Raw genomic sequence first — 72,089 nt, forward strand, 5'->3', positions numbered from 1 at the left:
TAAACGTGGTTCCCAGAAATCCACATCAGGGAAGATGCATATGACAGGTCTCTCTGTGTCCACACAACGAGGTCACAGTGCAGTTTCATTCAGTCGTTGTGAGTGCAGTACCTGAAACACACAAAAACCACTTTTAATAAAAGGTCTGTAATGAACCAAGGCTAATATAGATGGGTTGGCTGTACGTGCAAATCAAAAACTGTAACAAGGAAGTTGTTTAGAAAGTTATCAAGTGTTCAAACCTGTGTTTGTCTGTGGAGTCAGCGCATACACAGCAAACCAGTTTAACAATTATGCTTATTATTATTAATAAGAACCTGCAGACTCTGCAGCTGCATAATAAAAGCCTGTAAGATAAAATTAGTGCACATGACAGGTGTGTGATTCATCTGGAAGTTATGTGCGGATTAGTGTACAATGAGAGCAATTTAGTATGTTTTTAGAGGCCCATGAGCAGTGTTGGTGCCCAGTCTGGATTTGTTACATCCATTTCATATGCTGGTTTGCCTGCAATAATGCTAAATCATAAGCTACTCAGTCGACATGATGACATGACGTGGTTCTGCAGCATCACACATTAGCATGTTTTATCTCATTATCTATGACCTCAGCACATTGAAAATAACACTAAAAGCATTTTAATAGTGATATGAATTAATTTAGAACTCACCGGAAAGAAGATGCGGAGACCAAACCAACAAAAAGCTGGGGATTGCACAGAACTCGATCAGCTCGTCTCACCGCTGCAATGCAAGCCTGACGTCTTTGTTTAGTAATATCGGATACATGGGATCCCTCACGTTGCCTCCAGGTTGAAAAACGATGAAAAGAGAGCCCATTATCCAGCTTCTTGCCTTCACGATCGTGTGATCAAACGTTGCAACTGATAACACAACACGTACGAACCATAGCTGAAGCTGTATCCTGTGTCTAGCCAAGAGTCATGGCGGAAAGGGGGCGTGGCCCACATCCAGTGACGTCAACTCGAAAGCCCTATTGGATGCTGTTGTTGGGGGTGGGGAGGAGTGAGCAGGGTGAATAGAGGAGGTGTGAAGTGTCTGAGGTGTCAGAGGTGGAACAGCAGCAGTGGGGGTGGGTGAGTCTGCAGCCGATGTTGGAGACTGCCTCATGGCTGAATCAAATCTGTTGAAGAAATGATTCAGTTCATTTGCCCACCTCACATCCCTCCCAGGCAGAGAGTTCTGATGTTTGTGGCCTGAGATGGTTCTGAGGCCTCTCCAGACTTCACCAACGTTATTTTGCTGAAGCTGGTTCTCCATCTTCTGCCTGTAGCTGTCCTTCCCATTCCTTATCAGTCCCCTCAACTCTCTCTGCACCTTTTTCAACTCCTCTTTGTCTTTGGATTTGAAGGCCCTCCTCTTCTGCTTGAGGACAGCTTTGATTTCTGGGGTAATCCATAGTTCTTGTCTTTAAATTAACTTTGTCTGTGTGTGTTTCAGGTGCTGCACTCTTAAAGATGAATGAACCAGCATTGCAGCCATGGGTCACTGTGAGCATCACAGGGAAGGTTGAAGCCGCCCACTGCACCTGTATGGCCGGAGTCGCAGAGACCTGCAGCCATGTCGCTGCTCTTCTGTTTAATGTAGAAGCAACAGTGCGGATCTGTGGCACAAGGCCTGTTACAGATGAACCTGCATACTGGGTTTTGCTGGGTAATGTGACCAAGATACAGCCAGAGGTTGGCCATAAGATAGACTTCTCCTCTTCAGCTGCCCAAAAAAAGGCTCTGGATCAAAACATAAACAGACCATCCGTATTGAAAGGTAAAAGGAGCCGTCCTCAAAAAAGAAAAATCCCACCTGCTACTGTGGAGGAGTTGTCACTGCTATAATGCCATAATGTTTTATATAGGGGTCTAGATTTATGCCTGTAGTGCACTGCCATGTAAATAATTTGCATTTACTGAATATGTACTGACTGAGTACCACTGTTCAAAAATTGAATAAAGAAACAAACTAATTTTTGCCTCTTTTTTTTTATTATTAAAACCACTTTATAGAACATCACATCAGTTACAATGTAGAATCCATGACATTTATAGTTTACAAATGACAAAATGTTTACACAAAATCATGACAGTGTTTACATGATATCACCCACTACTAACATTATTTACTGTATCTTTTGAAAAAAAATACCACTATTTATACAGCAAAAGACTTAAGAATATTTAACAGGAGCAAGTTTCATTTTCCCTGGTTTTACTATAACACTGTTCAACAAACGCAGCGAACCTTCAACATCTTATCCAGAAGGGTCACCTCTTCACCCTCACATGGAAGAAGTAATCTGATTGGCATGGTGGTATGTTTGAAGCAGGTCCCTTATGTAGCGCTGGAACCCAGTCACGATGTGTTTCATCCATTTCATAGGCTGGTTTGCTGCAATAATGCCAAATAATTAGAAACTCTATAAATAGAAGGTAGTTCTGCAAAATCACTCATTAGGATGTTTGTTCTAATTTGCTATGACCTCAGAGCGCATCGAAAATAAAACTAATAGGCTATAAAGAGTGATACGAATATATTTAGAACTTACCGGAATGAAACCGTCTGGAGCACCAACAGATATTTGGAGATGGAAGAGAACTGGATATCAGCTCGTCTCACAGCTGCTATCCAGGCTAGACGCCTTCGTTTGGTAACATCCGATACATGAGCTGCCTCATGTTGCTTCCAGGTTGGGAAAGAATGAAAAGATAAACCCTTTTCAAGCTTATTCTCTTGCCGGTCGTGCGATCACACATTGCAGCCGACCACACAGCAAATACGAACCATGGCTGTTGTGTGTGCCTTCGCTCCCTTTTCACTTGCGCTAGACCCCCAAAATGGCGGATCGGGCCAAAATCCTTTCCATGCCCACCCCTGTGACATCACGCTCCAAAGCCCTATATGTTCACCCACACAGACCTGGACCAGTACGCCTCATCTGTACTGGATTACATCTCCAAAACCACAGACAGTGTCACCACCCAGAAACGGATCACCATGTACCCCAACCAGAAGCCTTGGATGAACCGGGATGTTCGTCTCCTCCTGAAGGCCCGCAACACCGCCTTTAGGTCAGAAGATGCACACGCCTACAGTACAGCCAGGGCTAATCTAAAGAAGGGCATCAAAAAAGCCAAACACCATTACAAAAAGAAGGTAGAAGAACACTTCTCCAACTCCAACCCCCGACGCATGTGGCAAGGACTCCAGACCATTACAGACTACAGGACCACCAAACCCTCCCCCACATCCTCTGATGTCTCCTTCCTCAACGAGCTCATCAACTTTTATGCTCGTTTTGAGCGAGGGAACACCACAACCACAACCAAAACAGACATGACGCCAGACCACCAACCTCTGACTCTCTCCCCCACCGATGTAGGAGCGGTGCTGAGCAGGATCAATGTCCACAAGGCTGCAGGTCCTGATGGCATCCCCGGGCGTGTTCTCAGAGCGTGTTCTGGGGAGCTTGCAGGAGTGCTCACAGACATATTCAATCTGTCCTTGGCCCACGCTGTGGTACCGGCCTGCTTCAAATCCACCTCCATCGTCCCGATACCCAAAAACTACAACCCATCTAGCCTCAATGACTACCGCCCAGTAGCACTCACCCCCATCATCACTAAGTGCTTAGAGCAGCTGGTCCTAGCACACTTCAAATCCTGTCTCCCCCCCACGCTGGACCCCCACCAATTCGCATACCGCCAGAACAGGAGCACAGAGGATGCAGTCTCCATCACACTGCACTCTGTCCTCTCACACCTGGACAACAACAACACCTACGCCAGAATGCTGTTTATAGACTTCAGTTCAGCATTCAATACAATCCACCCCTCACAACTCATCAGGAAACTGACAGACCTGGGCATCAGTTCCCTCATCTGCAAATGGTTACTGGACTTCCTGACCAACCGCCCCCAACATGTCCGGCTGGATAACCGCTGCTCATCAACAATCACAATGAACACCGGTGTACCACAAGGCTGTGTGATGAGCCCTTTCCTCTACTCCCTCTTCACCCACGACTGCAGACCTGCTGATGGTTCCAACACCATCATTAAGTTTGCAGTTGACACCACGGTGATTGGCCTCATCAGTGACAACGATGAGGCCGCCTACAGGGAGGAGGTGGATCGTCTGGCTGAGTGGTGCGACACAAACAACCTGCTGCTTAACACTGAGAAGACCAAGGAGCTCATCGTGGACTACAGGAGGAATGCTGACCCACATCCACCCATCCACATTAAGGGGACGGCTGTGGAGCGTGTGAACAGCTTCAAGTTCCTGGGAGTCAACATCTCCGAGGATCTCATCTGGACGACCAACTGCTCCAAGCTGGTCAAGAAGGCTCACCAGCGCCTCTTCTTCTTGAGGACTCTGAGGAAGAACCACCTGTCCTCAGACATCCTGGTGAACTTCTATCGCTGCACCATCGAGAGCATCCTGACCAACTGTATAACAGTCTGGTACGGGAACTGCTCTGCCTCGGACCGGAAGGCATTGCAGAGGGTCGTGAAAACTGCCCAGCGCATCGCCCGAGCACCACTTCCTGCCATAAAGGACATCTACAGGAAGCGGTGTCTGAAAAGGGCTGGGAAAATCATCAAAGACCCCAGTCACAAATCACATGGACTCTTCACCCTCCTGCCCTCTGGGAGGCGCTACAGGAGCCTCCGGACTAAGACCACCAGGTACCGGAACAGCTTCTTCCCCACAGCTGTCAGACTCCTGAACTCTGCCTCCTGACATCTGACCCACATTAAACTCATGGACTGAACATACACACACCCACAACCACGTACACACACACACAATGGACAACTGTACCCTCAAACACACAATAATAACATGGACTGAACCACCACTCACAACCACTAGCACTTTATATAGCCTCTGTAGAAATTATCCACATATCTCACTTATCTTAACTGCACTACTGTATAGTTCTGTGTAAATAATCGTTCTGTACATACAATAATTTTTAATCCTACAACTGTTCATAACCTGCATAGTTCACATTTCTGTATAACTGTATATCTCATATTTCTGTATAGTTTTTTATTTCATATTCTGTATAGTTTTTTTCATATTTATATCCTGTTCATAGCCTGTACATAGCTTGTACTCACTACAGCCTGTACATACTTATAGTTATAGCATATTCATAACATACTTCATACCGTGTACATTATAACATACCATAATAGACCCATTTCTGTAATATACTTACATATCTATATTATTGCTAATATATATTGTAATATATCTATATCACGGCTAAAGCACTTCTGGATGGATGCAAACTGCATTTCGTTGCCCTGTACCTGTGACATGTGCAATGACAATAAAGTTGAATTCTATTCTATTCTATTCTATTCTATTCTATTCTATTCTTATAGTGCGGAAAAAACGGTAGTCAGAAAAAAAATCTGGATTATGAAGATTATTCTAATTTTTATGTGATTTAAATGTTAGGATTGATATTTTTTATGTTTTCATTTATGCTCAGAAATATATAATCATTTGTATGCTGATAAGAATCATATCCTTATTAGGTCTGATAAGATTCTGTGTGCACTTCTGTACCATGAGATGAGAGGAAGCAGCCTCGACATTATAATTTCCATTATAGCTTTAGAAACCAGACTGTTGTTTCTTAAAGTGCAAGACTTCACACCTTTAAATGTTCGTCTGAGACATGACCTATTGCAAGTTCCTGTTCTTATCATTTAGCGAGACGCTTACTTCTGCTTTTCTGCATACCTCATACACACACACACACACACACAGAATACAGACACTGATGTTGTTCAGATATGCCTGCTTAAGAATGTCACGTGTATTTGTAATTGCATATTCATGAATGATTGCTTGCTGACAATAAAAAGGGCTGTAGCGAAGGAATCAGTCGAAGTTGGCTAAGCACAGGTGAAGACCTGGGCTGACTTCCCTCGCGAGCCACAAACACGAAGAGCGCCTTCTTGCCTTGTTTTGTCGTGCAGTTATTGGCCTTGTGTTCCAGTGGGACACTTTAATAAACCCAACATTAAATTTTTGCTTTGAATTTGTCAAATGTGTAAAAACTTTACATTTGAATGTGAATGTCTCTAACATAAAAGAAATCCATCAGAGTGGAGACAGGAAGCAGGTCACAGACTGACAGCAGGTCAAAAACACAAGTAACAGATGACTGTCAGTTCCATCAAAGATCACACAGACATGAACAAACACACCCACCTGTTCCTCTTTGCTGTTTATCATCACCAGATCAGCTCCTTTATCCTGACAGTCTCTCCTGCTGTCAGACCAAGTTTTCCTCTCAGTGGATTTAAAGTAACAGCTGCTTCCAAATCTCCTCCATCGATCAGGACACTTCTCTTAAAGTCAAACACATGTTTTAAAGACAGACTTTGTGTCATGTTGTATCACATTAATAAGATCTCTGATTTCAGTCTTTAGTCAAAAATCTTTGGTTCCTGTCATTTTCCCTGTAAATCCTTCATTTAAACTCAGGTTTTCTCTCTTATTCATAATTAACTGAAACTTACATTTATACAGAAAAACTGTTACACAGCATCAAACATTTAGGATTCAAAATAAAGACACAATCAGGTTATCACTGTGTAACACTGATGTTTTCTATTAGTTATTCAAACTTTATTACCTTCTATCTTCTCCTTCAGCTTCTTCACTTCTTCCTGTAACTGACTGTTGAGTCGTTTTGTCTCTATAGAAAAAAACATGTTAAAAAATGTAAATATAAATGTTATCTGACATTAGTATTTTCTTGTTCATTTTAAAAACTTTCTTACTTTGATGTTCATTCTGTAGCTCATTGTAACTTTGGTTCAGTTTATTGTGTTTGAAGTGAAGTTTGTTGAATTCACTCTTGTTCAAAGCATCTAAAATATTTCAGTGAAATCAAAATAAAAATAAAATAAAATGAGTGAAACATTGAAGAGAAATAATCTTCTTCCTCTGCTTTGTCAAGAGTCAGAAACTTGTGCAGCCGTTGTTCTTTAACATGTCCTGTGGGTGGAGCTGTTAGAACTACAGGAAATCTGATGAGCTAAATACGTATCAACTGTGAACAAAAACCACTGACAAGATTCAAACTAATTGTGCTTCAGTGTGGAGGAAGAAGGTGAAGAATCAAACAGCATTTTTACACCTGTAGTCAGAGATGTGATCTATATGCTGTAAAAGAATAGATTCTGACTCATGTGACATGTGCCTGTTCTCACTGAAAATATGTCTTTTTACATTCAGTCAAAAGCTGCTCTGAGGCTTCAACACTTCCTCATATCAAAGGTGTTTCCATGTGATCAGGTACTTCCTGTATTTGCTGTGGCAGAAGGACACGTTCTGGTTGTGAAGCTGCATGTTTGTTGGCTATGTTTTTGGTGTTATTGCAATTTCTCAGCACAAGAGGGAGGAGTAACCCTACTTGCCACTGTCGCCACAACCTTTTAATCCAGGTTCAGTGGAGCTCTGGGGTCCGTTCTTCGTACCTCGCTAAGTAAGTTAGCCGGATTTGATTGTTGACGATTTCGCGTGATCTTGGATCATTCGGTTCTCCGAAGCTCATCCTGGACTTGCTGTCATAGCAACAGATCCGTAAGCGTAAACCTGCTTGGGAGCAGGCTTACTTTATGTAAACAGGATTAGATCGCGGCCACTCAGGTATGTCCGCTTCATTTATACGAAAGCAACAGCGATATTTCTCCACTGTTTTACCATAAATAAATATTATCAATGTAACTAAAGATAATGCAGTATTTGATTCTTTTACTGATTTCGTACAGATACATACAGGTCATTTCCTAAAAAAAGGGAAATGTACTATTAATCATTCTATTTCATGTATTTGATTATTTCAGATGTGATTCATATTTTAGAGTAGTAATAGTAAAACACTTCGTGTAATCAAGATGAGAGACCACGGCTATAAAAGCGAAGGTGGATTTGGGAAGTCTGTCGCAGCCATGTCCTGTCGTTTGTACGCGAGCAAGGAAGGTGCAAGATTGATAAGGAGAGTTTCCAGAATTTAGCGTATATTGCGGGATAGACAGGATCCTTTAGCTCAGCGCGGCAGTGTGCTCATAGAGAGATATCGATTCTCCCGTGAGGGTATTATTTACTTAACTCTCTCTCTCTCTATATATATATAGATATATCTATATATCTATATATAGATATATATATAGATATATAGATATCTCCCGACTTACTGTGCATGCTTCAGTCACCCCTTGCATGGGAACAGGTAAAAGTGATGGAGTGTTATGTAAAACTACACACAAAAAAACCCACAATGTCAATAAATGTCACAGTACAAAAAGCCGGGGTTAGACGAGGGGGTGCAGGACCACCACCTGTCTTTATTTGCTCTGCCCTTTTCTTGGTTGCTGTTATAAACAAACAAACAGATTATTTCAGGGTCTCTTTTCAGGAGACTAAAAGCAATATAAGTGATAAATATTACCATTCTGTAGAATATTCTTATATTTCACTTTTACTTGTTCCCATGTTCTAGAGGGTCCTGTTGTGGCTCTAATGTGAAAGAGGATATAATGTAATATAATATAATAAATTACTTACGAGTTTAATTTGTCAGCAACTTTCTGCCAGCCCTCTCTCCTTGCTTTTGCAGCCTTTGCAGTGTTCCCCTGCATTTTAATTAAACTCTGAAACTCCTGATATCCCTCAATCAAGAGTTCTTGCTCTGCTGCCGAAAAATACTGAGCGCGCTCCTTCGACATCTTCGCCGACCAATCAAAGGGTTGCCGATCAATGTTTCTACTATCGATGCGTAGCCCCTTTTAAGCCACCCAGTGATCTCAGATTACTTCATCCAGCTATACTAATCGTCAACAACAGGTGTGTTCGGAGAACCGGATTAGCGAGCTCAAAGTTGGCGCGATGATTTGATCTTGGATGTGTCATTTGATCTTGGATGTAGTAAGCGAGGTACGAAGAACGGACCCCAGGTGTGATGAGATGGGACAGAGGCAAACAGTGTTTTGACCGTGTATCAGTGTGAATGAGGTCGCGTGAGATCCTTTTGATGTCATCTTCAGAAATTAGAAGAATAAAGATTACATTTTTAATTTAATGGAAATGATTAATGGACACTTACTGTGCACAGGTCAGAGCAGCTGTCACTCATCATCATGATCTTTGGTTAGCGATGTTTGGCCCTACAGTAAGTGATGTTCCCTTTGTTTGATTACTTCCTGTTTAATCTTTGTTTAACCTGTGTCTGCTGTGTTTGGTATTTAGTTTACTTTCCTTCTGTTTTCCTGTGATTAGGTTCAGCTGTGTTCCCCTCCTGTTTCATCGTCCCACATTACCTCATGTATTCATTCCCATTGTTTCCCTTTTTACCCTTTTTTTTTTGTCCAGTCGTCTCACGAGCTGCGCTGTTCCTAATGTTTTTGTCTGTTTTTCTTTCTTATGGACTTTAATGTTTCCTGTTTCTGCACCATCTGTACTTTCCTGGAATAAACACACTTTATGTTTAACATTTGTCCACCATGTTCTGCATTTGGGTCCTGAATCTTCCACCACACCGTGGACAACATAACCTGATAGTTTGTAGGGCTGAGCTGCCTTTGACTTTGAACAGTTTTCTCCTGATTGTGTTAGTTTGGGAGGTCAGCAGCTGTAACATGTTTTGTTTCTTTTTATCAGATTATCTTTACACAAGAACCTGATTTAAAACATAAAATTAATCCACTCTCAAATACAACCATCTCCAACTTTAATACTTCTTAATAGTTTCTTACCTTCCATCTTGTCCTTCAGCTTCACTTCTTTCTGCAGCTGCTCTTTTTCCAAACTTACTAAAATATCTGGTTAGAAATGCAACAAAACAGGAAATTAATTTCAAATTTCAAATCATTCCACTTTCCCAGATGGACTTTTATATTCTCACTTTAGATGAATGGAGCTAACATTAGCTTGTTAGCTAGCTGTTTAATACACCAAGTGAACTAACAAGTCGCACAATGACAGACAGCCACGTGTGTTCACACCGAACGCGATAGAGGCAGCCAGAGTGTCAGGTTTACATGTAAAGTTAATGGAAAAGCGCGATGACACGCGATTGCGCGTCCGGCGAAAATTCGGAAGCAGATTTGCGTTGCGAAAACGCCAAAACTCGTGAAACGCGCGTCAGTGTACTGCGTCTGGTGCGTTGGACTCGCGAAAAAAATCACACGCGTCAGTTTTTGTGTTGCATTTTGTGCATACGCGTGTTTCGCCTCTACCGCTCGAGTTGGAAAAATTATGGCAAGCCATTAGTGCCAAACTTCGCCACTTTTCCAACCCGTTTGGTTAAGAAATGGCGTAAAAAACGCCGTTTAATTATTCAAAACGCCGAAAAAAACGGCGTTCTGTTTCGACAAACGCCATTTTTTCCGCCACTCGGCAGAAAACGCCGTTCAAAGATGCATAAAAACGGCGTTTTTTACGGCGTTCTGTGCCAGCTGTAACGGCGTTTAAAACGGCGTTTTATTGAAATTATGCAGGGCACTCCCCATGGTTCCCTCATCCAATTACTTTCAACTCATTTCACCCAATCAAAGAAGAGGAAGTGCAGACCACACTAATGCATCGCCGATTCACCTTGCTGCTAAGTGATTGCCTATTCAGTACCAGTGCTTGTCACAGTATTGACTTGTATTATAATCCCACTATGCATTTTGATGTGTTTAAGGCATGATCAAGCAAACAAACGACAGAATACTTTTGCTGAAACCTTAACTGTGGTACCTCTTATGGCAGCTAACAGGTAATGAGCAGAGCTAGCTCTGCTCATTTCTGAGCTTCTTTCTTATTTTCCTCTTTACTTCTTTTAACCTTTAACTTATGTCTTAGCAATCAGATTCTGCCGTCATGCATTACCGCTCCGTGCTAGTTATGTTGACTTTTCTCTTCTGTTGTCTTCTCTTTTTTCACCCGTATTTAGACACTCGGCGCATGGCTCCTTTGTTTACGTTAGGGATCAGCTGTTAGCGCTGCGCCCTGCAGCTGCGCTACCGGCAGACAGACCCTACGTCCCCAGTGAGGGAAGAGGCGGGGGTGATGTCTCCCAAGAAGGACACCTTACACACCATCTCTCCTTCCTGTAGTCACTGTAAATGTGAGATCGCTCCCTGATATGATTGAGGAGCTAATGACGCTAACCCGGTCACAGTGGCAGTACCCCAACACTGCCCGGTACTCCCTCTGTGAGTAGGCTGCCCGGCTTCCAGCTGCTGCGGCCGGACAAGACGAGAGACAGCGGTGAGAGGAAAGGAGGGGGGCTGGCAGTGTTTGTTAAAGACAGTTGTGGTATCCCTGGGCACATCGCTGTGAAAGAACAACTCTGCAACAGAGACATTGAGCTATTAGCCGTTAGCATCCGTGGAGGCAGCCTGTGACTCTCTGTGGTCTGCAGACTGCAGACGCAATCTCCGAGAGCTCTTCTTCTAATATCAGGGGACTTTAATCATGTCTCGCTGGACTCCACACTGCCCACCTTCACCCAGTATGTGACCTGCCCCACCGTAGGCAATAAAACATTGTACTTAATGTATGCCAATGAAAAAGTGGCATACAGTTCATCACCTCTCCCTACCCAGGGAAGATCTGATCGTAACCTAGTGCGCTTTTTCCCTGTGTGCGGCCCTTAGTGTGCACGTAGCCACTAATCACCCACGCAGTGCAGAGATGGTCCGCGGAGGGCATATAAATAAATAATAAAAGCAAATAAATGACAGTACGCTTTATCTGAAACAAACGGAGACCTTAACTTTTATCAAAATACCGTTTTACTCAGTTTAAAGTAATACCACTGTATAATAGCCTTCAAATTTAATAATGTTAACAGCATCTCAGGAATATTTTTCCCTTTTCAACATGCATTAAAAATAGATATGCAGTTTTGAATCAGACCTGTATGTACGTTTTCTGAAAAGTGATGTAAATAAGTAATCTGAAGAACATGAAATAATTGTTTCCATGTAAACTGGAGATGTCCTTGTCAGTGCCATCAGAGTACTCTGGATGTCTTACATGAATTTGAAACATAAAACCAGAGAGTGGCACATGACAGCGTTGCACATAACATAACTAGTTTACCTGTATGACATGAAGTTATTAAAAAAAAGAATCCATGTAACTTGGTTATGGCTTCTTCCTGATAACTGTAGATACCAGTCGGCTGCAGTGTGCATTATCTTGACAGAAGTATAAGATACTGAACCCGCTGATATGATGTGGTGGAGGAATACAAATACCTGGACACCCATATATATACATTTGCTGAACTGGAAGATCAAAACAGAGGCTGTACACAAGAAGTGGATGTGCAGGCTGTTTTTTGTGAGCAAGCTTGTGTGTGCACCAAAATGTTAATGACAGGTGTTCTGTCAGTTCAGGTGAGTGCAGTGCACTTTGATGTGTTCTTCTTGGATCAGGAGAGCAAGCTCTGTGATTGGCCGCGCTTCGGAAGCTGTGGTGGAGAGGAAGTAAGTGAACAAACTGCCATGCATCATGGATATTCCTCTCAATCCACCTCATCAGGCACCTCTCTAAAAGTGTGACTCAGGTCTATTGCCCCAAAGGATACAGGAAATGCACTGATTTCCATGACAGAATCATGTCTGTTTAATGCTCCATGATGATAGCTTTCCTATGAGCGTTTGAAGATCACTGACATCATGGCTTTTAGCCTCATTGTTTCTGCAAAGAGATTTCTCCAGTCACTGAATCTTTTGATAAAATATATTTTTATGCCTCTAGAGGATGAAATATTTTAAGTCTTTACAACTTTACACTTGGGAACATTATTCTGAAATTGTTGCACAATTTGTTAATGGAGTTTTTTTGCAGATTGATCAACCTCTGCCCATATTTCCTCCAGAGCAACTCTGTTTCTCTAAGATGCTCTTTTAATATCTATTCATGTAACTGACTGGATTAAATAGTTCTACCACTTGCTCCATCATCGGTCCGTCCAGACTAAATTCAATGTCTGGCACAGTAATCCTCTCAGGCCAGTCGACCAGCAGTCCCAGCTCACCTGTACCATGAGCACCACCACCACCAGAATCAGTACTTAAGCCCTGAGCAGCAGTGATCTCACTCCCAGTGGCTGTCACACTACCATCAGCTGTCCCACCAATAGTCCCAGCAGCAGCAGCAGCAGCTGCTCTAGTCTGAAAGATGTCCTGCATGGCAGTTGAGGCTCAGCCCTGTTGCTGGAGGCTGCCTCGGACAAAAATCTGTAATGGGCTCAAGTGTCTCTCTGTCCGCAAGCCATGATTGTTCCACTGTTGAGTGAAGTCTTTCACATCTGTTGATCCTTGGGAGATAGATGTAATGGAGAGCCCAAAGGTGCATTTATTGTCAATGTCAATGATGCCTTCCTCCTCCAGGTGGTCATTGGTCATCAGACATTGGTCATTCCTCGCCACAGATCACCCCAGAGCCTCTCAGTTCTCTGATTATGGGTACTCCTTCTCTTAGGACACTTCCACGATCAAAGCCTCTGAAAATGTTCGTCATCAGGCAGACAGCATTGTTTTCCCCTCCTCTGTCTGTCCGGACCCTCGAGGGTACACCTTAGGATACCACGGCTCTGATGAAACTTGATAAAACGGTACTGCTACTGTTGTTGTTTGAGGCATGAAGGAAGACCACAAGACGACTGTATCCATCAATAGCCCCATGAATGACTATCCTCCACCTAAAACCGTGGTCCATAAGAAGAAAAATATTATTTCTGCTTTGTTATTGAAACAATGGAAAACACACTCTCAATTGATTTACATGGCACTATTACATGTCAAGTTTGAATTTTTCTCTGTATGTTGCTTGCGCTGTCTGTGTTCTCTCATCTTCCCCTTTAAACATAACCAGTTGTGTTAGAGGACTGCCCATCCCAGGGCCTGGCTCTATTGGATGTGTCTTACTGTTCAACAATTATATTTGATGTAATGCTGAATTTCACTTTGGTCAAAATAGGTGTTCAACAAATCAGTGTGGTTGGTTACCGTATCAGCTTGTGATTTCCATCAATGTGCCACAATGAGTTTGGACCTGCAACCTGAAATGTTCTTCGTTCTGGTCTCCGCAAAACTGCTCTAAGGGCAGCTGCTCCAGGATTTATCCGTAACATGCTTGCTCGAACCCTCCTTCGCTGTACACGTAGTCCACGTACTCGCAGGGAGGCTCTGACAGCCTCAGGACCAATTTGTTCATTGCCAGCAACAATGTCCTGCACATGTTCATCCAAGGCACTGTCAGTCAGTTCCGCATACATTGATGCACAGGTGAAATGATACTGTCTGAAATCAGACAAAAAAACATGAGTAATTTATCACTACCATAACAGCACACTTCATTACTTGACTAGTGGCGCACATTCAAATATACTAATGTTTACAATTTCACAATACCATTTAATTTGAATAAACAGTGAGTGTATGTCACAAAGAAATGAAAGTCACACTGGTTTCAAAAGTCACTGACCGCAGACGTCTTCGAATTGTACGAAGTGAAACATTCAAAATATCAGCCATCTGAGGTGCAGTGAATCCACATGACTTCAGGAATGAAAGCTGTTCCCGAGTGATAAGGTAAAGGGATCTACCTCTACCTCTGTTGAAAACCACTGGTGCCTGGTATCCAAAACAGCCTGAAAATATATAAGCGTTTGGTGTATTTGGAAAATAGGTTAAGACAGAGTCATAATTTATTTCACACTTTTGGTGAGTCAAGGAATCGACACAATATGTGCTTACCTTGTTGGCCATGCTGAGTAGACAGTTCGACCTCCTGAATCAATTCAGCCAAGTCACGCAGAAGTTGATCTGCTGCAGTTACATTGATCAGTCTTCCTCTTGCCCACCGAAGGCTTCTCTGCATAGTCTCCAACCTCAAAGATATCAAAAAATTACTTCTTAATTCATGTTATATTTTCAGGCCATATTCCCCTTAAACATTTTTTTTTTTTTTTTTTTTTTAACCTGTCCCGTTTGGTTCTTTTGCCATCAGAATTATTGTCTAAAGGCGAAGAAAGATGCCCAACGGATTTACCTTACCAAATGGACCATCCCAGCCTTGCCGTAATGGTCCATTTGATTCACCTTTTATTGTTTATTTTATTTTCACTTGCTGAATACGAGACAGACTTGACTGGGGGAAGGAAAGGGGAGAAAGAAAGAGGGAAAGAAAAACAGCGGGGAAGAGGGACGGGGAAAAAGGGCAAAAAACCAAAAACCAACAGAATAAGCAGACAAAAAATACATATATCGATCACCTGGATCACCTGTTGAGAAAGAAAGAAGAAAGCAAGCAGAAGAAAACGAGAGTAATAAACATCATCACAATGATCTATGGGAATATGACAGTAAATACTAAATATTAAACATTATTGTGCACCACGTAAGATCGACAGCGCACAGTGTGCTTTGAGGTAGGAGCCAAAAAGGGTGTAGTTTGTGTGTGTGAGCACCCGTGTGTACACCTGTGAGCATGGACGCGCTTGTTTGTTTTTTTTAAATGGTAAATGGTAAATGGCCTGCATTTGTATAGCGCTTTTCTGGTCCATAGGACCCCAAAGCGCTTTACACTACATTCAGTCATTCACCCAGTCACACACACATTCACACACTGGCGATAGCAAGCTACATTGTAGCCACAGCTGCCCTGGGGCACACTGACAGAGGCGAGGCTGCCGGACACAGGCGCCACCGGGCCCTCTGACCACCACCAAGGTTCCTTCATGTAATGATCGGCTAGAGGGTGTGGGGGGCCACTGCCCCGTCCTCCAGGGCATGACGCAGGTATGGAGGAGATCAAAACTCCAGACATCCAGAGGCCCCCAGAACACAAGAGACCAAGGAAGACCAACAGAGGGGCAGCCGCGTCACTATCCCAGAAAGAGCTGTCCCAGATGAGGGGTCACTCAGCAGCCGCGGAGCAGAAGCCAGGGGGGGTTGCAGTGACGTGCCCGTGAGCTCCGCCGGCAGCCAGCTGTGCCTGAGTGACCGACCTCCGGGCCGAGAGGCCGAGGGCACCCCGCCTCCGAAGTGGCCCGAGCGAGCCCCAGGCTCCAGGCCCCGATAAGCAGCCGCCAAGGAGTGAGCCGGTGTGTACCTGGGCGCCCACCCCCGGACACACAGAACCACCAATGCACCGATGTCTGAGGGCGTCCGCCACCGGCAGGGGAAGTGGTGGGGGGAGATAGGCCTCCAAACCTTGGAGGGCCTGAGATGTCCCCAGAGAGGTGGCGTCTGATACCCAACCTGACATATAGACACAGACATACAGGCACACACAGATACAAACATCCATTCCCACCCTCATGCTCTCATAAGCAATTATTCCACACTCAACCAACGTGGAGACAGATATAAAGAGACGCTGTACACACAATCACTCTCCCCAAGCGTACTCTAAGAACCGGGTCTGGGTACCCTTGCCCCTGGAGGGGGAAACTGCACCCAGACCCAGGTGGTGTTACCCTTTTCCCTGAGGTGGGGGGAAGCAGACCGCCCCGACTCCGCAGCAGCAGGGAGGCCCCACATTCCAGACCCCAGTCGAACGGCCAACTCCTCCTCCTAGCCCCCCCGCTCCAGCAGGCCGCAGAGAACGGGGGTGTGTGAAGACTCCAAACCTCCCTCCGCCCGCTCATATGTAGTGTTGATGCATGTGTGTTCTAAGGTGCATTTAAAACCCAGGAGGGCATGGAGCTACCTGCCAGAGCAGCAGGTAAGCGCATAGCCCCTCCTGCTAGCCCTCAATGTCTACGTGTATTTAAAATTGAGAGGTGGGCAACGACGCCAGGGGTGAGGTGTACACCCTGATGGTAATTTCGATTCTGTGTGGCGTGCCCACCCCCAAGATCCTATATGTATGTGTAATGAGAGTGTGAGTAATGTGAATGTCTAAGGTGTGGGATAAAATTGAGGCAGAGGCAGCCAGAAGGGGACAGAGGGGGGGGATGCCTCCCCTGCACCCTGGTGACACACCCCTACGCCAAGGCCCTGCATGTGTGGGTGATTGTGGTGGAGCGGGAAGAGGGAGGCAGCTGGAGATGGGGAGGGAAGGAAGGGAGGGGCAAGTAACCCCACCCTGGGGCCAGCTCCCCGCTGACCCCAGTAGGCACCCCCATACTCTGCAACTCGCCAGGGAAAGGGGGGGCCCAGGCCCATCCGGACCGGGGCCCAGCGCGGCTGCGATGCCCGGCCCCACAGAGCCCGGGACAGTCCACCCGACCCCACCACAGAGAAAACTGCACCCATCCCATCATCCACTCATCTTTCTTTCAGACTACACTAGACAATAGACGCCCAGGCTGAGATCTTCCTCCACCTCTCCTGTATCTCCCCCTCCTGCAGAGAGAGTTCCTGAAGAGAGGAAAGCTCCTGCAAGATGTGACAACCTCCCCCACCAGTTGAAGAGCCCCCCAGGTGGCTCGATGCACCGGCGGCACCCTGCGCCAGGGCCGGGCCCCCATACACCCACCCGCCCACAACCCCGGCAGCACACCAACCAGGACCCAGCCCCTGAGGCCCGGCCAGGGCCCCGGCCCAGAGACGGAGCGCCCCAGAACCTCACGCCCGTCCCGGACCCACCCAGGGGCAGCCAGGCTACCAGGTCAGTAACCCACGTCCGTCAGCACAGACCCTCCCCTAACCCTGCTGCACGCAGCCACGAGGAAACCGTCACCCAAGAGCCAACAGAGCCCTTAATTGGCCATGACCGCTACCCCGGGTTGAGCCCCCCAAGGAAGATGCTCCTGGGGAACCCCCCGATGCCCTAAGCCCATCCCTGCCCCCACACCCATCACAACAGTGAAGGTGGGACCGAACTATGACCCCCCACCCCCACTAGGTGATGGAGCTGACCAAAGGAGCCCAGAGCAATTGATCTGATGTGGTGGCAGAGGCTGTATCAAGACTAATGTAATCTAATAGATAATTTCTATATTGGTTAGAATTAAGATTATTTTTATTTTTCCAGTTCATGAGGACTGTTTTCTTGGCTATGCATAGGGCAGTGAAAACCATATGGGCTATATTCTTTTCCGTAGTGACATTATCTAAGCTGCCCAACAAACACACTAAAGGGGAAGTTGGAATGTTACATTTCAGACACTTTGATAAGTCTTCACATATCTCGTGCCAAAACTTCTGAACTGGTGGACAGAACCAAATTGCGTGGATATAATTATCCGGTGAATTGGTTTGGCAGTGTGAGCAGTTGTTGGTAGATGTAAAGCCCATCTTGAACATCCGATGACCTGTATAGTGCACTCTATGTAGTATTTTGTATTGAATTAATTGAAGACTGGGATTTCTAATTAGATGAAAGGTTTTTAAGCAAATCTGAGACCAGAAGTTTTGGTCTAAGTTAACTGATAAATCCGCTTCCCATTTTGCAATAGGAAGTGATATTGATTCATCTGTTTTAGAAAGCATTCTGTATATTTTGGACAGTAATTTGGGGGTTTTAAGAGTAAGAAATTGAACCACACTTGGTGGTGTTTGTAGTTCAACTTGACCTGGTTTAAATCTCTTTTTTACTATGGATTTAATTTGTTGATACTCTAAAAATCTTTTCTTGTTGATCCCATATTGTGTAACTAGTCTGTCAAATGAAATAAATTCTGTTCCTTCTAGTATATGTTCTAAATATTTGATTCCTTTACCACTCCAATCTGAAAAGTTTATCATATTATTGTTTTGTAATATGTCAGGGTTGTTCCAGATAGCTGTACGTTTGCATGGGATTAATGAAGACTCTGTCAACTTCAGAAACTCCCACCATGCTGTCAGGGAAGAGCTGATGTTGATGCTTTTGAAGCATTCATGTCGTTGGATGTTTGAGCTGATAAATGGTAGATCTGAAATCTCTAGATTATTGCAAAGTGCTTGTTCTACTGAAGCGAGATCGGTCAACTGTAGACCAGACAACAAACGACGGAGGCCCAGAAAAGTACAATCAAACGATGAGTTTATTGACAACGGAGAACAACCGTCAGCATATGGCTTATTTGCTCTGACAAAAATACACTGGGTTCTGGTTTTATAGCATAGAGGATCACACCCCCACATACACGTCAATACAGGTCAAAAATACATTATGTCCAGTCATTGTTTACAGACAAGGGTACATCTTGTACATCTCTAATAACTATGAACAGACATATAACTTCTCTTTTTGATAACACCTTCCTTTTAAGGTAATAACTTCAAGCTTCAGGGCCTCTAAGGGCTAATAATGGACCCTCGTCCTCAATCACTAAGTAGACTGAATTGGCGCAGGTCTCAAATAAGAAGCAGAAGACACTTGGGCCTTCGCTCAGGCCTGCTACTAGATTTATGTGTATTGTAAGCATGCATGCAATTAACCTGCTATGTTCTCATCTTCCCTCAACATGTATCACCTGGACACTCTCACCAGTGAAGCTTAAAACCCTCTTGGATAGAACATCAACTCTAAACAAGCACAGTTATGCATTGTGTATAGAATGAACTCAACCTGTGAATAAAATGAATGTGATGACAAACATATTCAATGCAATATGAACCCTGTAAACAATATTACTGATAAAATAATACTGTAGAACATGTTATTAATGCATTTATCATAAGGCAGATTATATGGCAGCAATAAAAGAATCTCTAAATCCCAACATTCCCTCTTTTGACATTCCAACAAGGAATGTCACCACACTTCATGTTGTATCACTCCCTGGCCCACTCTATGGGTTCTAAGTTCATCTGGTAGATGCCCTCAACCCAGCCAGGGTTAGGAACCCTCGCCATTACTTTTACCAACAATCCTCTGACACAAGGAATGATACAACAACTAGCGATGACCAGTATTCCCAAAAGTACAGTCAAAGAAAACATCACTGACATAGCCACACCTTTCCATTGTCCAGACACAGATGTCATCCAGTACGCCAGCAGATTTTCGATACCTGAGTGTTCATGCATAGTTTTAGACAAAGTTTTCAAGCCCTCCAAAGCTCGGGTTACTGAGCCATCTGGGGCAGTATTATTAGGGATAAAAGTGCAGCACATGTCTCCGAATATGGCGCACACGCCTCCCTTCTCATGTTAAGGGCCATTCGATTTCCCATCAGCAAACTCGGACCCAATTGTTCTGCGAACCCCATCATGGCATCCCTGGTTAGGTTAGAGAGTCTCAGCAGATTGCAATGAACATAATTAATGCGATCAACATTCTTATTAGGTGTCACCCAAAGAAATATACTTTCAAATTCTACCACTATCAGATTTACCAGCTTGTACTCATCTGGAACTCTCCTGGGCACTCCAATAGAATCTATCCAGGTCGGAGAGTTTAACCTAGGGTCATATGCATGTGTACCCTGGGTCCCTCTTTTGGCCAAAATATGTCTCTTACCTCTGGCAGCTAAGGTACGTGTGTTGTGTTGTGGAATAGCCTTTACCTGGTTCCCAATAAGCATGAGTGGAGCTCCCAATCGCACCATCGCACATGTCCCTACGCTTCCCATAGGAACACGAGTATTTTCCCCACAGTAATAATAGAGCCCACTTTTTGCCCATGTTCCAATTATCATGCTAGGGTCGCTTACATTGTTGGTGGTTCGTCCCGTGAGTGTGACAGCACACCAAGTTGGGTCGATCTCTCCCACCTTGTACTTTTCATTATCTGTAGAAAACTTAAAACATGTGTAGTTATCTTGTTTTGGCATAAATGATCCCACTGCTGTCTGCTTTGAAACGGCAGGGAAAAGTCTGGACAACAAAGTACAGTTCAATTCAATTCAATTCAATTCAATTTTATTTATATAGCGCCAAATCACAACAAAAGTCGCCTCAAGGCGCTTTATATTGTACAGTAGATAGCACAATAATAAATACAGAGAAAAACCCAACAATCATATGACCCCCTATGAGCAAGCACTTTGGCGACAGTGGGAAGGAAAAACTCCCTTTTAACAGGAAGAAACCTCCGGCAGAACCAGGCTCAGGGAGGGGCGGCCATCTGCTGCGACCGGTTGGGGTGAAAGAAGGAAAACAGGATGAAAGACATGCTGTGGAAGAGAGACAGAGATTAATAACAGATATGATTCGATGCAGAGAGGTCTATTAGCACATAGTGAGTGAGAAAGGTGACTGGAAGGGAAAAACTCAATGCATCATGGGAATCCCCGGCAGCCTACGTCTATTGCAGCATAACTAAGGGAGGATTCAGGGTCACCTGGTCCAGCCCTAACTATATGCTTTAGCAAAAAGGAAAGTTTTAAGCCTAATCTTGAAAGTAGAGATAGTGTCTGTCTCCCGAATCCAAACTGGAAGCTGGTTCCACAGAAGAGGGGCCTGAAAACTGAAGGCTCTGCCTCCCATTCTACTTTTAAATACTCTAGGAACAACAAGTAGGCCTGCAGTGCAAGAGCGAAGTGCTCTAATAGGGTGATATGGTACTACAAGGTCATTAAGATAAGATGGGGCCTGATTATTTAAGACCTTGTATGTGAGGAGCAGGATTTTGAAATCAATTCTGGATTTAACAGGAAGCCAATGAAGGGAAGCCAAAACAGGAGAAATATGCTCTCTCTTTCTAGTCCCTGTCAGGACTCTTGCTGCAGCATTTTGGATTAGCTGAAGGCTTCTCAGCGAGTTTTTAGGACTTCCTGATAATAGTGAATTACAGTAGTCCAGCCTGGAAGTAATAAATGCATGAACTAGTTTTTCAGCATCACTCTGAGACAGGATATTTCTAATTTTAGAGATATTGCGCAAATGGAAGAAAGCAGTCTTACATATTTGTTTAATATGTGCATTGAAGGACATGTCCTGGTCAAAAATGACTCCAAGGTTCCTCACAGTGTTACTGGAGGCCAAGGTAATGCCATCCAGAGTAAGAATCTGCTTAGATACCATATTTCTAAGATTTTCAGGGCCGAGTACAACAACCTCAGTTTTATCTGAATTAAGAAGCAGAAAGTTAGCGGCCATCCAGGTCTTTATGTCTTTAAGACATTCCTGCAGTTTAACTAATTGGTGTGTGTTACCTGGCTTCATGGATAGATAGAGCTGCGTGTCATCTGCATAGCAGTGAAAATTTATGCTATGTCTTCTAATGATGTTGCCTAGGGGAAGCATGTATAATGTAAATAGAATTGGTCCTAGCACTGAACCCTGTGGAACACCATAATTGACCTTAGTGTCTGAAGAGGACTCTCCATTTACATGTACAAACTGGAGTCTATTAGATAGATATGATACAAACCACTGCAGTGCAGTACCTGTAATACCTACAGCATGTTCTAATCGCTCTAATAGGATATTATGGTCAACAGTATCGAACGCAGCACTGAGGTCTAGCAGGACAAGCACAGAGATGAGTCCACTGTCAGAGGCCATAAGAAGATCATTTGTAACCTTCACTAAAGCTGTTTCTGTGCTGTGATGAGCTCTGAAACCTGACTGAAACGCTTCAAATAAGCCATTCCTCTGCAGATGATCAGTTAGCTGTTTGACAACTACTCTTTCAAGGATTTTTGATATGAAAGGAAGGTTGGAGATTGGCCTATAATTAGCTAAGACAGCTGGGTCTAGAGATGGCTTTTTAAGTAAAGGTTTAACTACAGCCAGCTTGAAGGCCTGTGGTACATAGCCGATTATTAGAGATAGGTTGATCATAGTTAAGATCGAAGAATTAATTAATGGCAGGACTTCTTTGAGCAGTTTTGTAGGAATGGGGTCTAAAAGACACGTTGATGGTTTGGAGGAATTAATTATTGAAGTTAACTCAGAAAGATCAATTGGAGAAAAAGAGTCTAACTTAACATCGATGGTACTAAGAGTAGCTGTAGATAATATTACATCTGTGGGATGATTATTGGTAATTTTTTCTCTAATGATAAAAATTTTATTTGTGAAGAAGTTCATGAAGTCATTACTAGTTAACGTTAAAGGGATGGTTGGCTCAGTAGAGCTCTGACTTTTTGTCAGCCTGGCTACAGTGCTGAAGAGAAACCTGGGGTTGTTCTTATTTTCTTCAATCAGTGACGAATAGTAAGATGTTCTGGCTTTGCGGAGGGCTTTCTTATAAAGCAGCAAACTATTTCTCCAGGCTAAATGATGATCCTCTAAATTTGTGACACGCCATTTCCTCTCCAGCTTACGAGTTATCTGCTTTAGGCTACGTGTTTGAGAATTATACCACGGAGTCAGGGACTTTGGATTTGAGGCCTTAGTTTTCACAGGAGCTACAGTATCCAGAGTCGTACGTAGTGAGGAGGTAAAATTATTAACAAGATAATCGACCTCTGTTGGAGTAGCGTTCAGATAGCTGCTCTGCTCTATGTTGGTACAGGGCATTGAAGATGATAACAGTGGGTGGATTATATTCTTAAACTTAGTTACAGCACTTTCAGAAAGACATCTACTTTGATAAAGTCTACTCTCCACTGCTGTGTAATCAATTATTGTAAATGTAAATGTTATCAGGAAATGATCAGACAGCAGAGGGTTTTCAGGAAACACTGTTAAATATTCAGTTTCTATGCCATATGTTAAAACAAGATCTAGAGTGTGATTAAAGTGGTGGGTGGGTTCTTTTACATTTTGAGAGAAGCCAATTGAGTCTAATAACAGATTAAATGCGATGTTGAGGCTGTCATTTTTAGCATCTACATGGATGTTAAAATCACCCACAATAATTATTTTATCTGAGCTGAGCACTAAATCAGATAAAAAGTCTGAGAAATCAGAGAGAAACTCTGTGTAAGGCCCAGGTGGACGATAGATGATAACAAGTAAGACTGGTTTCTGAGTTTTACAGCTGGGGTGGACGAGGCTAAGCATCAGGCTTTCAAATGAATTAAAAGTCTGTCTTGGTCTTTCGTTAATTAATAGGCTGGTGTGAAAAATTGCTGCCACACCGCCCCTCGGCCTGTGCTTCGGGATTTCTGGTAGTTAGAATGACTCGGGGGTGTTGATTCATTTAAACTAACATACTCATCCTGCTGCAACCAGGTTTCTGTAAGGCAGAGTAAATCGATTTGTTGATCAATTATTAAGTCATGTACTAACAGAGACTTGCCAGTAGTCACTGCACTTCTAGTTAACTGTAACATACAATCATAGCCCCACTCATCCTCTAATGCAACGGTGCGGGCTCTATAAACAAACGTGGCCTAGCTGACGCACAGGCAACACAGTCAGATACATGTTGTTCTCTAGCATTTTGAGCCACCCAATCAAGCCAGAGGTTACTGTCCTTGAAACCGGTGGCACGCTTTATCAAATCCTTAGGCTTCAGTCTAAAGTAATCTGTTGTCAGAAGTACTCTCCCTTTTGGTTCCTGTTCCTTTTGAGCTACTGTTCCCGAAGTTACCATCTGATCAGTCAGAGTGGTGATTAAGCTTTCTGCGAGCGGCTTAGACTTTGCATCAACTAAATTTACCCTAAGCATATCATGGGGTCATTGCAGACCCATACATCATACGCTCTCCAGCTACTACTAGCTCGTGTACACTTAATAACGTCACACAAATCAAATGTGAATGAGCGGGTAGACCCTTTACCATAATTCAACTCTATGCCATTATTCATGCTGAGACACTCATCACCTTTACCTGACACCTCGCGCTTTTGTCTTTTTACCGATCCCGTTTTAGCAACTACAGTCTCAGGAAGTGCTGGGCTGGACTGGCCTCCGTGTTCAGACAAGTGGTCCGGAGTGCCCTGCAAAATATAGACAATAAACAACACAGCCATAGTTAATATCATTGCATACAATAAACATGTAGTTGTAAGGAACATTCTAATCAGTTTTCTCATTACGTGTCTCTGATTCGTGTGTTTGCATCATGTTATATAAACTTTATATCCTGGAATGAAACTCCCCTGCTTTTGTGGAGTCCTCAACTTGTCACCGCTCCTTTCTGCTGGCGTGGCGACCTTCTGCGCTGCTCCTCTTCTCTCTTCGGCCTCCCAGGTAGACTACTGGTTGGCCCGTTGCACAGGTGAGAGGATTTATTTTGCCTCTGCTCATTACCACCTGTGTTGGGTGTAGAGGGGTTGTCCTCTACCAACCTCTCATGTGCTGGTACACACTGCGACCAATGATACCAGGTATCGCCTTTCCCTTTTAGTTGACCTGCTATAGTTGTTCTGGCAACGACCTCATAAGGACCAGTCCAGCGTGGCTCCTTCCACTGCTGGAGTTCCTCGTGGGCTCAAATTCAGTTCCTTGTTTGCAGACTATAGCATAGCCTGCTTTCGATCCTTCTTCATCACGATGACAGCAGCCATCTATGAACCAATCCTCAGCTCCAGGGATAGGTTCTGCTTTTAAATCTTCCCTGACTTTCCCTTCAACTTCTGCTTTCTTAGTACAATCATGAGGTTCTCCTGATCCCATTAAATCTGCCATATTGATTCCTTCATGTGTAAATGTCAGATTTGGAGCATCTAAAACTTTACTCAGTCTCTGTTGTGCTAATGATGTCATAGTGAACGCCTGCGAGTTCACCTATGCCACCACACTATGTGTAATCAGAACTTTTAGTGGGTGTTCTCTTACTACATGTGCTGTTTTCTATATTATTTTGGCAACCCCTGCTGCATGCTGTGCGCATGTAGGGTGCCTTGCTTCTGTTGGACTCCACCTTATGCTGACATACATAAGTACCTGTCTTTCTTTATTCAATCATCTTCCGGGGTGAGAGACCTCTGCACAGCTCAGACGCCAGTTGCAAAAGCTCTCTAACATTAGAATCATCAGCTGTGACTTATATGGTGTTATTTCGGTACTTTACACGTCACACAGTCTTGAACATTGTTTGTATGGGGAGTTCCTCTTTTTTGTGTCTATATCTATTAATATGCCTTGTGCACTAAAGCTTCCTGTTTTTCAGTCTGGCTGAGCTCTTGTTTGTAAGTCAAAGGTAGCGTTGCTCTACAAGCCTTCATTATTAAAGTACACATTAAAAATATTTCTTTTATTCCTAACACCAGTCCCCCTTTTTCATTTCTCACTTGAGAAATGAACTAATTCCTAATTTATCACATTAAGTTTACTTCAATACAATTCAATTGAATTTTATTTATATAGCGCCAAATCACAACAAAAATTGCCTCCAGGCGCTTCATAGATACAGAGAAAAACCCAACAATCTTGTGACCCCCTATTGAGCAAGCGCTTTGGCAACAGTGGGAAGGAAAAACTCCCTTTTAACAGGAAGAAACCTCCGACAGAACCACGCTCAGGTACGGGCAGCCATCTGCTGCGACCGCTTGGCGTGCGCTAACAGAGGCTTTGAAGAGAGAGACCTAATATTTAATAATCCACATTTCACTGTTTTATTCTTCGGTTAAATGTGGATTCTGTATTGTTCTTGCTTTGTTACTATTGATGTTTAAGTTGTTTATTGCTAGATTTGGTTTGTTGCTGTCTGTTTGGGAGCTGACATAGTCTCTATGGATAAGGGTCTTTGGCAGGGTAGCATCAGGAGAGAAGCTCCAGAGAGGCATGTTCCATGTTAAAGCTAAAATATAACAAAAGAAATTATGCTAAACAAACAAAACCTTTCAATTCCCCAACCCTATCTGTCTCCTCAACGGGTTGTATGTTTTCAATGTTTAAAATAAATCAAACAAATAACTTAAGCTGTGTGACGGCACCTTGCGTTTACGCCAGGCTGTGAGCTGCCCTAAATCTACTTGCTACACCCCCTTTTCACCTAGTTTAATTTTTAATCCTAATTTAAACTATTCCTGACTTCCCTCAGTGCACACTGTAAAGTGTAAAAGATACAATTAGCTTTCTCCTGGTAAAAGGGCCTACATTATTTTCTCTACCTTTGGAAACATCCTTTATCGAGTTAACCCATTTCATTTTTCAAATTTAGGCCTGATTTCTTCGCCCCCTTTAACGGGTAGCGCATATCCGGTCTGAACACTGTGTTTGGGCAATTTACGAATTGTTGCAGGATTTCTATGTTATGTAAAGTTCCTCTCATCCCTTTTATGCTTCCATTATAACCTGTGTCTAACAAGCTTTTGATCTTCTTTGTAATATAAACAACTAGGTGTATTTGTGCTCTGTTTTTCTCCTTTCTCTGGTTGGTTCCGTTCGGTCAGGGGCTTCCAGGATTCTCGCCCCCCTGTGGTCGCTGTGGTCCTGAAATCTTCTCCTGTAAAGGATAGAACACAAAAAGCCTCTCTCTGCTACACCTCACTAATCTACTGTGTTCATCTATGGTTCCTTTAATCATTCAAAGTTGTTTCACCATATCATGTTCTGGGCTCTGTCCTTTATATTAACTTTACTTAATCTCCATGCCCTTCATGTGTGTGAGCAACACTTTTAGTTTTATTAAACACGCCCAGGGTAAGATATAAACCATCACCATCTGAGCATAGAAACAGATCAAAAAGAACCACAAAACAATTTCTATATCTAAATTATCAAAAACCCCAAACGTCATAAAACGATCCTAAAACCCATTTCAAATTAAACCTTAAATCCTGTAACTCCCCCTTTTGTGACACATCTTATGTGTTACAAACTCAAAATCCTTCACTCGAGCTTAGGAGATTAAAAGAAAAAGGTTAGTCATATCATATTAGATATTCATGCTCCGGCCCTTCAAACCTGTGTTTAAGGAATGAAATCAAATTAATCATTATGTCAAATCTTTTCTTGGCTCCATCCAAAGCCTGCATCCTTGGAACTTCCTAGAAACAAAAACCTGTGTGTTAACCAGAACTTCACATTTCATACTCAGTTTTTCCCCACTTATGATCCAACCTGTGTTATAAAAAGAAAACTTAAAACAGAACAGTTATCAGTCATGTGTCTAACCTTAGTCCAGTCTTTATCTCAGTGTCCAGTCGGTCCAACCTATGGTCTGCCTCGTCCGTCCAGTCACCGTCCATTTACACACATTCACTCACATGCATTAACATCAGGTCTTGCAAATAGTGGAAAATTGCGCACAAATAATCAGATTCTCCACTCTCAGCAAAATCAATTCATTCATTTTCTTTTAAGTTTTTCTCGGAAACTAGTTCTTTCTGCTTTTAGACTGGATTGGCTCGCGGCAATCCGTTTAGACAGAGACTTAGCCTTCTCCTCTGGCCATTGTAATCTGGAGAAGGTCACCGAGAATTTTCAGCGCTGTTATCCACTCTTTTGCAGGCCTGCTTAGAACAAAAATGAGAAAAAGAGAGCTGATTATTGGCTCATCCAAACACAAAACAAAATCACCTGACAGGTTTTTTCTAAGTGCACTGTTACAAAAATGATGGACCCCCTTAGACATGTGCATGTTTGATAAAACTCCCTCTATTAAAATAAGAAAACAACACAAATCTAACCGATAGAAGTAACCCATCACTACAACAACAACCTCAACAATCTTAAACACAGAACATTTTGCCACAAGTTCTTCAGGGTCCTGACACTCTCAGGTCAACTAACATCACCTCACCTGCTCAATACACAGAAAATCTCGTTAAACACCACACAACTTGCACACCATCAACACTAAATTCTAAATTTTCTCTTCTGAAAACTTACTACGCACTAAGCGAGTTGGACAACATGATAAACAGACTCCTATGCTAAACCTGCTATCTGATCTTCATGAGCTCTTTTGTATTCAAAGGTTAACGCATTTTCTATTTGTGTGTGTGATTGTGTATATGTTTCTTTTCGTGGTTTTTTCAGACTCCCTCACAAGGTTCCACTTAAACAGTCAGTTTTTCTCTTTCCCAAATTTGATCTCCCTCCTTAAATAACAACATTCCTTGTCCTCAGCCAGAAGTTAGAGCTTGATTTTCAGGTTCAGGGAACAATTCACCCTGAAAGACAGTGAGTGTCTCCCCTCTTTGGCTCATCACTCGTCATTGTTAATGACATTTCCCCCTCTGCCCCAGTGGCTTTACCCTTGAAGTCCCGTCTCCTCCAGTGAGTCCAAGCTCACTTAGGGACCTAGGTTCAAGCAATCGTGACTGCGCCTTGCCTTAGGTTGTCCCAGGGTTTCGAGGTGGGATCTTACCCGTCATGGGCTGTCCAGCCTTCCATGCTTCGCCTGATACGGGGGCCAAGTGGGCACGGGTGCTATGAGGGGAGGGGACACACTGACTCTGGAAATCAAAGGAGTGTAAGCTGCTTTCTTCATTTCATCAGTATATTAAGCTATCTCACTTCTTGATTATTCCCAACATTTCACCTGTAACAATTTGTGTACGTGTGTTTTCTATTCATTAATGTAATTGTTAGTTCATGTATTTATTTTCTCAGTCTTTCTTTTTCTAAAACATGTAAATAATATATTTTATTACTTTTTCTTAAGACATTCAGTCTCTAATTGCTCTGTTTTCATGCTACAACGTCTCTCCCCAGCTATAATCAGACTTCCTGTTTGACGCACACACACTCTCTCAGGCCTCCTCTATTCACGCACTCTCCTATGAGTTATTATTACTTATTTATTATTTTGTACAAATCACACAGAATCATTCAAATCAAGTACTCATAACATTCACACACTTAGAAGCACTCAAAATACGCTTTCCTAAGAGTATTTTATCAAACATGCTTGCTTAGAATCAGAAAGAGCAAGTAGACAACACTCAGTGCGTCTGTCCTCTTAAAAAGAAGAGAAATAAACACATATGGGACAATTCTCCCCATCTTAGACGAAATGTGACCTTTAATGTCCGTTTCCAAGTCATGTTCTTCTCTACACACGACTCTTGGCCTCCAGGGCATAAAACTTTAAACCTAAGTTTTTACTTTTACCAGAACTAGTACTTTACCAGAACCCTCATACGTCCAATAAGACTGCTATATGTGCAATTCTTTCTTTGACAAAGTTGTATTTTGTATTTTCTTACTCAGCTGTATATAGTATTGGTATTCTATTTTATTCTATTCTACTTTATTTTATTGCATTCCAGTGTTTTCTAATTTCTGCTGCATAACTTTGCACTTTTGCTTTAACAAAACAAATTTCCCAGCTGTGGGACTAATAAAGGTCATCTTTATCTTTAACTAGCCCAAATGAAATTCTAGTTCAATGCACACATGTGTTGCAGTTTAAAATTAAAAGAGGAAGTAACTCACACCCAAGTACTGTGTGTGTGTGTGTTAATGTCTGTGTCCCTTTAAATGAAAAAAGGTGAACACATGTGGTGAGTTTTCCTCAATTCACACAAAATATGACATTAAATATCCTTTTCTAATTCCTGTTCTTCTTTAAACACCATGAATGACCTCCAGGTCATAACCTTTGGACTTATAACTCTAATATAAGTCCACACAGCGCACCAAGCACAGAGAAAATTCAACCTCAGTGCTTCAGAATTCTCCTCAAAATTCAGAAACTGTTTCTGTCATTTATCTCCCCAAGAACTTCATCATATGGACCTCGCCGGGTCCAGTAATCTTCAGCACATGTATCTCACTGCAGCCAGTGAAGATTTAAAAACAGTTTATTGTCTCAGTTTACCCAGTATTAACTTATCAGGTGGACCGCAGCCGATCCATACATCTCAACACAATCGTGTGTTGACATTTACACAACTTATTCTTTACTTGTATCACAACACATCTAGTAATATCATCAGAATTACTTCAACATGGTAAACATTGATTTTCCTTTAAAATCAACTTACCATTAAAACTCAAGATCACAGCTGCCTCGATTCTCTGAAATCCTGAGTCAGTTAAACACCTGCTCAACTCACGGTGTCTTTTTCTCAGACTCCCTCATCTGAGCTCACTCTTTTTACCCCGGCATCTCCCCCGGAATGTTACAAGATCTTCATAGACCCAAAAGTAAGCATATTATTATTTCCCTTAGTCAAAAGTGAAGCCGTTCTTCACACAGTAATTCTTAATGCAACAGCCTTTGTGTTTTGAAACTAAAAAGAGGAAGGAACAGCGCCCAATTTAAACTGCGCATGCTGTCACTGAACAACACACACACACAGACACAGACCCAGGGCAATTCTTCCTGGATCATTTATCAACGTTCGAACCAACACAGTAATGTAATTGATTATTCTTCTGGACCTCAGCAGATCCACCAAAATTCATGTGAGTATATCAACCATTCACCGATTTATTTCTTTTCCTCAGACTACCAGATCTGTTACTTCAGCACAATAAACACTGATTTTCCTTCAAAATCAGTTTACCAAGAGCCACAAAACCATTTCTGACTCGATTTTCTGAACTTCTGTGTCACTTAAACATCCTGACAGCACCAGGTGTTTTCTGTCGGACTTCCTCGTCCGAACTTAATCCTTTTACTTACAAATAAGCGTCTCCCAAAATGATCCTCTTGATCATTAGCTATTCACACTTATTAAACCATAAGCAGACCAATAACTCTTATATTCTTCTATTCTTAAACATGCATTGGTCTCTTTTTTCTCTTTTACCATGAAATACCATATAACCTTTTAACTCAGTACTGTCTGTTTCTCAGAGCTTCATTATCCTTACTTCAAAGTTTCTCATTACTTCAAAGTTTCTCATTCATTACTTCAACATTTTTGCTTTATTCTCAAGAATTCAGTTTTACCACTACTGCGCCAATAGTTAAGATCATCTACTCAGCGAACAGATAATTTAGAATTCAGTCAATTTGCACAAATTTGCTTATTGAACAGGTTTGTGCGTACCTTTTAATCTTTTTAGACCGGTCCTCTGTTCGCCTCATATCAGATCCAACCTTCGGCCACATTAGTTCTCTCTGATCTAATCTAGAAACTTCACGGTCTGCCATACACAGAATCTCTTTTCCCTTTTCTTTAACAAGAGATACTCAAAAATTCTGCAAATTCTCTCCACTCAGGAGGAGGCTCACAGCTTTATTTATTACTCTGTTTCTGGTTGGATTAAAATAACTCTTATATTAGAATCACCCTGTCCAGTGATACTGTATTTCAAAATCACCAAAGGCACGCTCACAAAACAGGAAAATGCTTCAGCAGCCTTAATGGGATCCCCGTGGGCCTCTCACTGTCTATTTCCAAGCACCTATAATGAAACACCGGCACAATGAGCATGCCCTTTTTATCTACCCCTCATTTAATCAATGTATCTATTCTTTGTTAAAATTAAAAGGGGAAGTGACCACACCCAAGTTTTAACTACGCACTTTTCCCCAGCAAAAAAGAACAGAAAAAGAGACTTTTACAGCCTCTCTCACACACAGCCTGCAGCCGGCTGGCACTTAAATCATTTCAGACAGTTTCTTACGTCACGGTTTCCAGCTGTATGAGTGGGTCCCTACAACCCGGATATACACACCGCTGCTCGTCTTTAAGAGACGTCAACAGGTCTGCAAATTCTCCAGGAACATCAACAAAAACACAGCTTTTCTTGGCCCACGGTGGTCCACAAATTTTTCACTGACCACGGCAGGTCCGCAAATGCATAGGTAATACTTTTTAATCGTCTCTCATAGCTCACAGTATTTATTCTCAGAGTTACTTCAACACAACAGACCTTAGTTTCACTTTACTGCTCGGCTGGCTTTACTGCAAAACCTCAAGCTCACGGCTGGCCTGAGTTTCTCTTAAATCATATATCAACTTCCTCGGACTCTTGCGTCCGGTATTTTACTCTTTTTCTCACAATTAAGTGTCTCCCTAACAATGATCCTCTGCGATCACCAGGGCTATATCTGAGGCCACAACTCTCAGCGGGGCCCTCCCCCTAGTATAATCCTAGGAAACGTCTTTCCCAGGGAGGGAGTTCTTCAACTCCTTGACTTTAGACACTTATTATCTCTTTATTCCTTAATAATCACAGCTCAATCTCTCTTCTCTCTATTTCCTTAAAACAACATCTCTAGTTACTTTTAGCTCAGTACTGCTTTTTCCAAGGCGACCATGAATGCAACACTACTCTTAAGTTTCACTTTCGCTGCAAACAAAACTCAAAACAGAGATCAACGGATGACCACTTGACTACATGTTTTAGAATTTATAATGCACTACAGCACAATTTCAGTTTAAGAGGTTTGTGCCTTACCTTTTTATTATGTGGGCCCAGTAGTCGAGCTGTCACCGTGACCTCTGCCGTTCGATTACCTAATCCGGGCTCGACCTCCGCCGACAACAAACACCTGTACTTCTTTCTGCTGATCGTCAGTTGCCCTGCATCCTCCACCAAATGAAGCGAGATCGGTCAACTGTAGACCAGACAACAAACGACGGAGGCCCAGAAAAGTACAATCAAACGATGAGTTTATTGACAACGGAGAACAACCGTCAGCATATGGCTTATTTGCTCTGACAAAAATACACTGAGTTCTGGTTTTATAGCATAGAGGATCACACCCCCACATACACGTCAATACAGGTCAAAAATACATTATGTCCAGTCATTGTTTACAGACAAGGGTACATCTTGTACATCTCTAATAACTATGAACAGACATATAACTTCTCTTTTTGATAACACCTTCCTTTTAAGGTAATAACTTCAAGCTTCAGGGCCTCTAAGGGCTAATAATGGACCCTCGTCCTCAATCACTAAGTAGACTGAATTGGCGCAGGTCTCAAATAAGAAGCAGAAGACACTTGGGCCTTCGCTCAGGCCTGCTACTAGATTTATGTGTATTGTAAGCATGCATGCAATTAACCTGCTATGTTCTCATCTTCCCTCAACATGTATCACCTGGACACTCTCACCAGTGAAGCTTAAAACCCTCTTGGATAGAACATCAACTCTAAACAAGCACAGTTATGCATTGTGTATAGAATGAACTCAACCTGTGAATAAAATGAATGTGATGACAAACATATTCAATGCAATATGAACCCTGTAAACAATATTACTGATAAAATAATACTGTAGAACATGTTATTAATGCATTTATCATAAGGCAGATTATATGGCAGCAATAAAAGAATCTCTAAATCCCAACACTACATCTAGCCAAGGTTCATCTAAGAGGGTATGTTTTAGCCATCCTGAGATAAACTGAAGCCTGTTGGCTAAGAAGTAGTGCTGAAAGTTAGGTAGTTCTAATCCTCCTTTATCCTTGGTCTTTTGTAATGTTTTTAAGCTTATACGTGGGGGTTTATTTTTCCAAAGGAATTTGGACATATATGAATCTAGAGATCTGAACCAATCTTGCGGCGGTTTAGTTGGGATCATTGAGAATAAATAATTTATTTTTGGTAATATCATCATTTTTATAGCGGCAACCTTTCCCATGAGTGATATGGGTAGACATTTCCACCTAGCCAGATCACCTTCTACTTTCTTTAAAAGTGGGATATGGTTTAATTTAGTTAGATCTGCAAGCTTGGGAGAAACATTAATACCTAAATATTTTATATTTCCCGATTGCAGTGGAGTAGAAGAGGAATTATGGAAGGAGCAATTAATCGGAAGGACTGTAGATTTTGACCAGTTAATTGAGTAATCTGATATTCTTGCAAAAGAGTTTATCAGTTCAATCACCCCAGAGATATTGGTTTGTGAATTTTGGAGAAAGAGTAACACATCATCCGCATAAAGGCTGATTTTATGTTCCACGTTCTTGCATTTTATGCCCTTAATTACTGAATTCTGTCTAATTGCTGCTGCTAGTGGTTCGATAAAAATTGCAAACAGTGAAGGGGAGAGTGGGCATCCCTGCCTGGTGCCCCTCAGGAGACAGAAGCTGGAGGATGTCTGGTCATTTGTTCTGACACAAGCTGTTGGGGAATTATATAATATTTTTAACCAGTTGATGAAAGAAGATCCAAAACCAAATTTGAGTAAAGTTGCAAATAGAAATTTCCAGTTAACTCTGTCAAACGCTTTTTCTGCATCTAGAGAAAATATAGTAGTTTCAAGGCTTTTACTGTATGAGTAGTCTATCAAATTAAGTAATCTACGTGTATTTGTTGATGAGTGCCTACCTTTTATGAAACCAGTTTGGTCAGGATGAATTAAGAGGGGGGTTATTTTCTCTAATCTCTTTTAGAGATGGCACGATACCACTTTTTTATGTCCGATACCGATACCGATATCATAAATTTGGATATCTGCCGATACCGATATGAATCCGATATAGTGTGTTTTTTAATCAATAAAACTGTTTTTTTAATATCTTGCTGCATTTTGTACAAGTTCATACTCAAGTTTAAATGAACAACAACACTAAAGCTATTCTGTTATACCTGCATGTAAAAAATACACTGCACCCAAAATATTTCATAGTTCAGCAACACTGATCAATCTAATAAACTTAAACCTACTCCATCCTTCCTATTCTGGTATTTTAAAGAGTACTTAGCAGAAATATTAAGCAACCTAACTAATAGGGTTGCAAACTCCCAGCAAAAAAAAAAAAATAGGGAACCACCCCCCACCCTCCACCTCATGATGCTTAATCGATGTAAACAACTTTAATTTGATGCAGGGTGAAAAAAAAATGCACAGAAATAAATTATTTTTCAAGAATAATTAAATAGATTCAACATCTTTCTTCAACAGAATTGCAGAATTCACAGATGGTATCTTCCCAAAGGAAAAAGTACTATAGCTTACTAGGGTATATTAGACTTAACAGTTACTATATACAGTAATGGACTTCTATACATTTTACATCAGATTAAAACTTTGGGTGTAAGATTCAGATAATTATTTATTAAAAGCTAGACATTTTAAATGAGAATAAGAAAGAAAAGTATGTCTTTGTGCCCCCTTTTCCCTGTTCATGCCCTATCGGCCCCCCTGGCTAAACTTTGCTAGATCCGCCCCTGCACAGTTACGTCAGCTACGTAGAAAAGGATCCTGGTGTAGAAAGTAATATTAAATAAATTCTAACAACAGCTTATCAAGCTTAAACGTGCTGCTGTTGTTCAGCTGCTGGTTTCCTCTTTCTGGTGCAAAGTGGGCCAAAAACAAAGAAGAGAGACAGACTCGACAGAAAAGCTGATCAGCTGATCATTAAGCAGTTTCACGATTGACGTAGCCGCAGGAAGGTGAGGGAGAGAGCGAGGCAGTCGCTCCATATATCGGTTGTTAAGCTAACGCGGGAACGCTTTACAAACATTCAGAGATGAACTTACACACTTGCTTTACCTCTCTCTGGGATAACTTCCTCGGAGATGAAATGCTGGTTTACAGCCGCTCTATCACGTGATGCATACTGCTCCGACGTGCTACGGTTATGAGCCGAGTTACGCCGTGTGCAAGTTTTGTGAGGTGTTTTTTTGATATTTAATGGATCGGATTACATTTTTTATTTCTCGCCGATATCCGATCCAGTAATTTAGGTCAGTATCGGACCGATACCGATACGTAATATCGGATCGGTCCATCTCTAATCTCTTTGAGAGAGCTTTGCAGATTATTTTAAGGTCTACATTTATAAGGGATATTGGACGATAGCTTGAGGGATATACAGGGTCTTTGTCTGGTTTTAGCAGGAGATTAATGTTTGCAGAATTCATATTTGATGGAAGTCTGCCATTTTCTTTGATTTCCAACAACGTTCTGTAAAAAACTGGTGCTAGAATCGTCCAGAATTCTTTGTTGAATTCTGCAGGAAAGCCGTCTGGACCTGGAGCCTTATTATTGGGCATACTTATCAGGGCTTCCTGGAGTTCACCTGATGTCAGTGGGGAATCCAGTGCCATTGCTTGAGAGTCTAATAATTTTGGGAGAGTTATGTTGTCTAAAAACTGATCAATTTCCTTTTTAGATGGGTTTATTTGTGGTGAATACAACGATTTATAGAAATCCCTGAAAATGTTGTTTATTTGTTTCGGGTCATATATTGTGTTCCCAGATGAATCTTGAACAGCACATATAGTTGTTTTTTATTTATTTATTTTTAACTGGTTTGCTAGAAATTGACCGGATTTATTACTATGTTCATAATTTTGTAAGCGTAGTTTTTGTACTAAGAATTTTGTTTTTTTATCAATTATCTCATTTAATTCTAGTTTTGTTTTGCGTATTTTGTTCAGTGTTTCCTGATCTTGGTGGGACGCGTAGGCTTCTTCTAGTGATTTGATGGTTTTTTCTAATTCCTGAATATTTTTGTTTTCTTTTTTCTTTTTATGTGATGAGAAAGAAATTATTTTACCTCTCATCACAGCTTTCCCTGCTTCCCATAAAACAGAAGCTGATGTTCCGGGAGTGTCATTAAAGTCTAAATATGAAGTCCACTCTTTTTTAAAATATTTAATAAAGTCTTCATCTTTAAGCAGTGATGTATTAAATCTCCAGTTTTTACTTGGCGTAGTATTATTCTTGTGCATTAGTGTTAAAGATATAGGAGCATGATCGCTGACAGCTATAGGGTGAATCTCAGTGTCTGAAATGTCCCTCAGCAGTGAGCTGCTGACCAAAAAATAATCCAGACGAGAGTAGGAGTGATGAACATGTGAGAAAAAAGTATATTCCTTACTGGTGGGGTGAAGGGAGCGCCATGCATCGCAAAGACCAAAGTCGCTCATATACTGTTTGATTATATTTGTGGATTGCCAATTACGCTGAGTTCCTGCTGTATTGAGCCTATCCATTTCTTCATTTAGTCCAAGGTTGAGGTCGCCTCCAAGAACAAGTGTGCCATCTAAGTGTTCAGAGAGTGCACTGAAAAAACTGTGAAAGAATGAGGGATCATCAACATTTGGACCATATACACTTACAATACATAGCTTTTTATCAAGTATAGATAATTTAATGATTAAGAATCTGCCCTCTGGATCTATAACTGTATCGAGTACTGTGAAATTAATTTTTTTCTGGATCAAAATTGCTACTCCCCTTTGTCTAGAATTATAACAAGCTGAGAACACATTAGGAAACTCAGGTGTTTTAAGTTCATTCGAACCTCTAAGAGGTCTGTGGGTCTCTTGTAAAAGGACAACATCTGCCTGTAGTTTTTTGAGTTGGTTAAATATTTTTAACCTCTTTTCTCTGGAGCCAGCTCCATTTACATTCCATGTAACGAATCTTAGTGCAGCCATAGATGTCTGTGTATAACTAGGGGTGTGCGCTGAGTGTGTCGCTTAGACAGGTGGAGAGAGTGCATCACTTGTTCATAAATAAAGAGAAGGAGAGAGAGAAAAAATGTGTGATGAGATGCTCCTTGAATCTGACTATGTGTTTGCATATTTACTAATATGAGTATGCTTGGGTTAAGTGTGTGTATCCTGTAGGTCTGTGTGCGCTGTCTGACTGATGTAAATGTGCTGCCGTTGAGCGCATGACTGTGCGTGATCGTGCTGTGCGTATGTATCGAAATAAAGGATGTTGTTTGTGGATGAGTGTGGAAGCAGGTGATCGAAGCAGTGAAAGAAAGAAAAAGGAAAGAAAGAAAGAAACCAAGGACAAGGGTGAGCAGCATAAAAACAAGAGGGGGAAAGAAGAGAGAAGAAAAAACGAGAAAAAAAACAAAACAAAACCTGGAAACATTCCAATCAAACCATTGACGGAGAGTGACGGTGTTAATTCTGCTATGATATCACACCTAAGATGCGATTTGATACTGGTAAGTTAAACAGATGTTAATGCAAGTTAGTGTGAGTGGATGGGGAAAGGGTGTAGCGGATTCTTATCTGGTGTGAAGTTAATACAGCCACGGAGTGATGTCGGGGTCGCGGTGGAGCTGTCCGTCCACATACAGCCGGTCCACAGCGATGACAGCGCGGGAGCCCTTCTGGATGAAGCCGCGTCGGATTGGGAAGAGGACCCTGCGTCGTTCCAGGATCTCTTTGGGGAACTGGTCGTTCACGCTGAAGTCCGTTCCTTTTAATTCCCTGCCGCGGCTTTTCACATGTTCCTTTTGTTTGAAGTGGCCGAATTTGGCCACGATAGGACGTGGTCTCCCGGCCGCAGCCCGAATAGGGCCGAGGCGATGCACCCTATCGAAGACGATGTTCTTCACCGTGTCCTCCGGCAGCTTCAGGTGGGTTTTGATGAAGCTTTTTACCGTGGTCTGCACGTCCTCTCCAGCGGCTTCTGGAATACCAGAAAATACCAGATTATCACGCATGCTACGAGCTTGTAGATCAATAACTGTTTCTTTTATTTTTTTATTTTCTCTATTGAGCTGGGTAACATTTTCTGTGAGACATTTCACCGACTCCTTTAGCGTGGCATTTTCAGCAGCGAGCGTTTCCACCTGCTGCTGGCTGAACTCCAGGGATTCTCGCAAGCATTTAAATTCCCGGTGAAGAATCTCCACCAAAGACAGCCTTGCGTCGAAGCTGGACAATCGCTTGTCGATTGACTCCAGTATGTCAGCAATATCTTTGCCGGCTGGCGATGTTGTGCCGGGGGAATCTGCCGGGCGAAGTCTTATCGACGATGGCGTCTCAGATTTGGCCGGGGAAGCTGCACTCTGGGCCTTCTTCATCACGAGACCCTGAAAGCACTGATCAATGTAATCTTGGAGAGCCTCTAAACTCTCCCCGTTGTTCTCCAGGGTGTTGGAGATTATTTAGACAAATATTGTTAGTTATAAGACAATTGATAAGTGTATTTGGTAATACTGAAGCTTAAAGGAATTTATTCAAATCTAAACTACCATTTGCTTTAATTTTCCGCCAAAATCTCCGGCGTCTGACGTCAGTTACAACATGAGTTGCTTACCTTGTCCGTCACTTCCCCTTAAACATTTTAAATGTTAAATGTTTTCGATCTTGCTTTGATCATACCTCCTTAACGCTAACTGTAGCACATCTGGCCCAACATCGTCCATCAGCAGCCGCCGTGTACAGTCATTAAGAATGTTCTTGCACCTTGAGATGAAAATCCTCCAGGCCATACTTTGTAATGTTCTGGTTGAGTCACAACTATTTTTCCACAGTGCCTGCTCTACTCGGGGTGCTGGCTGCTCTACTTCATCGCTCCTCTGAGGATCACTACCTGAGACAAATCAAGCCAGCTGTATTTAAGACCACCGTTCACAACCAGTCTTTGCCATATTATCTGTTAACCAATGTCAGTTATTGGCCTCACGTTGCTCATAGCTCTAGTACTTACCTCTCTGTTCATGTCTTCTTAGTTACTTCCTGGACAACCTTTCACACTCGCAATAGCATCACTCCCCTGGACACGGATCTCCATTTGCTCCTCAACAGCTGATAACCTCTCACTCTTTTTTATCCATTTGTGCATTACTCCACCTGCAAACAAGTAAGACTGTTCAGACTGCCTATTTGGATCTTTTCTGAACTTCTTCCAAGACCCTCCTGACTCTGCTTTCCCTCTGCTGCAGTACCTGTAGAGGCTACGCCTACACTTGAAGCCACTGAAGTGTTTGATGGCAGGGGTGAGGCAATGTAACTGTTATGAATTAAACTTGTAACAGCCCAACTCAATCTATATTTGTCTTGTACGGTTAAGATTGTTTTTGTATTCATCAGTTTTATTTGCTTCTCTTTATTCAATGTCATTTATCATAACAGCGCAGATTTTACAAACTGTTTGCTTGTTCTGACCAAAAACACCTGGCTTGAGTTACGTTTATCTTCAATACATTTCCATAAACACACCATTTGCATAATTATGATTAAGGAACTGACCTCAGAGCCCATTGTTCCTTCAGTGGGCTGGTTTCAGTCATTATGCAAATGTATTGGTTATAAGGTTTGGGGAAACCTGCAGTCAGCTGAGACTGAAGAAGTCACTTGGATGAGTGACGAAACGTTTCTCCCACAAAACGCTACGTCCAGATGAACAGATTCAACTTTTGGAGATCTACATTGTTTTGTTCACTTGAATAAAATGACATTTTTGTATCGTACTCTGGGTTCTTGGAGACCACGCTGTCTTTTAACTTTATTTTTTATTTTCTGCATATACTGTTGTTTATTCATTTCTTTACTCTTTGAGGCTGCCATTCTGTGTTCCTAGTGCAAAGTCTGCATTTCTGTGTCCTATCTTTAGTTGGTTACTACTTTATATTGTTGACGTCTAGTCTTTTGTGCACTTGGTTTTGCTTCCACTGGTCATACTTGTTTGATTCAATTCACCTGTGTCTTGTTTCTCCCAGCTGCGTCCTCTCTTCCTAATCAACTTGCGCAAGTATTTAAGCCCTCAGCTTTTCACTCTGTTGTTCTGTTTCAAGTTGTACACTTTGTTTGTCTACCTTGTGGCTTCCTGTACGTTAGTTTTGGATTCTTGGAACTTTTTAAAATAATCAATATTATTATCTCTCTTCACTGCGGATTTGCCGCACTCATATTTAAGGTCAGTTTTCAGTTCATGGAGTTTGTCTTTCAGTCTGCAGTGTCGGGTTTAATGATAGCTTAACAGTCTCATGTGGCTCTTTGTATACACCACTGTATTACTAAATCCTGGTATTGTAGATACAACTATACATGCGTTTAAAAAGGCACATGCGTGCTTATCAGGGTGGACATCAAAAGCTGAAAATTCGGAACATCTGTCACGATCTAATTCAGATGAGTTTACTGAAATTGCAACTTGGTGTTGCACTATGACTTCATGGTTTGACAGTCTGTTAATCCCGCTTACTAGAAAAAGGCTCTTGGGATAATTACTCGGCTGTAGAGTTAAATGACTAAGTTTCTCCCACTGAACATACTGTATTATATGCAGCACCTACGCACAACCTCACCGGATAAATCAATGCGCAATTACGTGGCTCTAATGTTAGAGCCACGTAATTGCGCATTGATTTTTCCGGTGAGCATGCGACGTAAAGTCACGTGGGCATGCCGCGTGAGCAATCGAACTGAGTCTAAAGTTTTCGTGTGCAAATTGAAGCGGGTGCTCTCCAATCATCAAAAGTAACAAAGTCATTGAACACATTTATACAGTTACCTTTACGTTTACCTACCATATATCACAGATTTGCTTTTTTTTTAGTACTATGCAAAAAAGCAACCACAGAGCGACAGTCTGGGTCAATGGTGGCCGAGGCGACGGCAAGGCTAAAGAAACCCTCGAAGCGCTAGACTAGCTCTGTAACGGAATATAACAAAAGTATGAAACGAAAATGTGTTCTTTGTTGCCGGACTGTAAGATGAAAGTAGACACAATTTCGGGCTCCTACATTTTGTCCGAAACTTTATATTAACGAATCTATTACTGTACTGGAAATGACGAATAGAATAAAATTCATTCTTACCTTATAATCGTGGTGCAGGCCAGTGCAGTGCATGAACTTATGCCTTCTCCAGTGAATTCCACTGAGAGTAACTGTAATGTCCCGCTCTACTGTACAAGACTTGTGAATGGTTACCTGAAGGGATGTACCACTGTGAGAGGGGTGCTACGGAATAGTCCAAGTGATCGCTGCTTTAATTTCCCGGTCAACTATACATACATTGCAAGTAGACATGATTTTATTAAAGCTGTTGAACTGTAACTAGACCATAAATCAGTAATAACAAAAGAACACTCAATCTATTTTCTCCGGTACTTTATACCCGCTCAGTAATTTAACGCTCAACTACAAATCAATGGCTTTTTTTATGGTGACCTGTAGGGATTTACCACTGAAAGAGGCTCTTTGGATGATCGCAGCTTTGATCTCTGGTCATCTATAAATAGACGTTGTTTGTTGTTTTTCAGCGTAGTTGTTGTCACCTGGTCGACTACAAATAGATCAAATATCAATGACAAAAACAACGTTAAATCAACATTATTACAAAGTTCCTACAGTGCAGTACAATGTAGCCTAATCCGGCTAATGTAACAAGTGCGATAAAACCGTATTTTCAATAATATAAAGTGGCCAAATGAAGTAACATATTAAAGACTTTATTACCATGCCTCACCTAAAATGGCATGTTGGCAACATTCCTAACGGACCAAGGTTAGCATGACTTTTTTTTTTTTCACTTACTACAAAGCTAACATGTAACATGCGCTTAAAAGGACAAAGTAATGTTTCAGAATCATGGTTTAGCTTTTAGGTAGCAAAGTCAAACATTAATTGAGATTAACTAGGGTACTTGCAGTCAAATGTGGTGTTTTTTGTTGGTGCAGAGATTTCGCATCCATTCACTTGAATGTAGTTTGTCGCACATAGCTTGATTGAGACAACACAAATATGAGGTTGACTGTGATTGGTTACCACAAATCCGGATCACAGGTTGTGTTAAGGGGTGGATTAAAAAAAAAAAAGTTCAGTCTTGCCAATCCAATCACGAACAATGTACCTTCTGCCACCGTACTTTGAATTTTCGGGATGCTATATATATCTGCCCAGCCTTTTGGCGGACTTTTTATGGACAATCATGTCTGAACGTAGCGCTGCATTTCGACGGAGAGTCAATGATATCAGAGACAGAATGAATGCCCAATTTAACCGGCTACTGAATCAAGATGACAGTGAAGAGGGGACTTCTCTTCTACAAAGGTGAAACGCTTTGGTGGTGGTTACTATATTGGCAAGCTTCTAGCTTTGTGCCTTTTTAGTTCTTGCCAAAAAAAAAAAACCTTTTACGTTTTTAAATAATAAATGGCTCGTTTACTAATTATCTGTTACAATTCAATCCACAGCATTTAACAAATTCTGTAATCATAAAAGTCTCTCCTAGGTTGACGATTTCAAATGACAGGCATTTTAATCCCTCTTATGTGCATTTATGCATAAGGATTTTAGTTTATAAATGTAGCATATCCCACATTTTCTGGGAGCATTTAATTTGCCAGACAATCGGAAAATGCATGCAATAAACACCGATACTGAACATTCATGCCTTACTTGGAGTGTGTGGTGTTTTGTTTTGTTTTGTTTGGGGGGGGCTCTGTGTCATATTAGTTTGTGACTTAACTTATCTCATGGTCTAATGATAGCTTTGGAGTTTTCCGCCAACAGCACGGGGGTGGACCAGTGCGCAGGCCAAGAAGCGGGAGAACCAGACATCGCCAGTTAACGTTTAAGGTGTCAGTACTAAGGAATCCGACACTGACCCACTACCGATCTCATAGGGGTAATCTTTATTTTAAGATTAATTATTTGGAGTGATGGTTTTCAAAAAAATTGTATCATGGTGTCATTTGTTTACAAATTGTAGAATTTGGCATTAGATTTTTAGCACCTTTGTAATCTTTATTTCCTTGCACCAATAAATTGATGTGGAGACACTACAATGTGACAATTTACCCTTTTCCGTTTTTAGGGAAAGTTCTAAATAACATTGCCAGCTAACTTGGTTTAAATTTGTTTACAGATGCCACTCCTGCTACTCGGGTGGTCGTTCCTGTAAACCTAAATGCCGCTGAATTCAGGCAGGCACTACGGGACAATATTGCAGACATACCTTTGCAGTTCGATCTATGCAAAGTGAATGGACAGCGGCTCATTCTTCCTCTTGAAGAGGAGACGCCCCAAGAAATTAGAGCAAGAAACCTACTGGGTCGCTCCAATCTTTATATCCGTCCAAAGGTATTCAAATGTTCCACTGGGGTGGCTGATATGGCATAATTGTCACTATTACTGTAACTCAGTGGCTCTCCAGTCACCCTAATATTGTATAAGCCATCTTTAACATGTCACTGCTCAGAATAGTAAATGCTGTGATTTCCCCATGGATTTAAGACATTCATCTGATCACTATGCCAGATGGCATAGTGCCCCGTCAGTTGAGTCACTGTTAATAACAGAAATGCAGTAGAGCAAGCTTGAACTGTGGTCTAACGGTTTTTTGTTGTTTATGGGCTGATCTTTCATAAAACAATTGTGTGTAAAGATTTATATTTTTTCATTTTGTTATTGTAATCCCAGTTTCCTGGGTTTTGGTGTTATGGGTTTTTCATTCTTTTGTAATATCCTTAACCTTTCTTTTTCCTTTTTTTCATTTGTTGTTCAGTTTCATTTATATTTTAATACTCTGTTTTAGATTACAGAAGCCAATGACGACTCAACTGGTGGAGAAGTGGTGCAGTCTGAAATGGCAATGTAAGTGTTTGACCACTGCCTTTGGACTGTAGCACTATAAATGCATTACACCCTCTCATCATCAATATTTACCATATTGCAGTGTGCTGCATGACACAGAGACACCTGACCATAGCAGGCACAATGTACAGGAGCCAGAGGTTATCAGGTAAATGGCACTGTTTGTTTATGAGTTGGAATTTTAATCTTAAAATATTGCACAAATTTTATTTTTTGGTAAAACAACTGTTGTACAAACTAATTCTATCATTATTATAACTTGGATCATTTTGTGTAGTCTAGATCAAGAAATATCTGCGTTGGGGTCCTGTTCCTGTTATTAAATATTACTGCTATTCCTTTGCAGTGGTCTGCATGAAAACCATACAGCAAATTCTAGTAGGCATGGTCTCCAGGAACCAGAGGTTAACAGGCAAGTGGTAGTTGATGAATAACGTGCCAAAACTGAAGTGTAAACTGTAACTTATTGTCTATTTACCTATGGTGTGTGTTTTATAAGTACAATATAACGGGGTGAGACCAGCAAAAATTAAAAATTTAAAGGTTGCATGTATTGAACCGAGTACATTTATGTACTCTGACTATAGACCAATGGTTTAATTGCCTCATTTGGTTTCTGTTTTGCTGTTTCACATTTTTGAGATTTGTTGATGTCGTGATATTGGCATTTTTAATTGCTGACAATGCATCGATAACACTTTAGTCAGCCTGACCATTCAGACACTTGGAACTACAGATCACCCAAAATATTCACAGTAAACAGTTCTGTGTTTACCAATTTCAGTGTAATTCCATAAATGGGCACTGTAGTGGCAGTTCCTTATGTTTCCCAAAACATCTAACAAAAAATATACAGAAGACACTGCTGCCCTGTGATAATCTTTTGTACGCAGGCAAAACTGCACTGTCCAAACTTTAAAGTTGCATTGTATAGTTTATTGATCCAGTTTGTCAACCAATAACAAGATCTATTTTTGTTGCTTCATGCTGCTTGTCTCAAATTTAAAAACAAAACAAAAAAAACTACACAAAACCATTGGCCTATCCCAGTGCATACTGGTCCTATACCAGTCTCTTAATTTATCAAAAATGGCCCTGAAGTTCTTCCTGGCTGACTTGACAAGATAAACAACAAAACGATGAAGTGAGTATTAACCTACAAATAAAAGATTAATTAACCCCAAAATAGAAGTAAACTAACAAAACTTTACATTTTAATATTTTGAAATTTGTTAAAATACAAATGCTCCAACACATGTAATCAAGGACCACGCGGCCATTTTAAGTGGCTGTATCTGTACAGTAAAAGAATCTGATTTCACATTATCAGATGAGTCAATACATTTCAATATGTATACATGATATTAAAAAATCAAATGCATTTGTGTTCTGTTTAGGGAAGAGTTTTACATCGACTCTGCAGAGTCAGAAGTATCAGACCTGGCTGTCCTGGCTTCCCCTGAACAAAATGATTCACATGTATGTGTCATGAACAACACCGCCAGAACTGCTGTGGATGTTTTTATGTAGTCGTGACCTCTCTCTCTCTCTCTCTCTCTCTCTCTCTCCCCCCCCCCCTTCAGGATGAGATGGACCTTGCTACTGTGTTGAAAGATTTCCAGGAAATGCATCTTGACACCAGCAATTATTGTACAGTAATAGCCCGACGAAGGAAAATCCTACATAGTGCCTGCATGGCACTTTCGAAGTCATATTTTGCCTGGCATAAATTGCCAAACATTGAATTCGTTGGTGAAATGGCCGATGATTATGGAGGCCCAAGGCGGGAATTTTTTCGGTAAGCCAAAGTCCCATCTTTCCCACACAATAATAGAATGCGTCAATGTGTTTTTTGTTGTTGTTGCAAAGATGAAATCACAATTTGACTCAATTTTTTTTTTCTACCTTTTCCTGCAGCTTACTTATGGTCGAAACTCAGAATTCCCTAGGGATTTTTGAGGGGAAGCCTGGCAGTCTGCTGTTCAGTTATAGCCAGCAGTTGCTGTCAAGCAACAAGTTTTATACGGCTGGTAAAATGATTGCTTGGTCGATAGCACACAATGGGCCAGGGCCACGGTGTATCAATAGACACCTGTTCTGTATGATGTGTGGCCAGAAGACATCTCTTGATGACTTTGATGTCGAGGTCTTCATGGACGATGACATTAAACAGAACATAGAAAAGGTAAAGCTGTGTACATGCTGAGGTGTAATTAAATTCAGTGAAACACAATGCATAGCTTGACTCATCAGTTGAATGTCTCAAAATGTAAGTCAACTAGTGAATGCTTCAAACGTATGTATTTATGGAGCTGCCTGATTTTCAAGGTTTCCAACTGCAGCACCCCAGAAGACCTGGCAGACTTGAAAAGTCACCTTGGGGACTGGATTGCAGGCTGTGGTATCCCTGACATCTACACTGCCACACTACACTGCCACACTACACTGCCACACTACTTGATGTTAAGAGGATAAGGGGCGAGATTGTATCTCATTTTGCGTTTCACAGGTGAGAATTTGTTAGAAAATTACAAAGTAGTTTGCTGGTCAGTGCTCGTCTTCCCATTGTGTTCCCCCCTAATAGTTAACACTTAAACAAATCAATCTGCTAAATTGATATTGCAGTTAAGGTAGTGTTGAAATTGACAAAACAAGCCTTTTTCTGTTTTGTTTGACTGTTTTGCTATGTGGTATGAATTGAGAGTACAATCTGTGGTCAACAGGGTTGCCAGCATGATTCAACAGTTTGTTGCCGGTATGGACTCGTGTGGTCAGTTCTGGCAAATGGTGAAGAGATGCTGGAAGCAGTTCCTTCCTGTATTTACAAATGCAGGAAATAAACTTACAAGGAACAGCTTCCAGGATCTCTTCACCATTGGATGGAGTCCAGCTGGAAGTAACAGACGTGAAGAAGAGGAAGCCACCATCTTTCAGTGGGAATGGTGGCTTATGGCCATTCAGGGTGAGTACATAGAATACAACACATGTCTTGGTTCTGTTTGAATTGCTTCAGGCATCTCATGTTAAATACAGTGTCCACAATACAAAATACAGACAACTAAATCTAAACAACACTTGGGTGCAATGAAACCTTTGAACTTTGCAAAATCCACACATTCTTACAGCATATGGGGAAGTTTTTGATTATTTTACCTTTTAGGTAAGTTATTTTAAAGGAAACGACCTACAAATATTTTTGGAAGATTATTTCTTCTGTCATTTCTACCAGATCTTGGTTGTTGAGACTGATAGGATGTAATTTGATTTTCATTGTGATTTCTGTTAAAACATTAATTTTATTACATGACCACAAACTTCTCTTAACACTAAAATATTAAATGTTTATATTACATATTTGTATTTAAATTAGTAAAATTTATGATTCAACTGTATTAGCACATCTGAGATTAAGGAAGTGTGTTTGCAGTGTTTAAGACAGGTCTCACCTTTCAAATTGTGTTATTCTGTCTCTTTGAGACAACGGTCATTTGTTAATTAGATGCACTGCCTAAATTGAAGCTTCAGGTATTCCATTGACTATAAAGAAACCTCGTGTATATTAGTGTCCTAGGTAATCAAGTGGTGCAATGACAACACCCATGCAAATGTGACATCACTAGAAAGTCAACAATGTACTTTTGCAAGGACAGAATGAATAACTTGTTTTTAAAACATACACATTGCATAAACAGTCCTTGACATATAGGTCAGACTCGGAGGACCAAAATTAATTTCCTGTCTTAGGAGGGCAGGATTACTTTAAGTAATTTTTTTTTTATTATTATACAGTGCTTTGCAATATTGGTTTTGCCTAACAACCTGTTTTTGACTCCAAAATAGTCATTAATGCAACTGCTCTACAGTAATGGTAAATGGACTGATTCTTATATAGCGCTTTTCTACTCTCCCGGAGCACTCAAAGCGCTGCATACAACATGCCTCATTCACCCATTCACACCCACTCATGCAGGCACTTCTAAACTCAAGTGCAAATTATAACTACATTCACACACATTCACACTCCGATGAATGCATCGGAGGGCAATTTGGGGTTAGTATCTTGCCCAAGGACACTTGACATGCAGACTGGGGAAGCCTAGGATCGAACCACCAACCTTGCGATCAGTAGGTGACCTGCTCTACCACGTGAGCCACAGCCACCCAAGTCAGTGTAACTGATTATAAATCTTTGATTCATGAACCTATACATTGCACCTTATTTACTAGTTGTATGTATTTCAACAGAGCAAGAGGTGGACCACATGTTTGAAGAGCTGCTGGTCTTCATAACTGGGGCTGACTTACTTCCACCACTGGGGTTCCCACAGTCCTGCAACATAGACTTTTACGATCAGGAGCCGGGGATGCGGCGCATCCCATACGCATCAACATGCAGCTTATCCCTGTATCTTCCAAGAGGTGTTGCAGATGAAGATCAATTTAAAGATCTTATGAACGATGCATTAAAAGGATCCCTTGGATTTGGAAAGGTGTAGCTGCATACATGAACTGATGCTGGGAAGCTATGGTTAAAACCTGTGGCCTTTTGGGATGAAGTTATTGTAAGTGTTAAATGGGATTGCTCCTGGCACTCAGGCTTCTTAAAGATTTTACATTTTAAGTGTTTTTACAAATGACTGTTCATTGTGTATATAGTTGTATTTATGGTCCAGTTAAGACAACTGGGGTATGCATGCATCAAGCCCTGAAAAATAAGTGGTGTTCAGAAAGTTTCCAGTATTGGAAGGAAAATGACAATTCATCTAGAAATATTCGTTTGAAAGTTTGTTGTGGATTGTGTTCAATTACAGTACACTGCATAGTGTGGGTTTTGTTTTTAATTTATTTTTTTCAAGATGTACAACAAATGCCAAACTTTGAACTAAAAGACATTGACTCTTGTAAAATAAAATATTGTAATGTCAGTTCTCATGGTGTCTTGTCTGTTTACAAATTAAAGTTGAGCCTTACCTGTTACTGTCAAATACTGGTATTGGGTTCCATTGACAAGGGCTATGTAGTACAATTATGTGCTTAAGTCAAGGTAAATGGTTCAATGAATTTACCCTCATCGGTTCTCAAACCAAGAACTCAAGAATCAACTCAGACTTAAAAGTTATGAATTCATTTTACTGCTTTCAAGAACAAAGCAGTTTTAACAAACTGACTTTAAACTTTGGTGTTAACTCTGAGATTGGCATCTGGCCTTTGACTATAACCTGGTTAAAAATCAATTTGAGGACTCTGAACATGTGTCAGTGCTGACCGTGATATTATTTTGGTTAAACTGTTCGCGGGGGAGTTTTATGGAAACATTTAAGACTTCTGCCTAATTTTACATTTAAATAGTTTGACATGAACTTTGTAGTGAATTATGTAAATGTGGTAGAATTATGTAAGCGATAATGGCTGTAAAGCTAGTGTTTTGTTTTTTGCAAAAATAACATCAAGATAATAAACACTGGCATTTAATTATATTTTATACATAAAAAGGCACTAACTGTAATTAACAAAGTAAAGAAAATGATTTGTTAGACTCAGTTTGTTGGTGAACGATGCTTAAAAAGTGTGTAGCAATTCGGACAGTCAATCCAGTGATTGCTTTGCATTTTCTATGGTCATGGCTTACCTTCTTTATTACAGTCATTTTGCTGTACGTGACAATATATTTAGCTAAAGTTCCTTCTGCTTGTTTAGGTTTCTCCCTGTGTTCTAGGTTCATTCAGCCCAACCTCAGGAAACTTGTCTGCTTGCCTACTGTCATCTCTACAAGCCTCCTCATATTCATACTGTCTGACTCTGCTGATAAGGAACCAAAATCACTGAAATGAAGTCGCTTTCTAGCCTATATTTTTAAGCCTGTTCATCCAAAAAAGGGATTACACAGTGGTACATGTTTATAGATCAAACACTCTAAAAATGAATGTTTTTCATTTTCACTAATGTGTGTGCACAAAGGACACAGCCACAAGTGCTTCTACAGTGTTTGTTTTTACTTTTAGCTACAGGGTGGTTTAAATAAATGTCACACATGAACTTGTAATCTCTGAAAAATAACGGGAAAAGGTGAGATTTGAAGTGACTAACTTCAAGATACCTTCAATGCACTAAGTCGGAAGAAGAAAATTAACTCCCCTTTAGCTGCTTAAAGCAAAGAGCTTGAAACAGAGGAAGAGAATTGTCTTTGTAGAATGTGTGCCAGGTCTATTGAGTTAAGGATGGTTGTGGCCGGTTGTGGAAAGACACTGGATTGAAATGCTAGCTTTCTACAGTCGCTGCTTATCAACGGGCACTGTATTTGTAACTTCTAAAAACTTCTAAAACGGCAAACAGGACTTTGGCTAAGAAGAGGACAACCAACATTCTACCAGTTCTATCGACCGGAGTGTTTCGGGCTGCGCTCCCTAACCGGGAGATAACTAGCAAGTTTACGGTAGCATTAGCTACCAGCAGCTGCTAGCTCGCCAGTTAAATAAAAGAAGAAAGGACCCCTGGACTGGAAAGGCTGGTTAAGACAAATATTTTATTGGAGTTCCACGAATAACACAAACTAAAAACAGTATGCCACCCAAGAAAGGCCCAACACCAGAGGAGGTCGAGGACATAAAAACCTCCCTCGGAGCGCTGTGCGGAGACGTGGCCGCAGTCAGGGCGTAGCAGGAGCTGCTTCTGGGGCTTCTGGAGGAGGTAAAACAGCTACGCCTCCAAAATGCCGAGAAGGACAGACGAATCATGGATCTCGAGCGGCGGGTGGATGAGCTGGAGCAGTACACCCGTACGAACGACGTGGTCATCAGCGGTATTAAAATCAAGCCACGCTCGTACGCGCGCGCGGTGGCCGGGAACGTCGGGGAGCCCAGCGACGAGGAGACCCGCTCGGTGGAGCAACAGGTGGCGTCCTTCCTTCAAAGCAAGGGGACCCGGAGCACGTAGAAGCATGTCACCCACTGCCCAGGAGGAGCGACAGACCGGCGGCCGTCATTATGAGATTCGTCAATCGGAAAAACAAGGTCGCACTGCTGAAACAAGGACGCAAACTGAAAGGCACGAACGTTTTCATTAATGAGCATCTGACACGAAAAAACGCAGACATCGCGAGGAAGGCAAGGCAACTGAAGAAGAACGGTAAAATACAACATACATGGGTAACAAACTGCAAGATTTTCATTAAGCTAAACGGGACACCAGAAGAGGCAAAAGTACTGATAGTGAGGAACATGGAGGACCTGGACAAGTACAACTGACACTAATGTATCGAGGTAATATATAACTCTAATGACAATCAAAGATGATAAATACACCAACATCTCTAATTAAACCAGGAAATGACATGGACACGTTGAAATCAATTCTCCAACAGAAAATTATTGATCTAGATTGTGAATATAAGGAGCATAATAAAATAGACCCAGAAATAGATTCTGAAAGTAATTTTCTCTCTTCTTTTGTTAAAAATTGTAATTATTTCACACAGGAACAATATGAAAAAAAAATCAACCTAGACGGGAAGCTCTCATTAATTCACTTTAACAGCAGAAGTATGTACTCTAATTTTGATTTCATTAAGGACTACTTGCAACAATTTTCTCGCCCCTTTAGTGTTATAGCCATCACTGAAACTTGGTTCAATGTCGATAAAGGAATAGATTTCGGTTTGAATGGATATCATTTAAAATACATGAATAGATTAAATAAGGCGGGTGGCGGGGTTGCTATATATGTTCATAACTCTATAAAATATAATGTTGTAACAACTATGTCTATGGCTATTGATGGAATTTTGGAATGTTTGACCATTGAGATCATGAATGAAAAAAAGAGAAATGTTATAATAAGTTGCATATATCGGACACCCAGTTCAAGTATCGACACTTTTAATGAATGGATAGAAAAAATGTTTGCTTCGGTGAACCAAAAATTACTATTCATCTGTGGTGATTTTAATATTGATTTGCTAAACCCAACAAGGTTAAAAGCCATTGATGACTTTACTGACACGATGTACAGCTTATCACTATATCCAACAATAACAAAGCCAAGCAGAATAACATCACATAGCGCCACTATTATTGACGACATTTTTACTAATGTCATGGATTTCCAAATTAATAGTGGCCTGCTTGTCTGTGATATAACTGACCACTTACCAGTTTTTACTTTGTGTGACTGTGATTTAAAAAAAATAGATACCAAGATTACGATAGCAAAGCGAACAATAAATTCATGCAATTCATGCCTTCAATTTCGATTTAGCGCAACAAGATTGGAGTTCGGTGTATGAAGAGTCAGATGTGGACAAGGCTTATGACAATTTCCTAGATATTTTCACTATGTTGTACAATAAACATTGTCCTGTAAACGAACACAGGACAAAGAAAAAAAAGATAAAAAGTCCTTGGCTCACAAAAGGAATCATCAATGCTTGCAAAAAGAAAAACAATCTGTATAAACAGTTCATCAAAGTAAAAACAAAAGAAGTGGAATGTAGATATAAAGCATATAGAAATAAATTGACTGATATTATAAGAACGAGTAAACAACTTTATTATAGAAGAAGATTATATGAAAATAAAAACAATACAAAAGGAACTTGGGATGTGTTAAATAACTTAATTAAACAAGGATCTTCTGGAACATCATATCCTGAATATTTCATTGATGCAAATGGTGAAAATCACAACATGAGTAACATTGTTGATGGGTTCAATAAATTTTTTATAAATGTTGGCCCTGAACTAGCAGCGGACATCCCGTGTCAAAAAAATGAAAATATCAGTAATATAAAATCAAATCCTTTTTCACTGTTCCTCTCAGCTACAAATGAGCAAGAAGTAATAAATATCACATTAAAATGTAAAAGTAAGTCTTCAATGGATTATCATGACATAAATATGTCTGTAGTTAAACAGGTTATTCTGAATATTGCTAGTCCCTTAACATATGTCTGTAATTTATCATTTCAGTCCGGTTGTTTTCCAAAAAAAAATGAAAATTGCGAAAGTAATACCACTATACAAAAGTAATGACAAACACAGTTTTACCAATTATAGGCCTATTTCTCTACTGCCTCAATTCTCAAAAATTTTAGAAAAACTTTTTAATTCAAGATTAGAAAAATTCCTTGAAAAACATCAAATAATAAATGTTGGTCAGTATGGTTTCAGAACGCAAAGAACCACTTCAATGGCGATAATTGAGGCAGTAGAAGAAATTACTAATGCACTGGATAAAAATAAATATGCAGTTGGTATTTTTGTTGATCTCAAAAAGGCCTTCGACACAATCAATCACTCAATTTTATTGGATAAATTGGAAAGATATGGTATTCGAGGGAAAGCTGGTAACTGGTTAAAAAGTTACCTAACGGGTCGGGAACAATATGTTAGCATAGGGCATTACCATTCAGAAAAACTTGGTATTACATGTGGTGTTCCCCAAGGGTCATTGTTGGGACCAAAACTTTTCAATGTATACATAAATTATATTTTTGATGTTTCTCAAGTACTTAAACTCATACTGTTCGCAGATGACACCAACATATTTTTCAGTAGCGATGATTATACCGATCTTGTAATGACCGTAAACAGGGAGCTAAAATTAATTAAAAAATGGATGGATATAAATAAATTATCATTAAATATAAATAAAACTAAGGCAATGTTTTTTGGTAATTTAAAATATAATATAGAATTACCAATTACTATAGAAGGTGTACCCATTGATAATGTGAGTGAAAACAAATTTTTGGGAGTCATAATTGATAACAAAATTTCATGGAAACCCCACGTCAGACACATAAAAACCAAAATTTCCAGAAGCCTCGCAGTTTTGAATAAAGTGAAACCATACCTTGATAAAGATGCACTTCGTACTCTGTACTGTACTCTGGTTCTTCCATATTTTACATATTGTGTGGAAGTGTGGGGAAACACATATAAAAACACAACTAATCCATTAGTCACAGTACAGAAACGAGCACTGCGTATTATTCACAAGGCTGGTTATCTAGATCATACTCACAAACTCTTTCTTCAGGCAAAGTTACTTAAATTCCAGGATCTGGTTAATTACAATACATCCATAATCTTATACAAAGCCTTTAATAAACTTCTACCTGCAAATTTACAATCTATATTTGAAATTCGAGAAAGGGCTTATAATGTGAGAGGCTTTGGACAATTCAAATTACCCAGAACTCGAACAACCCGTAAAGGTTTTTGTGTGTCTGTATGTGGTGTGAAAATCTGGAACAGTCTGAGTTTACAACTGAAACAATGCAAAAATATTCATAGATTTAAATTTCTCTACAAACAGTTGGTCTGGTCACAGTATAATCAATGATGGTGTTAGTGTGCTCTGAAATGTCTGTTCTCTTACCATTGCTGGTATGGATTCAAAAAAAAAAAAAAAAAAAGTGTATGTATGTACATATATGTACATGTGTGTGTAGATGTGTGTTTGTTACTATGTAATTATTATTGCCTGTTACCTGTGGTAACGCAATTTATAATTAATATATTTTGTATTCAGTTATGAAGGTTCTATTTGTTGTTTGCGAGCTGCCGTTGAGATGCCCGGGGCTGTTGATGTGTTGTTTGGTTTGCAATGATGGGCGTAGCTGTGGGTAGCTATTGTTTTTTTGTTGATGAGTGAGTATAGGGGTGGGATTTAATAAGTTTTCTTCGTCCCACTCCTTTTCAGGTAAATTTTGTTTTTTGTTTTTGTGCACTTTATGTTTAATATATGTATTTTGTTGTGCCTGAAATGAACAAATAAAAAAAAAAAAAAGGAAAAAAAGCCAGATCAAAATATGTTCACAATTGTCTACTGACAGTGAAGATGTAAAATGACATAAGGGAATGCCACATATTTCTCTTCTTGTGGTTTCCAAAAAAGAAATTTAAAAGAGGCAATACACATGACATTTTTTCTACTTAATTTACGTGTGTGTGCCATCCAGAGGGAAATACCTCATGATCAGAATCGCGTTTATTGGCAAAGTATACGCACAAACACATACAAGGAATTAGGTTCCGATTGAGGGCGTCTCTCAAGCAAAAAAATGTAAAACACAATCCATCTATATGTATGGACATACATAAATACACATGCACATATGCACACAGGTGTATAAACTAACAATATAATACACAATCTAATTCTTTTATACAGAGATTACAGACGTTAATACCAAAGACTGCAGTTGCAGTCTAGCAGTGTGACAGTTCAACCACTTAGGAGGGAGATGGCGAGGGGAAAGAAAATGTTCCTGTGTCAGGTGGTCCTGGTTTGAAGGCTTCTGTACCGTCTGCCAGAGGGCAGCAGGTCAAAAAAGTCTGTGTCCAGGGTATGAGAGGTCTGTGATGATTTTCCCTTCCCGTTTCCTGGTTGTTGAGAGGTGCAGGTCCTGGATGGAGGGCAGGGGGTGCCAATGATCTTTTCTGCTGCCAGTACAGTCCACTGCAGCCTGCTCCTGTCCTGTCCTTAGTGGCTGCTTCATACCGGACTGTGATGGAGGAGCACAGGAGAAACTCAATGACTGCAGTGTAGAACTGGCGTAGATATGGTGAGGGGAGGCAGTGTTGAGGGATATCTCCACAGTCTTAAGCGTGTTCAGTTCCAGCTTGTGCTAACTGCACCAGAGTACAAGCCTCTCAACTTCCTGCCGGTGTACAGACTCAACACCATCTTTAATGAGGCCAATGACGGTGGTGTAAAACTGCATATCAGGTTCTTTTTCAATGCATGTTGAAGGGGCAAAATATTCCTGAGATGCTGTTACTAATATTACATTTGAAGGCTATTATACAGTGGTATTACTTTAAACTGAACACAAAAGGATTTTGATCAAAGTTAATGTCTCCACTTGTTTCAAAAAAAAAAAAAAAAAAAAAAAAGCATTCTGTCATTTATTTGCTTTTATTATTTATTTGGTCCCTCCGCGGACCATCTCTGCACTGCGTGGGTGATTAGTGGCTCCGTGCACACTAAGTGCTGCACACAGGGACAAGGCGCACTAGGTTACGATCAGATCTTCCCTGGGCAGGGGGAGGTAATGAACTGAATGCCACTTTTTCATTGGTATACATTAAGTACAATGTTTTTTTGCCTACGGTGGGGCAGGTCACATACTGGGTGAAGGTGGGCAGTGTGGAGTCCAGCGAGACATGATTAAAGTCCCCTGATATTAGAAGAAGAGCTCTCGGAGATTGCGTCTGCAGTCTGTGGACCACAGAGAGTCACAGGCTGCCTCCACGGATGCTAACGGCTAATAGCTCAATGTCTCTGTTGCAGAGTTGTTCTTTCACAGCAATGTGCCCAGGGATACCACAACTGTCTTTAACAAACACTGCCAGGCCCCCTCCTTTCCTCTCACCGCTGTCTCTCATCTTGTCCGGCCGCAGCAGCTGGAAGCCGGGCAGCCTACTCACAGAGGGAGTACCGGGCAGTACTGCCACTGTGACCGGGTTAGCGTCATTAGCTCCTCAATCATATCAGGGAGCGATCTCACATTTACAGTGACTACAGGAAGGAGAGATGGTGTGTAAGGTGTCCTTCTTGGGAGACATCACCCCCGCCTCTTCCCTCACTGGGGACGTAGGGTCTGTCTGCCGGTAGCGCAGCTGCAGGGCGCAGCGCTAACAGCTGATCCCTAACGTAAACAAAGGAGCCATGCGCCGAGTGTCCAAATACGGGTGAAAAAAGAGGAGACAAAAGAAGAGAAAAGTCAACATAACTAGCACGGAGTGGTAATGCATGATGGCAGAATCTGATTGCTAAGACATAAGTTAAAGGTTAAGAGGAGTAAAGAGGAAAATAAGAAAGAAGCTCAGAAATGAGCAGAGCTAGCTCTGCTCAGGGTAATGAGCAGCTCTGCTCATTACCTGTTAGCTGCCATAAGAGGTAACACAGTTAAGGTTTCAGAAAAAGCATTCTGTCGTTTGTTTGCTTGATCATGCCTTAAACACATCAAAATGCATAGTGGGATTATAATACAAGTCAATACTGTGACAAGCACTGGTACTGAATAGGCAATCACTTAGCAGCAAGGTGAATCGGTGATGCATTAGTGTGGTCTGCACTTCCTCTTCTTTGATTGGGTGAAATGAGTTGAAAGTAATTGGATGAGGGAACCATGGGGAGTGCCCTGCATAATTTCAATAAAACGCCGTTTTAAACGCCGTTACAGCTGGCACAGAACGCCGTAAAAAACGCCGTTTTTATGCATCTTTGAACGGCGTTTTCTGCCGAGTGGCGGAAAAAACGGCGTTTCCGTCTGTCTTTGAACGCCGCTTTTTACGTCACTCGGATGGTGCGTTCAGGGCGCCATGTGAGAGTCGGAAAAAACAGCGTTTGTCGAAACAGAACGCCGTTTTTTTCGGTGTTTTGAATAATTAAACAGCGTTTTTTACGCCATTTCTTAACCAAACGGGTTAGAAAAGTGGCGAATTTTGGCATTAATGGCTTGCCATAGAGGTGCGAATGTGCACGCATCAAATTAGGGGCATTAGGGGCATTTTCGCTCGCGTCTATCGTGTTCGGTGTGAACACACCATAATGCAGACCTTCCCAAAGTGTGGGGCCCGCCCCCTAGGGGGGCGCAGAGCCATTGCAGGGGGGGCGCGGCATGAAAAAAAGAACAACAAAAAAAACGCTTGGACACTGCTAGCACGGGGCGCCTACACAAACGCAAAGCAGGAGGTGAAGCATCGCTGAATATGTTTCCAAACCAATTTCATTCTAAGCCAAAGACTAGAAAATATGGTGAAACATATCTGTCCTTTCGCTTCACCTGCACAGGTGCCGAGGTAGGTCTCCCCTGCATAATTGGTTTTCCCTTTGTCGGGAGCAGCGCTGGGCTGTTCAAATCATGGACAAACAGTATCCCACATTCTTGATTTTTAGTTCACAAACACTTGTTGTAACAACTAACTACTTCTGAAATGTTGGAGATGTTAGCTCTTTATTCAGTAAAGTTACAGTGGGATACAAATAATATCAGGCTGATCCTGCCATGATTTGTTCCCCCTGTTCAAATCATGGACAACCAGGATCCCACAGTTGTTTATGTTTTTGAACTTATTTTGCAGAGGGAATTTTTGAAAAATGTATTGATAGCAATGTTGAACATTATTACACAGGGAAAAAAAACAACTACATGTAAAATAATCACACCGTGACGCCTCTGCCTTTGTAAATGAGGGACTATAACTGCGTGTGTATATGTAAGCGTGTAAAACCTGCAGATAGTCAGATTAACAGTAACAGTATTTTGTCTCTATCTGCCATTCTGCAATTCATGTCATGTAAACAATAACGTGCGCACAGCGTGATGTGAAAAAAGGCACATACCTTTGACATTGCGTGATGAACTATCCATGAAGCCAGGTAACACACACCAATTAGTTAAACTGCAGGAATGTCTTAAAGACATAAAGACCTGGATGGCCGCTAACTTTCTGCTTCTTAATTCAGATAAAACTGAGGTTATTGTACTCGGCCCTGAAAATCTTAGAAATATGGTATCTAAGCAGATTCTTACTCTGGATGGCATTACCTTGGCCTCCAGTAACACTGTGAGAAACCTTGGAGTCATTTTTGACCAGGACATGTCCTTCAATGCACATATTAAACAAATATGTAAGACTGCTTTCTTCCATTTGCGCAACATCTCTAAAATTAGAAATATCCTGTCTCAGAGTGATGCTGAAAAACTAGTTCATGCATTTATTACTTCCAGGCTGGACTACTGTAATTCACTATTATCAGGAAGTCCTAAAAACTCGCTGAGAAGCCTTCAGCTAATCCAAAATGCTGCAGCAAGAGTACTGACAGGGACTAGAAAGAGAGAGCATATTTCTCCTGTTTTGGCTTCCCTTCATTGGCTTCCTGTTAAATCCAGAATTGATTTCAAAATCCTGCTCCTCACATACAAGGTCTTAAATAATCAGGCCCCATCTTATCTTAATGACCTTGTAGTACCATATCACCCTATTAGAGCACTTCGCTCTTGCACTGCAGGCCTACTTGTTGTTCCTAGAGTATTTAAAAGTAGAATGGGAGGCAGAGCCTTCAGTTTTCAGGCCCCTCTTCTGTGGAACCAACTTCCAGTTTGGATTCGGGAGACAGACACTATCTCTACTTTCAAGATTAGGCTTAAAACTTTCCTTTTTGCTAAAGCATATAGTTAGGGCTGGACCAGGTGACCCTGAATCCTCCCTTAGTTATGCTGCAATAGACGTAGGCTGCCGGGGATTCCCATGATGCATTGAGTTTTTCCCTTCCAGTCACCTTTCTCACTCACTATGTGCTAATAGACCTCTCTGCATCGAATCATATCTGTTATTAATCTCTGTCTCTCTTCCACAGCATGTCTTTCATCCTGTTTTCCTTCTTTCACCCCAACCGGTCGCAGCAGATGGCCGCCCCTCCCTGAGCCTGGTTCTGCCGGAGGTTTCTTCCTGTTAAAAGGGAGTTTTTCCTTCCCACTGTCGCCAAAGTGCTTGCTCATAGGGGGTCATATGATTGTTGGGTTTTTCTCTGTATTTATTATTGTGCTATCTACTGTACAATATAAAGCGCCTTGAGGCGACTTTTGTTGTGATTTGGCGCTATATAAATAAAATTGAATTGAATTGAATTGAATTGAACTCTGTATTCCTCGTCCACATGTAAACACAAAAAAGTAGTTTTAAAAAATCTCCGTTCTCGGTGATTCGAAATGCCGTTTAAATGTGGACGAAACAGCTGCGTTTTCAAAAGTACCCGTGTAGGTGTGGACGCAGCGTAAAAGAGTTAGTAGTTTATTTTTGTACTACCTGTAATTTATTGCAGATTGCTTGTATTTGCTTAATTGTTTACTAAATGTTTGAGGAGTGAAATAAACCGCAATGGAGGAAAATATGGGTGTGTGTGGTTGGAGGATGTGTTTGTGTTTGTGCGTGTGCGCGCGGGGAGGTGGGGGGTGCGAACATTTTTCTTGTAAAACAAGGGGGGCCCAGCAAAAAAAGTTTGGGAACCACTGGTCTAACGTAGTGTGACTGCACCTGCATCAGTCTGCAGCAGATGCTGCTGCCTGTCTGCTTTGTTGATATAATCACAGAATCACCGTGTTGAGTGAAGAGTTTGAAGGAACAACAAGAACATTCACTCCACCTCCACAACACACACAAGATATGAGCCAGGAATCATGCACACATACACACACCTGCTAATCAGTGCTAAGTAACAGACTCATGAAATACTAGAAGCTCAGTCAGCAAAACAAACTTGTTGGTCAGGCTGTACCACACAGCAGCTCATATTATTGATCAGAGAATTTAAAATGCCACCGTACAGTTTTTATGAAGAGGGAAACTATCCTTAGAGACCAAAACTCATTTAGTCCTGAATGCAAACATGTTTTTACTGCAGCAAAGGTGCTCATTTTAACATGGGACATTTTGTCATGAGCATGATAATAAAACTCCTCACAGCGTGTTGTGATTCCAGCCAGAATCAGCAGATACAGAACCACCAGGTTCACTTCAAGAGCTCTGAAACGGCTTCTTTTCACAGCTGGAAGCTTCTGCTGGGTTTTTATTTCTACGAAGGCAAAATGGAGAAAATTTTTTTTTTTTTTAATTTAATTATTAAATATGTTTTAATCATAATTTGTTTCCCATTTTTCAAGTTACATTTTTGGGTTTATTATCTGAAAGACATCCCAGCTTCAGCCGACCTGATGATGAGCTGAACGAGTTCATTCTGGTAGTTTTGATGTTTACAGGTGACTGTGTCACATGTTTCTCTTCAGGTGACTTTCTCATGGAGGAGGACCCGTCCCTCCAGTCTCTCTCCTCTGTCCTCTCCTTTGCTGTATTTCACATTCATGCTCAGCTCTGGATCCTCATCAATGATGGAAGACATTTTCAGATGCTCAGTTTTCAACAGTATCAGTTTCCTGTACAGCAGAGCTGTCACTCAGTCGCTGTGTTTCCCTGTTAACTGCAGCTTTTCTATGTGATTCTGCAGTAAATCATAAGTAAATGTTGGTCCTCTGTGCTCTGATGCTGCTGTCGCTTCGCTTTCTCTGTCTCTCTGTGAGCTGCTTTGAACAGGAAGTACAGACGTCATGACAGGAAAACCTAAAACACATTTTCTTCAAGGTTAAAATTAAAACTGCAAACACAAAGTCCAGATAAACAGAATCAACTTTGCTGAAAGTTTATTCAACTTATTCAACTAAAATAAATGTATTTTAAATAGAATTTTTAAATTGTATTTTATTTATTCATTCATGATTTGAGTTTATGAACTCTACTTTTTCACAGACATTTCTTTGGTGTCTTTTTGGACAGAGACCATTGAAACAGTAAAGAAAGTGGGGGGAGAGAGAGGGGCTGAGCTGCAGCACAGAGCCTGGGCTGAACACAAACCTGAGACTCTGCAGTACTTTTTACTGCTGCTAGTTTTTCTGTCCTGACAGATGTGATGAGCTGATCTGTGACTAAATAAGAACACAGAAGTGTTTATATTACAGTCGAGTCACATGATGGAACAAATTTATAGGACAAAATGATAAAAATGCATCTGAACAGTCTCTAAAAATATATATTTTTTTTTATCTGATCTGAAACTCACGTATATGTTGTGCAACATTTAATGTGCCACGCATCCTCGTGTCCTCATTTTATCATCAGATGTTACAGCTGAGATAAAATGGAGAGAGTGAGAGAGAGAGAGAGATTTGAGATGTGAGAGATTTGTCATGTTTAGTGGGTTTGCAGTGTGTAGATATGCAGTGTTGAGCAAGTTCCTTTGAAAAAGTAATTCAATTATAGTTACTAGTTACTTCTTCAAAAAAAGTAACTGAGTTACAATATTCTAAAAGTAATTATTTACTTGAAAAGTAACTTTTGTGTTACTTTAAAAAAAACTGTTTAACCCTCTGGGGTCCAGGGTAGAATTGGCCATTTTGCTACTTTTGATTTTCCCTCCACATTTTACCTTTAAAAACTATTTACTTTGTCTTTTTGGTATCATCCTTTTCAGCTCAACCTCACGTGTCCGAATTTACAGTTATGTTTTCATTTTGACATTATTAAACCCAGATTCTTTTGTCCCCATGATAGAACAGAGAAAACCGACTCATAGTGTGTTAAAATATTGATATTTATTTTTATTCAATCATCTTCCAGAAGAGACTGTCACGGCCGAGGCAGCCCCAAATGTGAAAGGACTCAAATGCAGGACGCCGAACAGCAGGTAAGTAGTTTTAGTGACAACGTTTATTTATACAGTAAGTGTTTATAAACTGGAAAGTGAGGTTAACAAGTGCGAAGTGCCACAACTGAATCAAAGGGGTCTTAAGCAGCCTGGGCTAAGTAAGCAATCTGGTCTTGGACAGTGAAAACAGCAGTTCCGAGGATTGGACTGGGGGGAGAGTCACACTGGGTCCAGGGAAAGGGTCAGAGTCACTGTAAATAGAGTACAGACGTTCAGGTATGGTTCAGGAGGAATATGGATAAGCTGTTCGTTCTGAATCTTCCTTTGTATTGTGTACTTGCCGCGGGTGGTCGGTGGTGACGTGGAGGGGTGAGTGGTCCGGGTGTGTGGTCCGAGATTCCTGGCGTGGAGGCAGGGAGGCAGGCAGGTGGTTCGGGTGAACAGCCCATGGGACTGTCAGGTGGTCCAGCGTCCGGGTTGGAGTTCTTCGGCAGGGGTTAGCGTTTGGCAGCTTGGTGTGGCTATAAGAGAAACACAGGATGAGACAAGGCAATTCACAAAAGGAGTGCGAAATCACGGTGGTGGCCTGCACTAACTAGGGTTAGCTGAGAATCTGGCAAAGAGAAGTTGAGAGCGCTGGCCTTATGAGTCCCCGGCTAAATTACCCACAGGTGTGAGTAATCAGCAGAACATTGAGGCGCCTCCCAGGGGTGGAGATGCCGGCTCGGAGGGAGACACACTGGCACACACCCGGACCATGACAGAGAGAGACCCCTGCACAGCTCAAACGCCAGTTGCAAGAGCTCTAACATTAGAATAAGCTGTGCCTCATATAGGTTTTATTTTGTTACTTTACACGTCACACAGTCTCAAACATTGCTTATATGGAAAGTTCCTCTTTTCTGGGTCTTATCTATTAATATGCCTGTGCACTAAAACGTCCTGTTTTTCAGTCTGGCTTGTGAGTTAAAAGTGGCCTTGCTCTACAAGCCTTCATTATTAAAGTACATAAAACAATATAATGAGCAGATACACATTAAAAAATATTTCTTTTGTTCCTAACAGTCCCCCTTTTTCATTTCTCACTTGAGGAATGAACTAATTCCTATTTCAGCACATTAAGTTTACTTAATTCAATCCAATTGAATTTTATTTATATAGCGCCAAATCACAACAAAAGCTGCCTCAAGGCGCTTCATAGATACAGAGAAAAACCCAACAATCATATGACCCCCTATGAGCAAGCACTTTGGCGACAGTGGGAAGGAAAAACTCCCTTTTAACAGGAAGAAACCTCCAGCAGAACTAGGCTCAGGGAGGGGCGGGGCCATCTGCTGCGACTGGTTGGGGTGAGATAACAGAGACTTTTATGAGAGAGACCTAATATTTAATAATCCACATTTCACTGTTTTACTCTTTGGTTCAGATGTGGATTCTGTGTTGTTCTTTCTTTGTGATTGTTTATGTTTAAGATGTTTATTGCTGGCTTTTAGTTTTTTATCTGTCTGGGAGCTGACATAGTCTCGATGGATAAGGGTTTTTTGGCGGGGTAGCATCAGGAGAGAAGCTCCAGAGAGGCGTGTTCCATGTTAAAAGCTAAAATATAACAAAAGAGATTATGTTAATCAAAACCTTTCAATTGCCCAACCCTATCTGTCTCCTCAACGGGTTGTATGTTTTCAATGTTTCCTTATTATTTTGTCATAAAAATAAATCAAACAAATAAATCAAGCTGTGAGACAGCGCCTTGCGTTTACGCCGGGCTTTGAGCTGCCCTAAATCTACTTCCTACCCCCTTTTCAACTAGAATCCCAGTTTAAAACTATTCCTGACTTCCCTCAGTGCACACTGTAAAGTCTAAACAGATACAATTAGCTTTTCTGGTAAAAGGTCCTACATTATATTCTCAACCTTTGGAAACATCCTCTATAGAGTTAACCCGTTTCATCTTTAAAACCCAGGCCTGGTTTCTTGGCCCCCTTTAACAGGTAGCGCACTGTGTTTGGGCAATTTACATAACATAAAAATCCTGCAACAATTCCTAAAGTCCCTCTCATTACTTTTATGCTCCCATTATAACCTATGTCTAACAAGCTTTTGATCTTCTTTGTAATATAAACAACTAGGTGTCTCTGTGCTCTGTTCTTCTCCTTTCTCTGGTTGGTTCTGTTCGGTCTCGGGCTTCCAGGATTCTCCCCCCCCTGTGGTCGCTGTGGTCCTGAAATCTTCTCCTGTAAAGGATAGAAAACAAAAAGCCTCTCTCTGCTACACCTCACTAATCTACTGTGTTCATCTAATGTTCCTTTAATCATTCAAAGTTGTTTCACCATATCATGTTCTGGGCTCTGTCCTTTATATTAACTTTACTTAATCTCAATGGTCTTTATGTGTGTAAGCAACACTTTTAGTTTTATTAAACACACTCAGGGTAAGATATGCACCATCACCATCTGAGCATAAAAACAGAGATCTTCTCCGAACAGCTCAATTCAGAATGGTTTCATTCATCAGGGTTACGCCCCTTCATGTGTCACAAATGAACATAATATGCATCAGTTACAGTAAATGGTCAATCTTAAACCCCTAAAATTAGACAGAGACGTTCCTCTTTCTATCACACGTTCCATTCAAGGCAATAAGTTTCAAGCCTACATGGTCCCTGAGGCGGATGCTCTTCTATAATCTCCTGTCATCTGTTACCAAGTAGACTAAAGTATAGTCACAAGCGAAATGAATTTCAGGACTTTGGCCTGGCAGGTTTATGGATTCTATATGTTTGTAAGCGTGTATGCGGTTTATCCTTCTATGCTCCAAGTCACTTACACAATAGATTGTCTGGACATTGCGCCAAACAAAGCTTAAGACCCTCTATAGACCAAGCAACAACTCTGAATGAGCACAATCGCAATGTGTAAAAAAAATCACTTCTACGTATATAATCTTCAATGTTATTCATTTGGGTAAGCAACACTTTTAACACCCTCTTAAGAAGCTCTCTCCTTCTCTCATCTGATCATCTCAAGCACGTCCTGTACAAAACTTACTTCCTCTTTCAACACACATACCACATTTGCCCTATATGGCTGTCTCGACATGTTTCCTATCAACTTATTCATGGCATGTCTATCTTTACAGCTTCTACGTCACCAGTTCCTACACAAAGACAAAGCAAACTGTGTTTCACCTCTACCCTAGAAATAAATCTATGTATCTGTATGTATAAGCCTGCATTATAACCACTTATTCTAGAAATCAAAAATAAATCAAACATTTTCTACTCCCAAAATCTTTCCTGGTTTTCCCCAGAGCATATCTTTTCTTCAAAGTGTCCCGCAGTTTCCCTTTAAGTTTGGTATACAGCTTCTTATGAACACCGGCATTTTATCTTCTAAACAGGATTCAGTTCATTTTAGTCCTTTAACTCAAACATGAAAATAACAATTTCTGCCTCAGTTTTACCATATCTCAATTATCAAAAACCCCAAAAGTCATAAAATGATCCTAAAACCCATTTCAAATTAAACCTTAAATCCCCCCCTTTTGACACATCTTATGTGTCACAAACTCAAGATGCTTCACCCGAGCTTAGGAAATTAAAAGAAAAGGTTAGTCATATAATTTCTCAAAGCACCTCAGCAATCCTCCTCTCAGGTATATCTGCTCCGGCCCTGCAAACCTGTGTTTAAGGAATGAAATCAATTTAATCATCATGTCAAATCTTTTCAAACTCCTGGCTCCGTCCAGAGCCTGCATCCTTGGAATTTCCTAGAAACAAAACATATGTGTTATCCCGAACTTCACATTTCATACTCAGTTTTCCCCACTTATAATCCAACCTGTGTCATAAGGAAGAAACTTAAAACAGAACAGTTATCAGTCATGTGTTTAATCTTAGCCAGTCTTTATCTCAGTGTCCAGTCGGTCCAACCTTTAGTCCACATCGTCCATCTGTCCATTTACACACATCCATTCACACGCATTCACACCAGGTATTGCTGACAGTGGAGATTCCCGCGCAAATAATCAGATTCTCCACCCTCAGCAACATGAGCTCATTCATTTGTTTTATTTTGTTTTGTAGGAAAAAAGTTCTTTATGCTTTTGGACTGGATTGGCTCGCGGCAATCCTTTTAGACAGGGACTTACAATCTGATCAGGTCCCCACAGGTAGCCTTTTCCTCAGCCAGTTGTAATCTGGAAAGCCCACCTTATGTTTGTTCTCCCAGAAACAGCGCTGTTATTCACTCTTTTAGGCCTGCTTAGAACAAACATGAGGAAAAAGAGAGCTGATTATTAGCTCATCAAAGCACAAAACAAAATCAGCTGCCTGGTTTTCTCTAAGTGCACTGTTACAAAAATAATGGGCCCCTCTTAGACATGTCCGCGTTCAATAAAACTCCCTCTATTAAAATAAGAAGAACACCCAAAGCAAACTGACCGAATCAACCCATCACAACAACAACAACCTCAAAAATCTTAAACACACAAAAGCTTTGCCACAAGTTCTTCAGGGTCCTGACACTCTCAGGTCAACTGACATAATTTCACCTGCTCAATACACAGAAAGTCTTGTTAAAAGCCACACAATTTGCACACCATCATCACTAAATTCTAGTGCTGTGCGATACTGCATATTTTGGTATCGATCCGATACGAAGTAAATTCGGGCCAGTACCGCTGATACCAATACCCATACGATACTTTTCAATAAATCAGATGGATGCCTCATTGAATTGCTAAATCGCTATTAATTTTCATGACCTTAAGTGTTTTTTGTGATGTTTCCCTTGGTATTAATTATTAGTTAAAACCCAGGACACAATTAGGGGAAATAATTTATTTATAATTAAATAAAAAATGTTTTATTATTGTGGCGGCTGGTGGTCTGTGATGCCGCTGCATCTACAATGATGCCTCGCCGGCTTAAAACCTGTGCGCTGCTTGTGCTGTGGTAGTTTTTGGTGTTGATGTGTACAGCTGGCAGCAGGAGGGCTGCAGCCGTTGAATGTAGGCTTTTGTTACAGACACCGTGTGATCACTGTAAGGGTGGACAGCGCGTGGCTCGGGGTGAGCTGGAGGCTGGCGCGCCAGAGGGACCTGCCAAGCTGGAGACAGAGGTCGAGGTGCGCGGGGTCCTGCCATGCCTGAAGGCAGCAATGCCTTCCACTTCGGCACGCAGGCTGCATGGTCCTGCGTGCCAGCCATCTGCCCAGCTACCTGTGAGCCCCAGCTTACTTCCACGCTTGCTGCGCCGCCGCTGTTTGCCATATGGGTGGCCATCAGGCCAGCTACGGGGCTTCCGCTGGAGGCGTGGGCGACCGCCAGAGTGGACACCTTCCCATCGCTGGGCTGGGGCATGGGGTGCCGATGGTCCGGGCCGATTCCCTCGCCTGGTTGGGGGGTGAGATGAAGCAGGCGAGGGGGGTATGTGGCAGGGCGTGTTCTGTGATGTCGCTGCAGGTTTGGTGGTGGTGATGTGTACGGCTGCCAGCGGGAGAGCTGAAGCCTTTGAATGTACTGTTACTGCAACCGTGTGATTATTGTAAGAATAAATGATGCTGCAAAGCATGAAAATGCCATCGGGTCTGCCGTGGTGGCGATCTTTTTTTTTTTTAATCTTAAGTGCAGGCAAACCAGTAAACAAATTGAAACAAATACTGTTGATAAACTATAATACAAAAATTACAACTAAAATTTTTCAACAACAAAAACAAAAACAAAAAAATATAATTAATATGTAAACAACTTAACAACCCCCAAAGTGTCTGTGACGTGTCAGTGCAACACCGAAACACAAAAGTAGGGGAGAGGGAGCTGCTCTCCCCTAGTGCTCTCCACTGACACAGGAGTGGTGAGTCCACTGACTATGTTGTTTCGTTTTTGCCGAAAGCACAGCATAACAAAGAAGCAGAACTCAAAGTAAAGAATCGATCTCACCAGGCTAGTATCGATCCGATATCAATGCCGACTTGGGATCGATACTGTCGATATTTGGATCGATCCGCCCACCACTACTAAATTCTCAATTTCTTTTCTAAAAACTACTACACACTAAGCAATTTGGACAAGATGATAAACAGACTCACACGCTCAACATGCTGTCTAGTCTTCATGAGCTCTCTTGTAATTCTAAGGTTAATGCATTTTCTGTTTGTGTGTGAGAGTTTGTATATGTTTCTTTTGGCAGTGTTTCAGACTCCTTCACAATTTTCCACTTAAACAGTCAGTTTTCTCTTTCCCAGGTTTGCTAACCCAAATTTTGATTTCCCACCTTAACAGCATTCCTCTGTGTTCTCACCTCCTGCTCCGCTGTCCTCTCTTACTTCAACAGTCCAAAACAGGCAGTTCTCTTTCCAAGACAGAATCCACTCTTGGGTTCGGTCTCCTCTGTGTACATGTACATGGCTGCCGTTAATGCACAGGTTGTTCAGGTCACTGTTGCTCTGCTTGGAGCGGCCCATCAGTGAGAAAGGACCGGAAGACACCTTGCTGTCAGAGCTGCCGGTTCGTTTGTGTCCCATTTTGAATTTCTTCTTAACCTCAGGAGAGTTGACATTGAGGCAAGATGAGCGGCTGCCACTCAGAAATGAATTCTTCTCAGGTCGAGTCCCCAGTGTGGACATGGACTGTGAGATGTTACACTGCAAGTTTGATTTTCGGGCAAAGAGCTTTTGAGAGTTTAATTTCTTTTCTCATCCATCTTATTGCTCTTTCAAGCTGCATTCCTTGTCTTCAGCCAGGAGTGAGAGCTTGCTTGTGAGGTTCAGTAACACATGGCGCTGTAAACAATTCAACCAAAAACTTGGCCTGAACGTTTCTAATGATGTTAACCTATAACTTTCTTCCGACTGCTGCATGTGGAAAATTGATCCAGGTCTTCTTTGCATCTAAAAATAACAAAACTGAGACATTTTCATTATTATCATCAGTGCTTAACCGACCTGTTTCTCTCTCTCCGGTCAAAAATACCAATTATGTCATGTATATAGGTGTAAGTGTGTTCTTCATTGCATTTTGTTACCTGTTCATGTTAATTTTGAGTTTAAGCTGTTTCTTCATTGCATGTGTATTTTTGTAATCAAGTGTAATTCATGCCTCTTTGCGCTGAGCTGTAGATTCAAACTGTCTCACTTCTGATTCTTTCCAAAAATAATTTCACATGTAACAATTTGTGTATGTGTTTTTTCTATTCATTCATGAAATTGTTAGTTCATGTATTTATTTTTCTCGGTCTTTCTCTTTTCTTTTCTTTTTTTGTTGTGATGTGGTGGACATTTCTAAACCTCCATGATTTAGCTTCCATTTTCAATCCAATTATATCCTGTACTCTCTCACTGAAACTCGTCCAGGCTTGACGTCTCACTGGTCCCTGTCCCTCTTCTCACAGTGTCGTGTTTGGCCTTCAAATCTCCAGGAAACACAGGCTCAACTCAGCTGTTTTCTTCTTCTGTGTTTCTTCTCTTCGCGTGTAGTGCCACTGTTAAGGAATAAGCTTCATTGATCCCAGAAACAAAAGAGAAGTTAATTTAAAAATTATCGTACGAGAGTACACTAGAAAAAGAACCCAAAGCCCATTTATTTAATGGTATTGAGTGAATGAGGGCTACACACATATGGGACAATTCTCCCCAACTTAGACAAAATGTGACCATAAATGCCCTTTTCTAAGTCATGTTCTTCTCTACACACAACTCCTGGCCTCCAGGGCATAAAACTTTGAACATAATTGTTAGATTTGTATTGATGATTATCATTTATGCTTAGAAATATCTACTCATGACAGGGGATTTCTTTAAATCACCCTGCCGTTCTTCAGCTGAGACATCTGAGTTAGAAAACACAAACACTGCAGTTCTTTCACTCGCGAGGACGGCCACAGAGCGCTCGCACAGGAGACACTCATGGACTCGCGCTTTGTCACCGTCTGCATTCTTTATTTATACAAGATTGTTCTGTGTGTGTGTGTGTGTGTGTTACAAAGATAACAACGTCACTCAGAGCGGCAGGTTTTTCCCTTTCTACATCTGTATGTTCTTGTAAAAAGAGCTGAGGTTTCACTTCTCTACATCTAAATGTTCTCTGAAAACAGGAAGCGGTTATTAGCTGGATAGGTTTATCACACAAGTTACTAGGTGAAAAGTCATGTAGACATGTGCTTAATGATCACTGAAAGGATACATTTCATGTAGCTGATCACATATATGTACAATATTCTTGTGACATTCCGCCCTGTTTATCAGCTACATGAAATGTACAATAAGCAACTACTTGTCTTTCACATTCTTAGTTACTACATCATTAGCACTTCATCTTCATGAAACAAATAGGAAAAGAAGTCTTCATGATCTTCATCAGTTTGTGATGCATCTGCATATGCTGTAAATGACAAACTTATCATCTGTGAAATTACAGCTTTTAAACAAGGAATAACATAAGTAAAGAAAAATAAAACCAGTTATTAATGCTCGGCTTGTGTGAGCAGACGTAACAGTCTTTCTCTGTGGTTTTGTTAAACAAATATCTGTATCAGGCATTGTCCATCTTCTCTGTCTGCCTCGTGGCTCAGCTGCTGTTGGCATCAGCTGAGGTCCTTTAAGGGTGAGCTTTTGTAGTCAAGGTAACCAGGAGGGTTCCCCTTCACACCTACACCTGGCTGCCTAAAGTTGATCGGATAGAGATTGAAGTGCGGGCTTACCCGACGGGGGCCCAAGAACGCACTTGCCACCCTCACCCCCGAAACAACCAAGCGTAGGCGCTTCCTCCTCGGTGTCGGGGCTTCCCGGGACCTCAAACTTTTTGCAGTGGCTCTGATGTATCCAAGATGGTCTCTCTGCAATTTTACAGGCTGTGGGTGTTGTCAATAACACTTGGTATTGGCCCTCCAAGTGGGGTAAACTTCAATTTTTCCTCTCGAACACCCCTTTCGCCTGGTTTCAACCTGCAAGAGA

The 72,089-nt window shown here is 41.3% G+C and overlaps 2 protein-coding genes and 1 long non-coding RNA gene across 3 annotated transcripts; 2 read left to right on the forward strand and 1 right to left on the reverse strand.

Moving 5' to 3' along the window:
* The first annotated feature begins 10,436 nt into the window (after positions 1-10,436).
* On the forward strand, positions 10,437-11,623 carry LOC112843531 (uncharacterized). The gene is made up of 2 exons (XR_003215946.1): positions 10,437-10,806; positions 10,984-11,623. It is a non-coding gene; the product is annotated as an uncharacterized LOC112843531 (long non-coding RNA).
* A 1,940-nt stretch (positions 11,624-13,563) lies between these two features.
* LOC109194413 (uncharacterized) lies at positions 13,564-40,000 on the reverse strand. Its single transcript, XM_025902369.1, has 5 exons — positions 39,713-40,000; positions 14,804-14,937; positions 14,532-14,697; positions 14,054-14,347; positions 13,564-13,746 (listed from the first exon to the last, which is right to left on the reverse strand). Exons 1-5 carry the CDS (start codon positions 39,820-39,822, stop codon positions 13,623-13,625), a joined length of 828 nt encoding a protein of 275 aa, XP_025758154.1. The 5' UTR covers positions 39,823-40,000; the 3' UTR covers positions 13,564-13,622.
* Positions 40,001-42,796: 2,796 nt separating this feature from the next.
* LOC109196388 (uncharacterized) lies at positions 42,797-46,464 on the forward strand. Its single transcript, XM_019350372.1, has 7 exons — positions 42,797-42,843; positions 43,830-43,966; positions 44,207-44,421; positions 44,876-44,934; positions 45,017-45,082; positions 45,281-45,346; positions 46,332-46,464. Exons 1-7 carry the CDS (start codon positions 42,797-42,799, stop codon positions 46,462-46,464), a joined length of 723 nt encoding a protein of 240 aa, XP_019205917.1.
* Positions 46,465-72,089: the final 25,625 nt, after the last annotated feature.

Source organism: Oreochromis niloticus, linkage group LG22 (genome assembly GCF_001858045.2).
Source record: "Oreochromis niloticus isolate F11D_XX linkage group LG22, O_niloticus_UMD_NMBU, whole genome shotgun sequence".
NCBI lineage: Eukaryota > Metazoa > Chordata > Actinopteri > Cichliformes > Cichlidae > Oreochromis > Oreochromis niloticus.

Coding starts and splice junctions, on each gene's coding strand:
- LOC109194413 (XM_025902369.1), bottom strand. CDS start 39,822: ATGGCCTGGAGGATTTTCATCTCAAGGTGCAAGAACATTCTTAATGAC. Junction 14,938..39,712: donor CTACAGTTAGCGTTAAGGAG/GTATGATCAAAG, acceptor GATATCTTTGAG/GTTGGAGACTATGCAGAGAA. Junction 14,698..14,803: donor TACTCAGCATGGCCAACAAG/GTAAGCACATAT, acceptor ATATATTTTCAG/GCTGTTTTGGATACCAGGCA.
- LOC109196388 (XM_019350372.1), top strand. CDS start 42,797: ATGCCTCACCTAAAATGGCATGTTGGCAACATTCCTAACGGACCAAG. Junction 43,967..44,206: donor CCACTACCGATCTCATAGGG/GTAATCTTTATT, acceptor ATTTGTTTACAG/ATGCCACTCCTGCTACTCGG. Junction 44,422..44,875: donor ATCTTTATATCCGTCCAAAG/GTATTCAAATGT, acceptor ACTCTGTTTTAG/ATTACAGAAGCCAATGACGA.